At 33.2% G+C, this 72089-nt stretch overlaps 3 protein-coding genes and 2 long non-coding RNA genes across 6 annotated transcripts; 1 reads left to right on the top strand and 4 right to left on the bottom strand.

Moving 5' to 3' along the window:
• Positions 1–4201: 4201 nt before the first annotated feature.
• LOC145069445 (uncharacterized) lies at positions 4202–4624 on the bottom strand. The gene is made up of 3 exons (XR_013689498.1): positions 4529–4624; positions 4387–4456; positions 4202–4300 (listed from the first exon to the last, which is right to left on the bottom strand). It is a non-coding gene; the product is annotated as an uncharacterized LOC145069445 (long non-coding RNA).
• A 20616-nt stretch (positions 4625–25240) lies between these two features.
• Positions 25241–25596, bottom strand: LOC145069452 (uncharacterized). The gene is made up of 3 exons (XR_013689504.1): positions 25522–25596; positions 25339–25407; positions 25241–25255 (listed from the first exon to the last, which is right to left on the bottom strand). It is a non-coding gene; the product is annotated as an uncharacterized LOC145069452 (long non-coding RNA).
• An 18715-nt stretch (positions 25597–44311) lies between these two features.
• On the top strand, positions 44312–46519 carry LOC145092389 (myb-related protein 1-like). Of its 2 annotated transcripts, none has more exons than XM_079030334.1 (7): positions 44312–44470; positions 44571–44769; positions 44864–44940; positions 45162–45222; positions 45312–45396; positions 45483–45552; positions 45628–46519. In XM_079030334.1, exons 1-7 carry the CDS (start codon positions 44465–44467, stop codon positions 46267–46269), a joined length of 1140 nt encoding a protein of 379 aa, XP_078886460.1. In that variant the 5' UTR covers positions 44312–44464; the 3' UTR covers positions 46270–46519. The 2 variants fall into 2 exon arrangements, with proteins under 2 accessions (XP_078886460.1, XP_078886466.1); XM_079030340.1 differs by having other exon boundaries at positions 44331–44462.
• A 5084-nt stretch (positions 46520–51603) lies between these two features.
• On the bottom strand, positions 51604–54053 carry LOC145057286 (uncharacterized). The gene is made up of 9 exons (XM_079005080.1): positions 53882–54053; positions 52943–53178; positions 52784–52861; positions 52647–52724; positions 52489–52581; positions 52265–52369; positions 51884–52159; positions 51729–51807; positions 51604–51614 (listed from the first exon to the last, which is right to left on the bottom strand). The coding sequence occupies exons 1-9, from the start codon at positions 54051–54053 to the stop codon at positions 51604–51606; spliced, it is 1128 nt and encodes a 375-aa protein (XP_078861206.1).
• Positions 54054–54252: 199 nt separating this feature from the next.
• On the bottom strand, positions 54253–57744 carry LOC145057293 (uncharacterized). Its single transcript, XM_079005092.1, has 5 exons — positions 57112–57744; positions 55655–56994; positions 55219–55566; positions 55024–55129; positions 54253–54942 (listed from the first exon to the last, which is right to left on the bottom strand). Exons 1-5 carry the CDS (start codon positions 57742–57744, stop codon positions 54253–54255), a joined length of 3117 nt encoding a protein of 1038 aa, XP_078861218.1.
• Between the last annotated feature and the right edge of the window lie 14345 nt (positions 57745–72089).

Here is a 72089-nt window from a genome sequence, read left to right on the forward strand (position 1 = left end):
CGATTCCTCTATATACTGTTGTTTCCTTCTTCTTTGTACAATAGTGTTGAAGTGATTGATCCAGATGAATTTAATAATCTTGTTGGTGGTTTCGTTGATGGGTTTTGCTCCTGGAGCTCCGGTGAAGATTCCCTTTTCTTTTGGTTATGGAATTGAAAATACTGAAACGGAGCCAGGTGGGGAAGAAGATATATAGAATGGTGAAGTGAGAAAACTCGGATGAAACAGGGGGTTGTCGCGGACTGGTTTTGCTCCGGGGAAACACCCACTTCGGTAGGCCTTGCTCTCGGTGGTTGAAAGGTGCATGGACGGGGGCTGCTACGGCATCTCCCCTGTTCTTTTTCTCTCTTTTTTTTCTTGATCTAGCAAGAGCTCCATTGAAATATCAGTGAAACAGATGAGCATGGGGTAGCCTCGTTTTTTTTGTTTTAGATAGGAATCAATGTAGGATAAAGATGGATGTTTGGATTTGTTTTTGACAGAAATTGATAGAGAGGAACAGAAGAACAATGAAAATTCCTTTTTCTTTGTTCGTTTTGACACAAACTGATGAAGGAATGGATATTTGGTGTTGATGTTTTACAGTGAATTGATGGATGTTTCTTGATCATCCATATCTCACAAAAAGTTTTTATCATTGTATATATTATTTTATAATGGAGTGTTGATTTTATTTGAGTTTAATGTTTTATTGAGTGTTTAGGAGGTAGAATGGCTGCAATGGAAGGACCAATAGGAGAAACAGAATTTGAGTGTGATTTTGGTCATAGTGAAACTTGGAATAATTCTATGCTTTAGCTGTTATATTTTACTTGATTAGCTGCTACATTTTTTTTATTTTTTTTATTGTTTGAACATAAATGATTGGGAGGAATTGGTGTTTGATTTTGATTTTTGACAGGAAAATATAGAGGGAAGAGGGGACATTGAATGGGTTATTCTACGGGATGAAGATGAACAAGGACCACCAATCTTCCAAAAAGAATGGATTATTCTAGCAGAATAATAGAATATTCTGGTAGAATAATAGTATATTCTGGTAGAATGATTTATATATTTGTATTTCTTTGTTATTAATAAGTGTAACATTCTCATAGAATAGTATATAATTTTTTTTTCTTTTCTAAGAATGTAATGAATTTTTTTTTAACTTGTATCCAAAATTATTTTTCAAGAAGTTCATTAAATCAAAATATATATTAAATCAGAATGTGTATTCTTATATGGTTCAATAATTTTTGTTATGTTTCTATATGTTGATAAACATATTCCGTCAGAATTTCCGAATTAGGAGAATTATCATCCATACAATCAGATTTTTAAAATTAATAGAATCTATTTTCCCTTAAAATATGCAAATTTCCTTAAAATATGCAAATTTCCATTATTAAATCTATATTAACTGACTAAAATACCCTTCTAGTTAAATTAGATGGTATTTTTCAATTGTATTTAATTCAATAATATGTAATAACCACTTTCTTAAAATAAGTAAAATGATTGGCCCACAATCATTCATACAATAACACAATAATTAGTTATAATAGAATAACCTAGGTATACATAAACACACACACATAAACACATGCAATAATCACTAAGATAAATAACATACAATACACTTATCAGGCCTCGCCCGGTATACATAACAGATAACATACATGCAAGAGTCACGCATGCAACTAGCATCCTAATCATAATAAACCATGGGTCGACATTGGTGCCTTTGACCCACCAAGCATAGTGAGGAAACTCACATCAAGCTGTTGGATATCTCAGATAAAAGCTCGCACTGCTGATCCGGAAAATCCCCACGCTAACATGAACAAATAATACCTAATTAATAATTGTTCCAAAACCTATAGTTGGAATCCTAGTCCAATCGTTTAATACTCAGAGTAAAAGTCCATTTTACCCTTCCTTCACTTGGCCCACAATCAGAGGCTCAATCCAATAGCCCCAAAAGGCCCAATATGCCCAACTTACTAAATGAGGCCTAGGATCCATTAGGAGCCCAATTCCAACAAGGCCCAAAGCCTAGCAATGGCCCAAATCCAGAAGTCTAATGGCCCAATAAAGGCCCAAAAATCCTCTACTCCAAATATGGCCCAAACCGAGAAGGTAAATAGAAGTCAACAGAAGATGAGTACGCCCGGCGTACTCAGACTTACGCCCTATATACACCAACAATCCCTAGTATGCGTTGAGTACGAGTTGAGTATGCCTATCATACTAATAAGCATGCATGATCGGGGACCGGGCAACATACATGCCCATTAAGCACTTTTCCCATTAAGTGCTTAATACTTGCAACCAAAAGCCAAAACTTTAGATCCAATTTTTATTAAACGTGTTAATCCATAAAGTTATGAACTTGGAGCCTTTGGATGGCTCAAAAGGACCCAAAACTTACTTTTAGCATTCTACTTTCACCAAAATGACCTAAACACATGCATGGTTCATCGACAACCATCAAGATGCTAACTTTACTGACTAAGGACCTCAGAAACATCAAGAGAAGCAACTCCTAACTTTTGGAGTGGAATAAATCCACTAGATCTCATCATATGACCAAAAAGCACCAAAACTACATAATGACTAGATCTAAGTATACAAGGAGCAAGTTCCAATCTTTATACCACAATGAAGCTGGAAATGATGAGAGATATATGGATCTACAAAACTCTCTTTTGAATAAGGCTCCTTATTCCAAGCTCTTCTTTTTCAAATTCTACAAACACACACTAGAAACACACACAACAAGGTCAAATCTCTTCAAGAAGGGATAAGGTTTCGAAATAGGACCAAAAAGGCAATGGAGGCTGAGAAATGAGAGGATCATGGGTCATAATGTTGTTTAAGTAGGGTCCAAGGAAGAGATACTGTTCACAAGGAATGATCCTAAAACAAAACACATAAATATAAGCAGAAAAATCAATATAAATAAACAGATAGGGAAAAGATACATACTCGTCACCACATCAAGTGTTGCACGAGCCTCCTCGACTTTTAGGTAAAAAGCTCTACTCCTCACAACAGACGCATCCACCTTGCCTTGGCGGCCATCAGTAATCTATAGAGTCGCTAGAGCGGGTGCTGCAACTGGTCCTCCTACTGCTAAATTGGGGCAATTGTCCTTCTTATGGCCCCTCTAGAAAAAAGGCCTTTTACGAAGCTCATTGCGCGTCGTAAAAGGCTCAAACGACGCGCAAATGCGTGTCAAGGAAGGCCATGTCATAAATATAGACGACGCGCATTTACGACGCTCTCTTATGATACGCAATGCGCGTCAAGGAAGGCCATGTCATAAAGATAGACGATGCGCGCTTATGATACGCAATGCGTGTCAAGGAAGTCCATGTCATAAAGGAAGATGACGCTCAAATGCGCGTCGTCTATAGACGACGCGCGCTTATGATACGCAATGCGTGTCAAGGAAGGCCATGTCATAAAGAAAGACGACGCTCAAATGCGCGTCGTCTAGAGACGACGCGCGCTTATGATACGCAATGCGTGTCAAGGAAGGCCATGTCATAAAGGCAGACAACACGCATTTGCATGTCGTAACCTTACGTCTCTCGTTTTTACTACGCGCCTTTACGAAGTTTTTACGACGTGCATTTACAACACACATTTACAACGTGAATACACATAATAAATGACAAATATACCAAAACATTCATTTTCATCTAAACGTCAAACAACTTTACATATATGTTGAATTACCTAAGTTGTAACTACATGTTACCTTATGTAACATTACTAAAAGTTAGCAAAAATTGTACATGTGTCTCAAAAGGCTACCTAGCATTACACATGTCAAAAGACCATACCTAGCATTTCATTGTTAACCATAACATTGTTTTGCAGATACATTGTCAAAAGACCATACATATCATCGATAAATGAAGCATGTAACAAACGTTGACCATTCTTCACGTATCTCGTCGATATCAGCAGTTGTGTACTCAGCTTTTCCATCCCTGATCTGTGAAAACATTTGCATATTGTTTTTATTAATAAAAAATAGCATATTAACATATTCTGTAACAGTAAGTTGCTATATTTAACAACTAAGCATAAAATGTAAATTATTCTTTCTTAATAGAGCATTGTACTTTCAAATGAATGAAAGCACATATTCTGTAACAGTAAGGATGCCATAAATTATAGTAATGAAAGTAGAATGCTATATCCTTACATTGTCTTTGACCAACACTTCAATTCCTTCTTCCACTATCTCCTTCATGAACCTTAGCATGTAGTAGCCACATTCGGTAGATCCGGGCTGAACTGGACACTACACAATTACATATAAAATGATCATTTCAATTGATCCAAAAAATAAAGTTAAAACTACATTTCAATAAGGAATTAAGTGCTGACCGTAACATTAACCCAATTTAGTTTAACCCTTTTGTTGGATCCACTTTGTGTAGTGTACAAAACCATTGCCCTATAAAAAAACATTAACAAATATGTGTTTATTGTACTCACATCAAGTGTTTTGATAATTTATATTACTTACGAATCAACAATTTGCTTCAACTGCATATTGAAATTGCCAGAGCTCAAGGAATCAAGATAATAGCAAGTATCCGATTTCATGTCTAGTACACCCAATACCTAATGTCTTCTACAAAAACCACAAAAAAAATGTCAAATAACATAATTGCAGTCATTTTAAAAATAAAATGTCAAATAACAATACCCGGGATTGTAGGGCATAAAGATGATGTCATTGCCCTTTCTTTTAGACAACCGATCTGCTAAACCTCTGCTTGCATCGTCAATATTCTTAGATTTCCCTTTACGCGTACTTGGTGAGATTACTGTCGGGTTCACAAAGCAAATTCCATGGTCTCTTTCTGGGGAGCCATACTTCAATTTGTTAAACAACACCCTGTTATCATACAAACACTAAATTCATTAAACAAATTTTTTTTTAAGACACATTGTTATTTAAATTAAATTTCTTGCACTTACATCATATAAGACACAATAACAGCACCGGTCAGCTCATCCATTGTAAGAACTGCTTCAAAATCATCTCAAGTTAAGTACGTTTAACTATCGTACCCAAAAAGATCGTTCTCACTCTGCACTCTTATAGAATCAACCTTTGTAACTTGTCCATCAGCCATCATTGCAGTCATTTTCAAAATACTACTGTTCTCAATCCTTATCCTTGTCTTCATATGTGCTCTGGTCCACGTTCTTTGCACGGTCACATTTTGTTTCTCCTTTTTAATCTTCTTTTCTTTTCCAATCACTTCTTCCACATCATTCCCTTCTTCCATATCACATGGTTGTTTTTCTCCATCAACCATTTTTCCTGTCCCCTTTTCTTTCTTATTACTTCCTATTTCTTCTTTTGGAGGTGTTGCATCTTCCTTCACTGGTGTTACATCTTCATTCACCGGTGTTGCAGCTTTCTTCACTGGTGTTGCATGATTTTTCATAGATTTCGCCACCACTTTTCCCTACAAATGCAATCAAAAATACAGAATGAAACAGGAATCATTTACTGAATTGAAGCTGAAAAAGAACTCACTCAAATATTAGAAAAATTAAGATAACCAAGGGCAAATATGTTCAAATAGTATTACCAGGTTAGAGCATCGAATAACTAAGTGTCTTGGCCAGCTTAGTATGTGTCCCAGTGCATCTTTGACCTTCACAATGAACTCCTCTTCAAGTGGAAAGGGTACTAAAGCTTCTCCTTGCAAAATTGTTTCAATCATAACTTCAATGTTTTCATCTGTTACATAAACATAAAAAATAATTAAGATCCAATCTTCTAAAAAATGAAAATATATAAATAATAATAATGCAAATATATTTCAAAATACCCGATGCTTTCATTATGGTTCCTTTAGCAATTACATTTGCAGCAAATTCAACCGCAAGAAGACATGAATTATCCTGTAAAATATAGTATGTTAGTTTGTAGAAAAAGAAAATTCTTTAAATATATTTTTCATAATTGTCTTCAAGGACTTACAAGTGATTCATTCTGTGGTTGTTTTTCAAAATCTTCAATGACGCCCACTATTTGGCAACTTGCAGCTTCAGAAACATTAAGTACACCTCTTTTTAGTTTCTCCAAGTCGTCTTCAAGTTTGTTGATTCGTTTATGCACCCTCTCGTTCTCAATCTCCAAGTAATACTTAACATTCTTGAGTAAATAAAAGTATTGTTGTGGCGTTATAAATTTACCCATCCCTCGTACACGCCCACGTTGTTCCTGAGTACCCAAGGCCTCTGTAAGCACATCATGTGTTCCACATGTAACCTCTCCAAAGCTTCCCGATTTCTGAAGCTCATCCTGTAAAATAAAATGGGACAAATGTTATTTTTTATATATTTGGGAATTAATGAAACTTACAATTTTATCAACAATCATCTTCACATCTGCATCGTATCCTCCTGTCTTCAACTCTCTTGCTTTTTTCCACAGCACTGTCCTATCAATCTCCTCTTCCGTCTTGCCGGTTTCTTGCATCTAAATTATCTAGAATAACAAAATCAATTAACACAAATATATACAAATAAAATAATCAATATTCAGTGGGAATCATACAATGTCATTAATGAGTCCAGCATATCCTTTTCTGCTCAAACAATGATTGTATTTATGATGTGCATGAGTATTTTTAGCTTTCATACTTTTCTCCTGCATTAGAAACATTAAAATTATAAATACAAACATTAAAATTGTAACTACAAATGCATATAAGAAAAGTTTAACAAACCTCCCACTTCTTTGTAACTCTATGGGATACAAAAACTTTCCAATCTTCTTTCTTTATAAACGGATAATCTTTCGGAGGTTTGAATAGATTTTCCTTGGGATCTTTACTTCGGTTCTTAATGAACTTGGCATATAGATAATGCTTGAAGTTTCTCCACTTCTTCCCGATCGATTGGAGAGTTTGCTTCCAGCTCTTTGGGTCAACTACAAACTTTTCCTGAAACATAAAAAAAGGTTGGTTCAAAAACAACTCTGAACAGGGACAAAAACAGATCTTAACAAAGGTAATAACAGGAAGAAAACAGAGACTTACCAAAACATATTGCCATAATCCTTCCCTTACTTCCTCACTAACTTCCAGCCACGAGTCATAGGTTATGGGAACCATTGTTCTTGCAACCAAACCCTCAAAAGTAGACAGTTTTGTGGCTTCCTTTCCAACCGGGACACCTTTTTTATTGTAAGTTATTACAAGCTTCACTTTATTAGCTTTTGTCTTTGTTGTCGGACCTCTTTGTTTAGAGTCCTCATCGTGATCAGAAGCTGAATCTGATTCCATGTCAGAAAAACACAACCTGTTTCAACAAGATTCAAATTAAATTAAGTACGTTGTTATTTGTCGCAGTTGGAAAAAAATTAATCACATTCAAAATCTGAAATAAAAACATACCAAAAACTTTATTATTCTGCAAAAAAAAATATTTAAACTAATATGCCCTCGCCATCCGGACGCATACACAAAAAATCATCATCAAGGTCTAATAAAGCGGAGTCTTGTGTTAAATCAAAAGTAACATCAAAATCCAACATATCATCAGTTTCACCATTTGATCCATACTTGTACATCCTATGGGGTGTGAATCCAACAACATGCAAATTCTCATCTTGTTGATCTTGAACATAAAAAACCTGTTTGACTTGACTAGCTAATACGAAGGGTTCAGACTTTTGACCAAACCTATCAAAGTTAACTACCGTGAATCCTAAATCATCCTTTTTACTCCACGACTATCAACCCAATCACACATGAATACAGGAATACTAAACATGTGATAATTAAGATCCCATATCTCCTTTATACGGCCGAAGTAAGTAACAGCACCATACACAGGAGTGGAGTCTTTTGCACTAGCAATCTGCATAGTATGTGCAACTAAAGACACTCCACTGCATTGAGTTGTTCTAGACTCATCTCGAGATATTGTATGAAAATGATATTCATTTATGGCAAAACCGCTATAATTAGTAACAGCAAAATTAGGCCCTTTGGCCAACCAACGAACATCATCACAAATATCTTCCCCGTTAGCCAAACGTTTTCCAACCTAATAGAAAAATATCTAATTAATGTAATTCAAAAAAATAATTAAAAATATTGTAATTCTAACAATCTTATTTTAAAAACAAACCTCTTTCTTAAACCAACTAATAAATGTCTGACTATGTTGGCTCTGCAACCATGTACTCCTGCGAGCATGACGGGGGTTCAGATCCTTCAATTCCAACATATGTTGCCTGAAGTGTATTACAAGTTAGAAGAATGTTTTATATGACAGATAATGGTATAAGAGTATACAGTTTCATGTAATTCTTACTCTATATACGGCTCCACAACAGCAGTGTTTCGTAATACATAAAGATGAGCTTGATCAAGTAACCGAGCATCTACAACATCAATTGTAGCCTTTGATAAAGGCTTGCCACTGCGGATTCTTTCATCAACACGTTCATGAGGATTGCCAATTGATTTCTTGTTTTTTAAGTAGTTTGAACAAAATTCTAAGGCCTCCTCTGCCACATAACAATCTGCAATGCAACACTCGGGTCGATGATGATTTCTTACATACCCTTTAAGTGTTTTCATGTATCTCTCAAATGGATACATCCACCTAAAATGAACCGGGCCACACAACCTCACCTCTCTAACTAAATGCACCATCAAGTGAGTCATGACATCGAAAAATGAAGGAGGAAAGTACTTCTCTAACAAACATAATGTTAATACGATGTCACTTTGCAACTTGCCTAGCTTACTAACATCAACAACTTTACTACACAACTCATTGAAAAAATGACACAGGCTTAGGATTGTTCTCCGCACCTTCACATCTAACACCCCTTTGATTGCAAAAGGAAGAAGTTGTTGCATTAGTACCTGACAATCATTAGACTTCAAACCATTCATCTTTGAAACATCATCCGACACGAGATTCTTGAAATTAGAGCAATACCCATGAGGAACTTTTATGTTAGACAGGGTTTCATAAAATAGATGTTTCTCTGCGGAATTCAATGTGTACTTGGCAGGCGGAAGCCAATGTCGATCCCCTTTTGGTTCAGGTCGTAATTCAGTCTTGATGCCCAACGCTTCAAGATCTTGTCGTGCTTTTAATCCATCCTTCGTCTTATGAGGCAAATTCAACGCTGTCCCATAAACACTCTCGGACACATTTTTTTCTATGTGCATGAGATCTAACTGAAGACGAACAGGCAACTTCTTCCAATATTCAAGTTCAAAAAAAATCGACTTTTTATGCCAAAATTTAGATCTCTCGTCGATACTTTCTTTTTTCTTCTTTGTCTTTTCCTTCTTTGGCGTTTCCTTCTTTGACGCTCCCTTCCTTGACTTTATCTTCTTTAACTTTATCTTCTTTGATCCTACCTTCTTTGGCTTTATCTTCTTACCCCATGTAGTCTCAAATCTCGCCAGATAGTCATAAATCTCTTCACCTGATGATGGTTATGGCATAAAATCGTGCTCCTGTTGATTGTTGAAATGTTTTTTTCTTTTGCGAAAAGGATGTTCAAGTGGTAGGAATCTTCTATGCCCAAGGAAGCATACTTTTTTGGACTTTGGCAACCATTGTGAACAAGTATTCCTTGAACATATTGGACAAGCATAATAACCTTTGGTAACACACCCCGAAAGATTACCATACGCGGGAAAATCACTTATAGTCCAAAGTAATATTGCTCTTAAATTGAAGTATTCTTTCTTATGAGAATCAAAAGTCTCAACACCAGTTTCCCATAAGAGCTTTAGATCTTCTATCAATGGTGCCAAGTAGACATCAATATTGTTACCAGGTTGGTTTGGCCCGGATATCAACAGAGTCAACATCATGAATTTTCTTGACATACACAAATAAGGGGGTAGATTATATGTTATTAGGATAGCCGGCCAACAACTATGCTTGGAACTTAATGACTTGTGTGGATTGATACCATCAGCAGACAAGGCTAGTCTAAGATTTCGTTTTTCTTGTCTGAATTCTTTCCACGTGTTATCAACAAGCTTCCAAGAAGGGGTATCGCGAGGATGAGTAAGCTTCCCATTATTGACCCGACCTTGTGCATGCCAAGTTAAGTCATGTGCAATTTGTGATATTGAAAACATTCTTCTAAATCTAGGGATGATAGGAAAATACCACAAAACTTTTGAAGGTACGTTTTTGGAATTCTTTTTCCAACGAGAAGTGCCACAAGTTGGACATTGAGAAGCATCTTTATGTTCTTTCCAGAATAGAACACAATAATTTTCACATGCATGAATCTTCTCATATTGTAGACCTACTCCTTTTAGCAACTTCTTGAACTCATATATCGAGCTAGGGATGGTATTGTTTGATGGTAAGATATCTTTTAGGACAGACAACAAAGCATCAAAACTAGCATCAGACCAACCAAATTGACCCTTCAAATGTTGGAATTTCAATAATCCACTAAGTGCATTATACTTTGACCCTACATAAAGTGGCTTATCACACTCTTCAAGAAGTGATTTCAGTGAATCAGGTTCATCGTCTACGTATTTGAAGGCATCATGAAGCATATCCTTTGTATAAATAGCATCAGGAGGAATGGAATTGTTAGGGCATCTAGAATCACTATTGGGTTGTTTTTCTCCATGGAAAGACCAAATCTTATAATTCTCATCGAAGTCGTTGGCAAACAAATGATAACGGACATTGTCAATTGAGTGGTGACACAAATTGATGCAATTTACATAAGGGCATGGAATAACATCTAACTTTGGATTATTAGTTTGTGCAAACTCTAGAAAAGCATTCACACCTTCATCATATGCATTTGATAATCTACTAGAGGAAATCCATGATTTATCCATTAAACATTTGTTGCCAACCTACATAATTATTTACCATTTAAAGCAATAATGATTACGCATGTTTAGGGACAAAAACTATGTAAAAACAAAACTGTACAGGGCCAAAACTATACAGGGACAAAAAAATTGTACAGGGGCCAAAACTATACAGTGACAAAACTGAAGCAGGGACCAAAACTGTATAGGTTATCAATTACTTTTTCAGCATCCAGTTACTTTTTCAGCTTGTTTGAATATTTTTATGTGTTTGTTATAAAATTTTATGAACTTTTACAGAAATTTGAAAATTAGAAATACTTTTAAAATTTTGAATATGATCTTTTGCAGAAATTTGAAAGTTAGAAATGGGCTAAACAGGTGTCCAACACAAAACCACCTGCAAACCCGTTACTTCATAATTTATGTGTGTGACCTTTTTACCCTTGGGTGGTCAATCTGTTTAAAATCAGCTTTATTTTTCAATATGTAATTATCTAACTGTAGTATTTTCTTTAATAAATATATATATTGCTCCAAGCCCAATCTTACAAATATAAATACATGCATTTGATATTTGGTTTCACATATTTTTAAGAATGGGAATTAGTGAAAGTTGTGTTAGTTAGATAGAAAGTAACTGCCATAATTAGGTATTAACTGTCAGTTGACAGTTACATTCTAAAAATGTATAAATATTTATGTTTGATGTTAATTGTGATTAATACTGCATAAGAACTTCCTATAGGTATGGTTGTTCTTTGTTGTTTTTTTCTTTCTTTCTTTCTCTTCTGTCTTTGTTGGTTAATGAGTTGATGTTTCTACTTGTTTCCATTCCTGATTTAATGTGGCAGATTGAGGTTAGTAAAATTTTCATCACACATCGATTAATTATCATTTTATTATTATATAAAGATGATTGAATTGATTTGTATGAATCCTGTGAAAGGGTGAGTACATAAGATCTATAAAAGATCTGTTAGAAAAGAAGGAGCACAACTGCAACCTAATCAAGGTAACTCACAGTCACAGGTAAACTCTCTGTTTCTCAAGGTTGTTTTTATTATCTATAATAACTTTAGTTATAGATTAATTATTGTTTTTGTTATAATATGATTGAATTGATTTGTATGAATCCTGTTAAAGGGTGAACATGATGGATCTGTTAGAAAAGAAGAGGTGCAGCTGTTATATGTATTGCTTGTAGAGTAGCAAGAAGCTTTTTGGATGACATTCTTTTTAATTTCATTCTGTTGAGCTATATGTTATATGTATTGCTTGTAGAGTATGTATAATATATGTTAGGCTTTTGATTATTTTTAATGTTAAGTTAAAAAGGCTTGGATATTTTAAACGAATATTCACAAAAATGAATTTTTAATCAAAATAATATAATAGAATCTATATTAGAAAATGAAAAATAAAAAACTTATGTACCCTAAAAAATAGATAGATTAAAAATAAATACCTTTTATTACCTGATGTGGAATATCAATGTAATTTATAGCAGAAACTGTTGCTTTATCACCCTTTAAGCCTGCAGCAAGTAACAAAAAAATTGTAACTCATTGTAACTATATGCATATTGCAATGCACAATTATGAAAAAAATTAACGAACATTAGCATTTAGTAAGTTATGTGTGAAGAAAGGTTCACATAATGCAAGCTTGGATATTATACTTTGAAGCATGCGTTTGTTGCTTCTGGCTCTAAGGATTTGAACATTGGTGGGAAAAGAGACTGGCATGCATATATATTCAAGAGAAACAGCCAAATGGAATCGTATTCATTCTAATATAGGGGTAAAAAATCATGGTACTGTGATAATTGATGCATACATTGATGTTACTGTAAAAAATAGCTTTTTGCTCTCAACTGCTCTTTTTATATACGAGATAAAAGTACCTGATCTTCAAAAATTCACATTAAATCACTCATAAATCCAATTAAAAAGACTTTTTAGTTGTTAAAATCGCCTAAGAGCTTTCTAAAACTCGAATGTTGTAAGTTTCTTGAAAAGACTTCATTAAAGTAACTAAAAATCATGTTTTCATAAAGCAAGCAATGTTGTCAACTCAGAAATCATGCCCATTTATGCTTTAGTGTGACCATGAAACTAACCACAGTCAGGTTCTGTCAAAGCCTAGAAACATCTCATTCATCAATCCTATTATAAGTATACAAAATGCAAAGCTAGAATAGTAATTTTTTCCATGTAAGCTAATTTTTTTGGCAGTGCCCATCATACCTACTTGCATGGGAAACCAGGGAGATCAACCTTCTAAATGACTAAAAGTAGCTTCTACTCCTAATTGCATTTGATCATAAGTGAAAATGTTTCTTGTAGGAATAAATTAATAAGTGGAGGAGATACTAACCGTATAAGATGCACAGCACCAAGCCACATACTGCTGTAGTTACCACCCAGATCAATGCACTTTTAATCCTCTTGCCAATAGTCCTACAAGCAAAAATAGTTAGAAGCATAAATACATACACTTTCAATGTTTAATATGCTCTAATGATGTGGGCCCCATTAGGACAAGACACAACATCATAAATTTATGGTGATTACCAACAAATGACACTACTCGAAAAACAGCCTTTTACGACGCTCATTGCGCGTCGTAAAAGGCTCAGACGATGCTCAAATGCGCGTCAAGGAAGGCCCTGTCATAAAGAGAGACGACGCGCATTTACGACGCGCAGTTACGACGCGCGTTTACGACACGCAATGCGTATCAAGGAAGGCCCTATCATAAAGGAAGACGGCACGCATTCGCGTGTCGTAACCTTACGACGCGCGTGTTAATGACACAAAATGCGTATCAAGAAAGCCCTGTCAAGAAAGGCCATGTCATAAATGAAGATGACACACATTTTTGTGTATCATAATTTTAAATGTTTAAAAAAAATATTTTTTTTTATAGATTTACTAATTTTCAAATTAAATTTGCATTTAATGCCTCATAATAGAAAATAAAATATCATATACAAAAAATATAATCCATTTCATAAAATTTAATGTCATACAAAATATCATATACAAAAAAGAGAATCCATTGCATAATATTTTATTACAAATTTGACATTTTTTTGTTTCCGTACTTTGACAATTTGTGCTACTGCTGATTCCGGAGCCAATCCGTGACTGCATTCCAGAGCTGATTCAGTGGAAAGAGCATCCAAGACTCCATCACTTGAAATTACAAGCTGCCCACAAGCAGAAGATAGCTGAAGATCATGAATAAATAAAAGTTTTTAATAAAAAGAGGAATAAATCGAGTTTAATTACTAAACTAACATTCACTTGTTTGACATGAGGAACTGGAATAATGAACTCCCCAATATCTCTATCTCCAATAGATCTTGAAAGGCATAACCCACCTCGCCAACATTTTAAACGACCAAGAAACTTACATGGACTGCTGACCACCAGTTTCTTGTATCATCCGAGTATATATGTACTCATCAACTCTCTGTTTGTTTTCCTTATTGAGCCACCTAATGCTGCATCAATTAGTAAATAAATCCATTGTGTTAGAAATATCCTAAAAACCTATAAGTAATGTACCTTCAAAAGTAAATATATCAATCTGGACATGATTATTAATGGTAACAGAAAATGGAGCCACATTTAATGTTGGAATTGATGATATACTTGGCTTTGTAGATGATTCCACAAAATTATCCTAAAAATATATCACAATTAGAATGTTGATTTTTATACTAAAAGATATTTCTATAAAAAAATGTATGGTTTCATAAGTATATCTTCTCATGAATTGAGAATGCCTAGCATCCCAAATCCTACATGATTCATCATCAGACAACCTAAACAAAAAAATCAAAAATCAAAATCAAAATAGTATGCATAAGAATAACATCATAGAAAGCTACAGATAATATCCACTATGTTCAAATCATAGGGGAATCAGTCAGCAACTAAGGGTGTTTGGATGTGAATCTTTATGGGTTTGGTTGACATATGATTAATTTTACGAAATAAGGGCAGAGAAGTAATTTTACTCCACCTTTTGAGTTTTGATAGATGTGCTAATGTAAGTTATCACAATCAATAAAAACAAAATAAATAGAAATCAGTATACCAACTAATATAGAAAGTCAAGAAAACGAAGCTTTCCCTATCAACTCCTAACTTCTTACAAATTTACCCTCAGCTTTTTTCCTTTCATATCTTTTTTTCTAATATCCAGACAAAACTTAATAAAGAAAAAGAAGGAAAATAGACAAGGATTTAAATTTTAAGGGCACAAAAAGTTAAAATTAAACCTACTGTTTGGTAACGTTTTTAATGCATTTGACACAAAACCTCTATATAATCCAGCAACACCATCACGAGCAATAATACCTACACCTAAAAAAACATATTAAGGAATTTTAGTTTAAAACAATAAATAAAAAAATAAAATATATATATGAAAAAAGAGAGAGAAATCTTACAAAAAAAAAGTTTCTGCCCCTATAAAGTTTCTGCAAAAACTCAACATCAATTTATAATGCAATAATCATAAAAAAAAATAATAATAAAAAAATCTTGCCCTTATTTTTACAAGGGCAAATTGGTTACAAAAGGTTACCCTTGTTAAATGTTTTCAACAAGTTCTGCAATCATAACTCCAACTGTTAAACACCACATTAATAGATACAAAAGGGTACAAGTATTTTATATTTACTTACATTTAAAGAATCACGTAGTGAACGAAATGCTTCAGAAGGCAATTCTTCAAAATCTCTTTGCACCTGTTACAATATATGGATTTAAGCAAATAGTTATGTCCTATGATATAAGAACTGCCTCGAACAACAGCCATTACAACTGGATTTTGAAGAAAAACAACACTTGTTAAGTATATAAACAAGCATTGAAACCCTAAATCCATATTCCATCAAGACATTTTTCTGTGATTATCCGAGTTTTTAGTTTGTATTCAACTACATTTAATTAAATTAGAATTATTAATATTAAAACCTTATCTAAGAAATTGGACTAAAAACTACCTATTAGTTCACAAATCATTAAGCATCATCAACAATATCATTAATGTTTCAACTTCTCATTCATATTGTACAGAATAGAATTGATGATTTTTTTTTTTGGTATGGGGGAGAGGCAAAAAGGTAAATTGTCACTAATTAAGTGGACCAGGAAACCGTGTCATCATTTGCAAGCTTTTTATCAACGACATCAACTCAAGAAGAATAACTCTTTTTTAAGGATGTGAAATTGGACTTTACAGATTTCTCTTCTGTTTTAATGTTTGATCCACTTAAAAAAGATGCATCAGATGGAGCACCTTCTCCTAATAGCTGAAAAATCAAACCCAAAACAGCATCAGTAAAAGGGCATTTTCGGTATTTCACTAAAAAAATCAAACCCAAAACAGCATCAGTCGCATCCTTTGCAGCATTCACAACAAGAACCCGAGCATTATCAAAAAATAAAATTATCACCATTCATAAGAAATTAAATTATATATTTTTCAAATTTTAATAATAATAAAAAAACCTTTGGAATTATCAACAATGACTCAGCAAATTCTATAATCGCCAGCTGTTTGCGGGACTCCCAAAGTTGTAGCAAGGTACTCTAAATACACAAATAAAGCAGCCTCAACTGCACCCCTCCTGCAACCACCTAAATGCAACAATAATATAAATTATCAATCAATAAATAAAATTAAAAATTAATATTTTCCTTTTTTCTTACTATATTGGATTCGAGGGTTCTTTTGACAATACATAAAGCATCATGTACCGCCCTATATATTTCATCAAGCATGAAGTCATTAGCACCTCTCAGAATTATCGACACATGTTCAGATTGTCACAAAATTAATTACTTTTATATTAAAAAAAATATAGAAATATTAAATCACATACATCCCCTGTTGTTTTAGTTCCTTTGATGAGTATGACATCATCATCTGCAATTCGCTCCTCCACTACTTCATCTACATATCCAAGGATACAAGGTGATAGTGATGCAAATTTGAAAGCATCTCAACTTCTGCCCAGAACTCTGTTGCACCTTGACTGGACATAAAATCCAATCGTTTAAAGGCAGCAACAATAACACTTGATCCATTGATAATGTTACCTTTGTAAACTTTTCCAAACCCTCCATGACCTTAGTAGAAGACATAGTTTTTGATGCAGAACAAGTGGAAGTTGAAGCAGATTTTGAAAATTATCGTTTAGTATATGGTAATTTCTTCCTGGAAAGAGAGATGGATCCATCATGTGTGATCAGGCATTTGTATTTAAATTGTTTTTAAATCAACTAAACGCTGAAGTGGCTCCAAAACAGCAACTTAAGTTTTATCACCTAAATGGACAATGGGACAACGGAGATATAAGTGATGACGAAATTATGTTTTATCCATCATATATAAAGAGCACCCAAATACTCTTCAGCTAAGTCCTTTTCATCATCAATCCCACGGTTGTTCCGAATAAAATCAGCTTTACTCATCTTACATATAAACAAACCAAAGCATCAAAATCAGAAAAAAAAATGAATATATAAACTTGGAATAAATACAATATTGAAATCTCGACCTTATCTTTGACCATGCTATTATGGGCATCTGTATTGAGCAAAATCACAGAATATGATCTCGAGTCACCAACATCTTCATCTAAGTTTCCAAAAGTCTTCCTCTGTTTACAGTCTCCCTTGGGATGAACACAGAAATTAATACAGGTTTGCACACACTTACACACTTAGACACACTCACATATCTTTAATTGGATGTTCAAAGCATGGCTATCAACCCATTTGAAACCGACTTGGTGGCAATCGTCTCTTTCACATGGCCCTCCTTCACATCTGACTCACAAGCTCTAGGACTAGGGGGAACATCCACTGCAGGAGAGCAGTTAAAGAACCCATGTGACTGCAAAACCAAAACATTTATATATTTTTTTTAGTTTTTTGTAAATAAAATAAACATACATAACCAATTAAAAACATACATACCTGAAGCATAAACCCAATCCGTTCCACCGGCATCACAGACCAATCTTCCAACCTAGGAACATGAGTTATCCCAAATACATACCTGCAAATTTTCATATAAGAAAATATTGTACGAAAAGCATGCACAACCTGATTAAAAAAAACAAGGAAATATACTTAGTCACCAGAGAACAATGTCAGTTTCTTCAAGAGATCGATTTTGCTGACCCATGAAGCCAGACCTTCACCAACACACGAGTTTTGGTTGGGAAATTCTCCTCCGGGGAAATCCTCACCACAAGTATACGGTGTGATCCATAGATCCTCACTAGAGAACAATGTCGGTTTCTTCAAGAGATCGATTTTGCTGGACCCATGAAGCCAAACCTTCACCAACACACGAGTTTTGGTTGGCTTCTGAACCTGCTAAAGGCAAGCAGTTTACCGGATGTAAAAAGTCTTCAGCAAGTACTTCTCAGTATTAGGAAACCATGGAATTTTTTTTTTTATATTTGTTTATTTAGTTTTTCTTCCAAAACGTTTTTCAAAAAACGTGAAGGGAGATGCTTTTGATACGTTTAATTTAAAGACATTAACAATTCTTATTCTGATTCTGGAATTGTTTAATCTAAGTCAGACATTTCATCGAATGGATAGAATGCATAAATTTTCTTTATGAATAGATGAGAATCAGAGCATGGAAAATGAAATTAAACCAAATTGATGATAGGATTGTATAAAGTAATGTAACAGATCTATTCTTACCTTGGAGTCGATGCCTATCCAGAGAAAGGTTAGAAGGCTAGTGAACAATGTTAAAGAATCTCAATAGATGTCGAACCCTAGAATGCTAAAGAACATGTTAAACTCTAGAATGGTCACGAATGGTTGAAGAAATATGATGTAGGAGGTAAGATGTTGAGATATGGATTAAGCTTGTAGAACCCTAGATGGAATCACCAATTCTTAGCGACTCTTCTGGAAGTGAAAACCATGGCAGCCGCACCTCACACACAATGTGTGTGTGTGCCTTTTTCCTCCTCTTTTACATTCTATGTGTCTTTGTTCCTAACTCGCAAAGAGATGGAGAGAAATCACCAACTCTTCTACAAGTGAAATTTGTGTCTTGTTTTGTCCTTCGATCGTGAGAGAGAAAAATGGAGAGAAATTAAGATAGCTAGGGTTGCAGATGATCGTGAGAGAGAAATGGAGAGAAATTCAAGCGGGTTTTCAAAATTTTGGGAATTTTATTTCCCCCGTATCCATTAAACGCGCCTTCCATTAAAAATATAAAGCGACACTTATAGAGGGCGCACATTTAAGATACAGCGCCCTCCGTGTTTTTAATTTTTTTTCTTTTGACACTAATTTAAGGGCACGCAATAATGCATGACCTAAATCCTTAAATTTTTTTAATAGATGACACTTTTTTTATATCACTCTCTTTTGCGTGACATAAATCATTGACTGTCGTAATTTGCGCATCGTAAAAGGGTCTTTTTCTTGTAGTGTGATGTAGTGTTTGAATTGAACAGGTTGAACTAATGCGTGGTTTGGAAGATAGAGATGATGAATACAAGACAATGTTAAATGAGAAGCTTCAAGTTACAGATGGCAGTGGTTTGATACAGGTGTACAGAAAAGAACTTGAAGATAGGCTTGCCTTATTAGGCATGCTAATGTTTATACAAATTATAATTATTTAAGAACCCATGTTTTAATGTGGTTTTTGAATCTGACCCTTGGCTGTAAATAAACATTGTAAAGTGGTGTATATTCTAATATTCATAAAACAAGATAGTAAGATAAGTTGGTGTATATATTTTGGTTTTAGAAAGGTGTGAGAGACCAAAAGAATTGAACATGTGTGTGGCTATGTATTATGTATGTAAATATGTTTGGAAGTAGCATATATGAAGGGTAGTTTCTATGATAAAGGAAGTAAGTGTTTGAATTTTATATGATAAAGGAAGTAGTAATTTAGTGCTATACAAATGAAGAGGTTATGTGATGATCAAAATGCAAAATGAATCAGTGTCTGATTTCATAAATACATACACTTTCAATGTTTAATATGCTCTAACAAGTCTTTTGGTTCCAGAATAAGATGCTTTTTGACTAATTAAGTCAAACAACTTAGAACTTTTTTCTATGTTCTTGAGAAGATCAAGTGTCCTTGCAGAATTTCTCAACAATTCAAAAATAAATCTCGACTCAGACATCTACATTTAGGGTTTAATGAATGCTTCAACCATGATTTCATAATCTCAATCCCTATTACAAATCGTCCATACATACCCCCAATCGAAATGAAAGATACCACATGATTTCATAATTTCATAAGTACAATCAGAAAACAAACAAATTACGTTCTACCAGACCAGGGTTCGAAGAACCTGAAGAGAAACATCTCACAGGGGAGTTTGATTAAGAGTATTTTGAGGTATTTTTCGTCTCTTTTCTTAGGCCACGGATATTATACATACACGGTTAGCCAATCCTTTCTTCACCATGAGGACAAGGTGAAAGTTTGGGATAAAAAGCAGAGAAAATGTTCGCAAGATGAAAGAAGGGGATAAAAACATTACATATAACTTGAGAAGCTTGAGATTTTACCTTGTGTTCGACTTGAGAAGCTTTAGTAGGTGAGAAACCCTTGAATGTGTTCAACTTAGCATCAGATTCATGGCTACCAGGCGCTTCTTCCGCTTGTGTCGACTTTCTTCTGCTCTTTCTCTTCTGTTACAGCGTTCTCTAGCCAACCGGGAAGTTCACTTGGCCTAAACCGGTTCAACAGGAACACCTTAATCGGACCTAGGGCACGTAAATTTGAGCTGTCTCCAATGATGTCAGTTGAGCCCACGGTCGTCGGCGAGGCGAAATCAGTCAGAGGAGAAGTAACCTAACGATCGGAGGAGGAGACGTTGTCTGCAAGGGGAGGCGAGTCAAGGTCTCAGAGTCGATAGAATCGTAGAGAGTGAAGTGACTGATGAATAGTGATTGTTAGATATTTTATTAGTAACCTCGATTTTTGTGAAGAGACGCGCGCCTTTCACTAAAATTATAATGCAACATTCATTGAGACGGCGCACATTTTACATTTCCGTGTTTTTAAGTTTTTTACATTAGACACTAACTCTAAGGGCACTCAATAAAACGCGACATATATACTTAAATTTTTTGAAGAGATGACATTTTTCTGATGTCACTCTCTCTTGCATAACATAGATCAATGAGCGTCGTATTTTGCGCGTCGTAAAAGGCCTTTTTTCTAGTAGTAATAATCACTAAGATAAATAACATACAATACACTTATCAGGCCTCGCCCGGTATACATAACAGATAACATACATGCAAGAGTCACGCATGCAACTAGCATCCTAATCATAATAAACCATGGGTCGACATTGGTTCCTTTGACCCACCAAGCATAGTGAGGAAACTCACATCAAGCTGCTGGATATCTCAGATAAAAGCTCGGACTGTTGATCCGGAAAATCCCCACGCTAACATGAACAAATAATACCCAATTAATAATTGTTCCAAAACCTATAGTTGGAATCCTAGTCCAATCGTCCAATACTCAGAGTAAAAGTCCATTTTACCCTTCCTTCACTTGGCCCACAATCAGAGGCTCAATCCAATAGCCCCAAAAGGCCCAATATGCCCAACTTACTAAATGAGGCCTAGGATCCATTAGGAGCCCAATTCCAACAAGGCCCAAAGCCTAGCAATGGCCCAAATCCAGAAGTCTAACGGCCCAATAAAGGCCCAAAAATCCTCTACTCCAAATATGGCCCAAATCGAGAAGGTAAATAGAAGTCAACAGAAGATGAGTACGCCCGGCGTACTCAGACTTACGCCCTATATACACCAACAATCCCTAGTATGCGTTTAGTACGAGTTGAGTATGTCTATCATACTAATAAGCATGCATGATCGGGGACCACGCAACATACATGCCCATTAAGCACTTTTCCCATTAAGTGCTTAATACTTGCAACCAAAAGCCCAAACTTTAGATCCAAGTTTTATTAAACGTGTTAATCCATAAAGTTATGAACTTGGAGCCTTTGGATGGCTCAAAAGGACCCAAAACTTACTTTTAGCATTCTACTTTCACCAAAATGACCTAAACACATGCATGGTTCATCGACAACCATCAAGATGCTAACTTTACTGACTAAGGACCTCAGAAACATCAAGAGAAGGAACTCCTAACTTTTGGAGTGGAATAAATCCACTAGATCTCATCATATGACCAAAAAGGGACCAAAACTTCATAATGACTAGATCTAAGTATACAAGGAGCAAGTTCCAATCTTTATACCTCAATGAAGCTCGAAATGATGAGAGATATATGGATCTACAAACTCTCTTTTGAATAAGGCTCCTTGTTTCAAGCTCTTCTTTTTCAAATTCTACAAACATACACTAGAAACACACACAACAAGGTCAAATCTCTTCAAGAAGGGATAGGGTTTCGAAATAGGACCAAAAGGGCAATGGAGGCTGAGAAATGAGAGGATCATGGGTCATAATGTTGTTTAAGTAGGGTCCAAGGAAGAGATACCGTTCACAAGGAATGATCCTAAAACAAAACACATAAATATAAGCAGAAAAATCAATATAAATAAACAGATAGGGAAAAGATACATACTCGTCACCACATAAAGTGTTGCACGAGCCTCCTCGACTTTTAGGTAAAAAGCTCTACTCCTCACAACAGACGCATCCACCTTGCCTTGGCGGCCATCAGTAATCTGTAGAGTCGCTAGAGTGGGTGCTGCAACTGGTCCTCCTACTGCTAAACTGGGGCAATTGTCCTTCTTATGGCCCCTCTAATTGCAATGGAAGAAAATCATATTAGATAACTTGGTGGTGGTTGTGGTAACATTGCAATCCCTACTAATATGACGCGTCCTGCTGCAATTGAACAGCCAGAACCACCCACCCTGCACGCCTCATCGTGCGTCTTGCCGCATCAGCCCTGACCTTATTGACCTCTCGATCTCGAATTAAAAACATTTGGCCTCTTGCCCGAACTCCCAGAACCCTGAACCTGATTTGGCTTCCTCTTCCTGTCCATCTCCAAGTCTATTTATCCCTCCATCTCTCTCTATCTCTCTCTCTCTCTCTCTCTCTCTCTCTCTCTTCTCTCTAGATCTCGCAAGCATATCCTCCAGTGTCCTGCAAATGGATCGGCTCACAAACTGTCGGATATCACTCTTCAACATCTCATGGTATCTCAGCTTCTTCATCTCCTCATCCACCACATACTGCAGAACATAGCGGTGATCTTAGCCACCATCTCAGTAGTTTGGTGAAGGTCCTGAAACTCCCTCTCCAACTGTTGCACCTCAATCACCAGTGCAAAATCAGCTCTAAATCTCGTCACAAATTCATCACATTTCATCGAATCAACTGCCTCATCCCCTATGGCGTGTCCAACCTCCTCCCACCAATCTCAAGCTCTGTCTTTCAGAAGACAAGAATCAATTATGACTTTTACCCCCTTGGGACAACTGCTAGTACAGAAGGCATTAACGACATCAAGTAACCAATGTTCACGTGTGATCGGGTCCTTCTCCGTGAAGAACTTCGGAGCCCCACATGCCCGCAACTCACATAAAGTCAAACTGCGAGCTCCTATCAATGCTACCATATAAAAACGGAAACAACCCAAGCACTCCTCACTACTAGAAAAACAACCTCCTCACTACTAGAAAAACAGCCTTTTACGACGCTCATTGCATATCGTAAAACGCTTAGACGACGCGCAAATGCGCGTCAAGGAAGGCCCTGTCATAACGAGAGACGACGCACTTTTGCGAGTTGTCTAGAGACGACGTGCATTTATGACATGCAATGCGTATCATTAAAGCCGCTGTCAAGAAAGGCCATGTCATAAATGAAGATGACACACATTTTTGCGTATCGTAATTTTTATTTTTATTTTTTTTTAAATAATTATAGATTTACTAATTTTCAAATTAAATTTACATTTCATGTCTCATAATAGAAAATAAACTACCGTATACAAAAAATACAATCCATTGCACAAAAGTTAATGTCATACAAAATACAAAATAAAATACAATAAATAAGAAAGATAATTCATTGCACTAACATGTCAAATACAAATAATCATTCATAACTATATAACCTAATACTACATTGCTATTAAGGGACATCATCATAACTCACTGAAGGTCTTGGAACAATGTTCTCTTCATCAACTCTTACACCAACCTTGGTTTAGTACATGGTCTTGGAACAATGTTCTCATCATCAACTTGTATATCTGCCAAAAACTTGAAAAAACAACAAATATTTAATGTTTATATATAACAAGAACATATTGAATGCATAAAATAACAAGAGCTAATAGAAAGTCATAATATAAAAGGTCAAAATGCAACTTTCATGGTTTGATTGGGAAAAAAAAATACTAGTGGTTCTCTTGTAGCCTACTCATAAAAGTACAAGTTAATTAATGTTGATGATAAATACATAAATAAAGAAAAACAACCGGAAACAATGATAAAAAAAAAATGAGAACTTACAGGAGGTGTGAGGGACTTGGTGGTTGCATTTGGTTTGAGGAACTTCTTTGTAATCATGTGTTACCAGGTCTTTGAGAAGACTTCACTTCACTACCAGGTTTATTTGTAATACTGTCTTTTCTGCAATGAAACTAAAGAAGAAATTTATTTTTCTGAGTAAATGACCTAAATACCCTCAGAATCGTAAATCATAATAACAAGTAACAGACCTTGTAGGAGGCAATGCAGAGGTCTGGCCAGATGGCCTAGCATGATAAGCACCATCCATTGTGATATAAGGTGAACAATATGTTGCCCCTAAAGCTCCTGCAGCACCTAAAGCCCCAGCAGCACCAGTCAAAACAGGTAGCCTACAACAAAATTTCATAATTTTATCCATTTACTCACCTAACTATTATTATCTTAAATATTTATTTATTTATATATATTTAAAGTACCATGTCATTTCTGAATTCCCCATTCCATTGGGCTGAGTAACATAGCCAGGGAACGCCATGCCAATAGCAGGAACTCCAAGCCCACCAGGATGCTGCCCCGCAAATTGCACAACTACAAATTTAATAACAGATTAGACACCATAAAAATTTAACATTTTTTTAATGACCACATAGTGCTCGTTTCGTATCTTCCTAAAACAAGTAATAAGTGTAATGAGCAGAAAAAAAAAATAGGGTCGGGATGAAGCAAATATGTAATCTTGCATGTCTAGAACTACTAGTTGCAGGAGCCTATATAAAAAAGGCATGGTAAATAAGTAAATATTTAAATAAAGTATGTCAAACTGGATTTTGTATAAAGAAAAAGTGAAAAGCACACCTTCCATTATCGCCATATTTTCCCCATCTTCAAGCTATAAAACCAAAAATGTATTGATGAAATTAAATCAAGAAACTGTCATAAATATATGAAAAAAAGAAAAAACTTGAAAATTACCTGACTAGCTCGAAATGTTAGCTTCTTATCAATGTGTTCACACATGACATTAGGTTCGAATTTGATTTCCTTAATGACAAGGGTAATTTAGGAAACAATATATATATATATATATATATATATATATATATATATATATATATATATAGCATTATAAGTAATACAATAGACTAAAAGGCTGACCTCAAACAGTTCTATTTCTTCATCGGGAGCAAAGCCTGCAAGCTCATTTAGCTTTCCCAACATCTCCATTGGCTTTCCACTGTTGGGTTTTAGCCATAAGAACTTTCCTATGTGCGCATGCAAAACCCTAATGCTTGGATCTAGGCTTTCTAATAAACATGCATTGAATCCAAGTCTTCTAATGACTAGTTAGGTTAAATAACAACATTGAAACAGATCTAGAATCATACCTTTGAGTTCCTTGTTGATCTTGAGGTCTTGGAGCTTCTAGAGTCACAAGTGTCACTCCTCTAATGGCTTACAAACACCAATAGCAATAAGAATGATTTAGGAGAGAGGAGAGGGGAGGAATTCGACCAGAGGTTCCTTGCTTTTGGAGATGTATCGAATTCCCTATGCTATGGGGTCTATTTATACTTGTAGACTCCTTAAGGGTTACAACCTAAACCCTAATTGGATAATCTTCTCTTAAGGCTATCCAAATCCATTCCATAGATAAGTATATGGACGATTTTAGCTTTCCTAAAGCTCTTAGAATCCGTCCATACCATATCCAAATGGATTTACAGTCTAAAGCTTAACTATCAAACAATTGACAGTTTATACCCCTTTATTTAATTAATCTCTTTAAGTCACCAAATTAATTCTAATTAATTCTATGACTTATATTAATCAAATAACAATATATTATTCATTATATTATTCACATAATATATTAATAATATTTACTCTCTCTTAATAAATCATCCTATCAAGTTGCTATGGTGAAGGCAACCCAAAAGGACCATGCACAACCGGATCAAATACTTACCTAATATAGTTGCAGCCTTAGACACTATTCCAACAGTCTCCCACTTGGATAAGTCTAGCAACTATACAAGTACAATTCGGTTTGCAATCATAGCTCTCAAAGACGCTGTCAACTCTGATCTAATCAATCTTGTCCTTTAGATAAGGGAACGTACAGTCCTCTGTTAGATATCATGCTGACAATCCTATGGAATGGTTAGTCAAGCATTTAGGTTTCTCGATCTCTGATTTATTCGACATAGAACTTAATCGAACACATCAATTCAGTTCTGACCGGGCCCGGCACATAAGTCAAATCAAATCATCGAGCGGCCGAGATATCGCTTTTACCTTCTTAGATAAAAGTTACAGATAAACTTCGACTTATATGCATTTACTTATTCATTAACCAACTATACACAACAATACGTTTTATAACACCAAGTTACTGATGCGTTTTCGCATTATCAATGTACAATCAATTAACAAATAATAAACCATATATCTAGGTTTTAAGACTATATGATATTATCGTCTTGCGATCACCTTTTATATCGTATTCCACAAGGTGATTCCAGCAAGCGCGGGTTTATTCCAATGCTCAAAACTAGTTCATAAGCACTCATGAACGTTGCAGCAATCCTTTGCTATGTCTAACACCATTTAGACACTCTACACACCAATTCATGACAATCTTCTTTCATATCTACTTCCAACATATGAACGATTGTGGACCATTTGAATAATTCGATTATTCTTAATAACCTCAATTATTCTGGAAGTCAAAACATGCAAAGTGAAACAATAGCTAAACAATCAACATAAGATAGTATCATTACTCATAAATAAAACTCCTTTATTTAATCATCAAATGTCAATTTACATTTATCTATTACATGTTTCTAATACTATCTAATCTATGCTAATATCATCCTTCAGCCCAATACTCCTAGCATGCTGTAAGTGCTTAACCCTACTCAGTCCCTTCGTAAGCGGATCTGCTGGGTTATCTTCTGATGATATCCTCTTCACTACGAGTTGTCCTTCTTCTACACGATGTCTGATGAAGTGATATTTTCTGTCGATATGTCTTGATCTACCATGATCCCTCGGTTCCTTGGTTAAGGCAACCGCACCTTCGTTATCACAGAAAATCTCCATTGGCTCCTTTATGGCAGGCACGACTCCAAGATCACTGATGAAGTTCTTTAGCCATATTGCCTCCTTCGACGCTTCGCTCGCTGCAATGTACTCTGATTCGCACGTTGAATCAGCTACGGTCTCTTGCTTGGAACTCTTCCAGGTCACTGCTCCTCCATTTAGGGTAAAGACCCAGCCCGACTGCGAACGGTAGTTGTCCCTGTCGGTTTGAAAACTGGCGTCACTATACCCTCGCACCTTCAAGTCATCACTCCCTCCGAGGACTAAGAACCATTCCTTTGTCCTCCGAAGGTACTTAAGGATATTCTTCACCGCAATCCAATGTGCTTTGCCAGGATTCCCTTGATATCTGCTAACCATGCTCAAAGCGAAGGCTACATCAGGGCGAGTACAAGTCATAGCATACATGATTGAGCCAACTGCGGAAGCGTATGGTACTCGGCTCATTTCTGCTATCTCAGCTTCGGTACTCGGACTTTGAGTCTTACTCAATTTGGCATTACTTTGTATTGGTAATTCTCCCTTCTTTGAGTTTTCCATACTAAAACGTTTCAGTACCTTCTCTAAGTAAGTGTTCTGACTAAGTCCAATTAGTCTCTTACTTCTTTCTCTCACTATCCTTATTCCCAAAATGTAAGAAGCTTCTCCGAGGTCCTTCATAGCGAAGCACTTCCCGAGCCAGGACTTAACTTCCTGCAGAGTCGGGATGTCGTTTCCTATGAGCAATATGTCATCGACATATAGGACGAGAAAGCTTACTATACTCCCACTGGCTTTGACATATACACAAGACTCGTCTTCGCTTCGTACAAATCCAAACTCTTTGACTTTCTCATCGAAACAAAGATTCCATCTGCGAGACGCTTGTTTAAGTCCATAAATGGACTTCTCAAGCTTACACACTCTATTCGGATGCTTCGGATCCACAAACCCCTCGGGCTGAGCCATGTAAACATCCTCAGCCAACTTCCCATTAAGAAAAGCGGTCTTGACATCCATTTGCCAAATCTCATAATCATGAAATGCGGTAATAGCTAGCATCACTCTAATAGATTTAATCTTCGCAACTGGTGAGAAGGTCTCATCATAGTCAACTCCAGGAGTTTGAGTAAAGCCCTTCGCAACCAATCGTGCTTTATATGTGTGTACGTTTCCATCCACGTCGGTCTTCTTCTTGAAGATCCATTTGCACCCAACGGTCTTACGTCCGGGCACAAAATCAACCAAATTCCAAACTTGGTTATCATACATGGATTGGATCTCGCTATCCATTGCCTCTTTCCATTTTGCAGACTCCGGGCCTGCCATGGCTTCCTTATAGCTATTAGGTTCATCAAGGTTTACTAGTGTACCATCACTAATATACGTGTCCCCTTCGGTAGTTATATGAAAACCATAAAACTGGGGTAGAACTCTAACTCTATCGGAACGTCTAAGAGGTAAGGATTCGTCAATCGGTTCAACCGGAGTTTCCTCCTCGGGTTGAGTGCCAGCGGTAGAGGTTCCTTCATCTATCGACTCTTGAATCTCTTCAAGCTCGATTTGCCTCCCACTGTCTCCTTGGCTTATGAGTTCTCGCTCTCGGAAAACTCCTCTCCTTGCAACGAAGACAACATTGTCCTTCGGTCTATAGAAGAGATATCCAAAGGATGTCTGCGGGTAGCCGATGAAAATACATCGCTCACTTCGAGGTTCAAGCTTGTCGTGAGCATCTCGTCTTACGAAAGCCTCGCAACCCCAAACCTTGATATGTGCCAACGAGGGAGCCTTCCCTGTCCACATCTCGTGAGGTGTTTTGGCAACCTTCTTAGTAGGGACTCGGTTAAGGATATGGGCGGCAGTCTCTAAGGCATACCCCCAAAAGGTGATTGGTAGCGAAGCACGACTCATCATAGAGCGAACCATATCCAATAAGGTTCGATTACGCCTTTCTGCCACACCATTCAACTGCGGTGTCCTAGGAGGCGTCAATTGTGAAACTATTCCACACTCCTTGAGATAATCGTGGAATTCAAGACTTAGGTACTCTCCTCCTCGATCGGATCGAAGTATCTTGATTTTCCTGCCCAATTGATTCTCCACTTCATTCTTGAACTCTTTGAACTTTTCAAAGGTGTCTGACTTTTGCTTGATTAAGTAGATATACCCATATCTACTATATTCATCGGTAAAAGTCACATAGAAGCGGTTCCCATCCTTCGTGGTTGATCTAAACGGTCCACACACATCGGTATGTATTAAGTCCAATAGACCCTCGCCCCTATCACATGTACTCGTGAAGGGCGACTTAGTCATCTTTCCAAGCAAACAAGACTCGCATGTGTCATCTTCCCTAAGGTCGAATGACTCCAACACTCCATCCTTTTGGAGTTGGGCTATGCGTTTCTTGTTGACATGTCCAAGACGACAATGCCACAAGGATGCTTTATCCATACTAGTGGAAGAATCAATATTCAAAACATCATTTCCTAAGTTATCAACAATCATAACGGTTTCATATATTCCATTACATGGTATAGCTTCAAAGTAAAAGACACCATTTAGATAAGCCAAAATAGAACCATTCTCATTATTAAAAGAAAATCTAAATCCTTGTCTATATAAACCATGAAATGAAATGATGTTTCTTGCCACTTCTGGCGAATAGCAACAATTGTTCAAATCTAAAACTAAACTATTCCTAAGCACTAAGGAATACACTCCAATCTTGGTCACAGGCGACGATCTTCTGTTCCCCATGATTAGATTGATCCTTCCTTGCTCCACATCCCTACTTCTTCTTAGTCCCTGCACATTAGAACAAATGTGATAACCACAACCGGTATCAAGAACCCAAGAAATAGCATGATTAGAATCGTTAGATTTGATTGTATATATACCTGCGAAAGATGGCTTGATCTTTCCTTCTTTGATTGCTTGCAGGTAATCCGGGCAGCTTCTCTTCCAATGTCCTATCTTGTGGCAGTGGTGGCACTCTGCCTCCTTCGGGTTAGAGCAGGGCTTGGCGGGATCAACTTTGGTCCCACTAGAAGAGGCACCATCTCGGGCTTTCACCTTGCGATAGTTCTTCGATGAAGCTTTCCTCTTCTTTCCCTTCCCTTGACCAATAGCCAAGACAGGAGCAGCGGGTGGATTGGGAGTGGGTGCAACAGACTTGTCCTTGAAGTTGCTCTCAGCAACCCTCAAGAGACCTTGGAGCTTGCTTAGGGTGACCTCTTCTTTGTTCATGTGGTAGGTCATCCTAAATTGGTTGTACATCGGAGGCAAAGAGTGAAGCACCATGTCGATCGCCAAGTCCTCACCGAAGTCAACATTTAACTTGCGGAGGCGGTCAACATACCTTTGCATCTTTTGCAAGTGCACGGTAAGAGATTCTCCATGACCCATCTTCGCGGAAATCATGTTAGTGAAAATCTCATACCTCTCTTGTCTCGCGTTTTGGTGGTACCTCTCCAATAAGTCTTGGTGCATCTCGTAAGGGTACATGTCCTCGTAGGACTTTTGGAATTCGGAGTTCATGGTGGCGATCATGATGCAATGTACCTTCGTTGCATCTCGCTCATGAGTTTCAAAGGCGGTGATTTCGGCGGGAGTAGCAATTTCGGGGTTGATTTTCTCGAGCTTCTCATCAAGGACATACTCCTTGTCCTCATAGCGAGCAATGGTGCGAATGTATCTAATCCATTCGCTAAAGTTCGTTCCATCGAAGGTGACCTTTTGGCAAAGGCTCATCAACGTGAATGAACTAGCAGCAGTGTTGTTTGCGTTTGACATCTATAATTAGAAAAGGACAAAGATAGATTAGAATAAGAATCCCTAATTATCACCCAATAAGAAAATTAGGGCTAGGATCCAACAATAACATTTACATACTAGAAAAGGGATGCCGTAATCTAACATGCAAATAAATTGAAGGTAAGTGAATGACGATTCACTAATTCTCCATCACAAAACTTAAACTATTAGTCCTAAGTGTTTTTGAGAATTCCTAGGTTCGGATGAGATTCATTGAAACTATTCAATGGCATGTTTAAATCTCGATATGCCCCTCTCGTTTGTGACTGGGATGCCGAGGATCACAAAGCGGGTGTGAATTACCATGCAAATTCACATGGTGCCTTCATTGTATCACCTATTCGATGTGCCGGTAAACCACACACGCTCCATCAAAATATGATAAACAATGAATCACCCTTTGCCACCTTCGCTTAGAACCAATTAGTGTGCCGGTAAACCACACACGCTCCACTAACATCTCAGCAAGGTGCAAAGTGTAATTTCATGGGATTGCATCAATTCACTTTTCCTAAAGTAACTAGGATTGGGAAATTTTAAAATATATGTAGTTACTTTATATTTCTTATTATACTTTTAATGAGAGAATGAGGTTGCCCTATCCTACCCGTTCGGCTAACGACCCTCCACCAATCAAGCAAGCGGTGGGTGTGAGTGTACACCCATTAAGCGCCATTTTATAGGACGCAACCTTATACCCACCTTATAGATCGGCTTCGTGAATGAGGCCTACTAACGGTAAGACTAGCATTTAGTTATACATATATATATATATATTATTCTAGTAATATCATATTTGTATAGTGTTGTATTTTAAAACTTTTAAAATCTAGGGTTTGAAATTTAAGTTGTCTAATTAAAACTTTTAATCACAAAAGCAAATTTCAAAACATGAGGGTAGGTTTTAAACATTTAAAACATGGAGGATCAAATAACAAATAATTCCAATTAACAATTAATATCCTAATTATCTATATTTGATTTATTCAAGATTTCTTTGAAAGATAATTACCAAAATAGTTAAATAATCAATTAATTATCATATAAGGAAATTAAATATTTAATTAGTTGATAATTACCTTTTTCTAGATCAAGATAATAGTCATATTTATCATAAAATCGGATTTAGGTTGATCTATTATGATTAAGGTAAGTTTCCATAAGATAAACACAAAGAAATCCCGAATCTGGCCATTCCTGACGCTTTGACTCGCCGAGTGCACAAGGGGACTCGCCGAGTCAGGCCTACTCGCCGAGTCCACCTTGGGACTCGCCGAGTCAGTGACACAGAAACCAAAAAATCGAATTTTGCAGGTTTGTTTCAGTTAATCAAGCAACAATTTAAAGAAAACCAAGCTAGGCTCTGATACCACTGTTGGGTTTTAGCCATAAGAACTTTCCTATGTGCGCATGCAAAACCCTAATGCTTGGATCTAGGCTTTCTAATAAACATGCATTGAATCCAAGTCTTCTAATGACTAGTTAGGTTAAATAACAACATTGAAACAGATCTAGAATCATACCTTTGAGTTCCTTGTTGATCTTGAGGTCTTGGAGCTTCTAGAGTCACAAGTGTCACTCCTCTAATGGCTTACAAACACCAATAGCAATAAGAATGATTTAGGAGAGAGGAGAGGGGAGGAATTCGACCAGAGGTTCCTTGCTTTTGGAGATGTATCGAATTCCCTATGCTATGGGGTCTATTTATACTTGTAGACTCCTTAAGGGTTACAACCTAAACCCTAATTGGATAATCTTCTCTTAAGGCTATCCAAATCCATTCCATAGATAAGTATATGGACGATTTTAGCTTTCCTAAAGCTCTTAGAATCCGTCCATACCATATCCAAATGGATTTACAGTCTAAAGCTTAACTATCAAACAATTGACAGTTTATACCCCTTTATTTAATTAATCTCTTTAAGTCACCAAATTAATTCTAATTAATTCTATGACTTATATTAATCAAATAACAATATATTATTCATTATATTATTCACATAATATATTAATAATATTTACTCTCTCTTAATAAATCATCCTATCAAGTTGCTATGGTGAAGGCAACCCAAAAGGACCATGCACAACCGGATCAAATACTTACCTAATATAGTTGCAGCCTTAGACACTATTCCAACATCCACTACTCTTCAGAAAGAGCATTCCAACATACCTAGATACCACATTAAACCAGATTGAGGTGTTGTTTCTTTTTGAGTTAATGAGTTAAGCACTTAATATGGATAGCTATATATGTCTCTTTCTTTTTTACTTAATCTATGCAAAATCACTTAATGGGTTAAGGCAAAAAAGCTCACTTAATGAATGAAACATGTTGCATGTTCCTTTTATAAAACCAGACCTATCACAATTTATTGAGGTTGAAGGTGAAAATGCAGGATGATTTTGAAAAAAGGGTAGTCAACAACAAAATATAAGCCTGTGATGATTTCAAAATATTTAAATTAGTCTAATTTCCTATAGTTATTTAAAAAGGGAGAGTGAACAGAATGAACCTATAACTTTCATGGAAATTTTATAAATCTTAGTTCATACAAGCCCATAAAGTCCAACTGGCCATGTTGCAATAGTTGCACCTACTTCTTTACTGTGTAGTGTGAGTCTTGTATATGGAAATAACAAATTATAAGTAGATTAAAATGTTTAAATGGTTTAATAACCAGAAAGACATCATATATTTGCCATATTGACGAATAACTTAAAGCATGACTTTCTTCTTTTATGGCAGATGGCACCATTATGGGAACATCCATCTAGGGAGGGGTCTTTTTTAACGGAAATGATCACTATAATAGTAAAAAAAACAATAGCTCAACAACTTAACACCTACAGACTTTTAAAATAGCAAACATAGTTTAACAGCATAAGTTCCCAAATTCATGATAGTGAATCCCTAGTAGCAGCATTGCATCATCCTCTGAAACACAACCAAACAAAAGAAATGGATTTTATTTCATCAGGTCAACCAAACAGAATAGAAGAAAAGATCATATAAAAGTTCATTGGCAACCAAACCAAACAAAAGAAAAGAAGAAAGTGATTGACAACAATGGTGTGTCTTATTTCGTCTGGTCTTTCCGTTGTTGGTATGGTAGTCGGTTGGTGATGTACCATGGAACAAGAGGCATAATTGTGTATGTTGTTGGAGCTGTCATCACCTATGGTGGAGGGTAAGTTTTTTTGTTCTGTTCTTTCATCAAACAGGTTGTCTGCATTATTATACCTGCATATCTTTTTTCTTGAAATGGACTTTAAGAGTATATTAACAACTTAACACTTTGTCTAATAACATTGTTTTGAACAAGGTCTGGACTTTAATACTACGTATACATAAAACATAAACACCTAATTCATGTTGTTGACACTTGACAGTTAACACCCATTAAGGCATGGTCACATGGTGCATCAATAATGTTGGAAAACTCATAATTTTGACCAATCAGAACATTGAAACCTGTATAAATCAAACTTTGAGACAAACAATTTTGACCAATAAGAACATTGACCACAAATCAAATATATCTTAACAGTAAACAGGGGAAGAAGAGAAGCATACTAGCAAAAAATAAGACCAGGACCGATTCTAGAAGTACTGACCATCGTAGATGTCGAGGAGTGTTGGAGGGATTACGGAGAATCAAATAAGGTCGGCGGAGAAGGAACCTTAACAGATGAAGAGGGTGTCAGTGGGATTACGAAGAAGCAGCTCCATCGAGCTCACCCTAGCACCGACTTTGAATGGAGAATGTGAAATCTTGCTTGGAAGGCGACGGATTACCGACGTATAATAGCGGAATGAAGACGGAGTGCTTCCAAGATTAAGAAGTCGGTGTTTCAGTTCATGCATCGTTATCTATGAGTTGTGAGAGGGATTACACTGAGAAATTGAAAGAGGATGCGATGGAATGATGAGTGGGAATAAAACCTAAAAACAAATCGACAAATTTTCCCCTAAAATTTGGTTTTTCGCATTGCTCTCATTATCTTCGGATGAGCCGCCAATGAGAACCCCGGCATCCCCAACATCTTCTCTACCACTGCTCGTCTCGACGTCGACGATGGCGGAGGGTTGACGACGGCGGAGGGTCGGCGATGTCGGAGGGTCGACGACCATGAAAGAGCACATAGCGGTCACCGGAGTGCGAGGGGAGTAGTTGGCAGTCGATGTGGGGAGTGGAAAGATGTATCGTCGATTGTGGGGATAAAGAACGATGCGTCAAAAAATGCTTAGGGCAAAGAGGGAAGGGAAAGCGGGCTTTTCTAATTTTTGGGTTTTCTTTTCCTGCTTGCTACTAAACAATGCGCGTTTCATTAAAAATTATAAAACGACATGTCTAGATGACGCACATTTTATAATAAGCGCCCTCCGTGTTTTTTTCTGACACTAATTTTAGGGCACGCAAAAATGCGCGTCTGAAATTCTTAAAAATTTTGAAGTGCTGACATTATTTTTAGGTCACCCACTTTTTCATATCATAAATCAATGTGTATCATAACTTGCGCTTCGTAAAAGGCTGTTTTTCTAGTAGTGCCTCCAAAACCACCATGATACCCTCCGTGATTGTACCAAAGATCACAAGAGTTTGCTCGAGTATGTTGCGAGTAATCGTAGACAAAATGAACTCCCATATCTGCTCATCCAACTGTCCGGCCCCAGAGCCCGCACCAGAACCACTGCTAGAACCTCCTCGTGTTGCCACCATACTGAAAATAGACCACACAAACCATCAGGACATACACATATATAAACATTGAGGGATCCCATAATCTAGAAGCTTCCTAGTATCATTGTGGCTTTCCTTGAATCGAGTACGGATCTTCTGCTTCTAGTAGTACAAGACCATACTACCTTCCACATCTATCTGTACTTTCCTCAATGATCATCCTGAATCCTCCAAGTCACTCCCTTATCTATACATACAACCCTCAACAAGATAATGCTCGCAACACCGAATCGTTTCCTAAGCTTTCCTAGGGTAATCACCACACCACTCTCTGCCGTCAGATGTGCAAGGAACTCCCTCTAACACCCTTTAAATAGCTCACAAATACAATTACATATCACCAACACCAGATAATTTTTCAAATGAAAGGTCTCACACTACAACAGTTGGAATCAAACAAGAGCAGTGCAATAGAGTTAAAACCTAACATTCTAAAATTATTTAGTCTCAATAATATGTAACTTATCAAATTCTCTTACTAGTTAACTGAAGTTAATGAGAACTCCTAAGAGCAAAAAGCAAGCAACATTCGAGCATTGAGTTATCGGAATCAAGAATAACCTAAAAAGCCTTCCTATCATAGACTAATCAGTACTAGCATTCAAGTCTATAAGCTCATAAAAAATGCATACAAAGGCATGTCTCCTAGCATTCTATCATGCAACCCTCAGCAGATCCTTAGCCCTAATATAGCATGCAATTCACAGATTCACATATCAAAGCAAACATAAAAATATATGGGTATTTCGGGAAAATTACTTTAGCTTGGTCGACTGCATGCACCACACCCCTTTTTTAATAGAAAATTCTTTGTTTAAAATGTTTTTTATGAAAATTTTACCAAATCCTCAGTTTGAGTTCAGACACACCCAAGAGTATGCCTGAATCCCTCAAACCAAGACTCTCATACCAACTTGTAACGTCCCAAAAATTAAGAAAAAAAAATTCATTTTAATTATAATAAAAACCTTCAAACCAAACATGTTTTGTAAAACCATACTAGAAAATTAGAGTATGTCAAATGACCAATCCAATACATTAGAGTTATATAAAGTAGAAATCATAATTTGCGTGTGCAATGGTGATCCGTTGAGAGAGAGAGAGAGGGAGAAAGAAAGATAGAGAGAGAGAGAGAGAGATTTCTACATACATTCGATGCTTTCACTGCCATCTATGTTTCTCTTAACTGTAGCTACTACCAGATGCATCACCCTTGTTTTCGATTGTCTAGTTAAAGGTTTTTGGATTCCATAGGTATGGTTGGAATGTGGAATAGAGGGCGAGGTGTAAGAGAGATGGTGTGAGATGGAAGGAGGAGGCCAAAAGGAGGTGGTGGAAAATAGGTCAAAAGGAGTCGGCGACTGTCACCAAAGGTAACGAAAATGGTCGGATGGTGAGGGTGTGATGGAGATGGAAACGAGGTAGGGGAAGGGTTGAGAGAATAAGCATGGGGATATGATCGATTTGGTTAAGGTTTATATTTATATTTTTTTTCTTTTCATTTATTTTACTCTAAAATAAAAAAAAAATGACATCTGAAGATGAAACGCACATTTTGATGGTGTACTCGGTGTTTTTATTTTTTCTATTATGACACAAAAACATGACATAGAAAGATGCCTGTCGTGAATTCTTCATTTTTCACAAAAACATGACATTTATTTTACGACATATGTTTTGGGTGTCACAAATCAGTGTGTTTCATAGTTTAAATGTCACTAAAATGCAGATTTTCTAGTAGTGAGCGACTCTTTTGCAGTAATCAGTTTATAAACCATCAACTGCTACTTCACACACCTCTTTCTTAGTTGTTTGAAAATCTTCAAATTCTTTAGACAGTGTGTTGAATTAGAAGTGGTCCTTGCCTCCTTGGGGATTCTAGTTGGTTGTTTGAACTTCATAAGTATTGGCATCCAAGTCGTTAGCATCAGCGTATTTATGTTTCTGATAAGAACATGTCTTTGATGTCTTATCAGCTGCTGATCATCGGTGTGTTTTTACTAGCTACTGATGATCAGTAGATTAAACTTAGTGAAATGAGCTAAATGTCTATAGCGATTTGTCGGTCAGCAAATCGATAGAGTGTCAAACCCATCACATAATTCAATATAGCCAATCATTATCTATAATTGTGCACTGACAGATACAATACATGTATTTATAAATCGTTTGGATAAACTTAACCAATAGAACTTAATTTATACACATTTAGATCACTTCTTAAGTAAAAAATATAGAACATTATATTTACCCTATTTTCATGGAAACAAAAGTTATGAGCGTTTGAAATAGAAACTTTATAATATGACTTGATGGTAGCTAGTAACCAGATATCACAATTTTGTATATTAATAAAAATCATATGAATATTTTGAAATGACTGACAATTCATAATAGAGACACAAACAGTATAAGTCTCTTTATAGATTTTGACTGATATTCTGCTCTTCAAAACTACACAAGTTAAACATCTGCTGAACATGACAGATCAAATAGCTACCTTTATTATTTTCTATCAATTGTCGTATTCTTCTTCTATTTATGCAAATATATTAACATCCAAAAACAGAATGAAAAATGCAACTAAAAGGGACCAAGGGCAGAGATTAAAAGCCTCACAATGGTATGGAATTAGATTCAAAGTTTGATGCGTCTCCAATTTACAAACACTTGTAAATTCTAGATTTGACATTACCTTATAGGCCAACCATTGATCAAGAATATCAAAAAATATCAATGACTATATATGAAATTCTTGAGTACGATATACAACAAAAGGTCAAGAGGTTAGAAACGAGCTTATCTGGTTGTAGATTTGAGTCATAAAATTTATTCTTGTAGAATATAAAGAAAATGTTGCATGCAAAGACTCCTCAAAGAAATCTTTATTTTATATCACTACAACATCATTTTTGTTGTGATGAAAATAAAAAAGGACACTGTTTTAGTGAAATGGCTTAAACTATATCTATTTGTAAAATGGTTTGACACTAGTCGATGAAAAAATAACTCACATTATATTCTATGATGGTCTTGATGATATGGTATGCATGTTATGCCATGTTCACGTTCTTAATGATACCCTTGTGAGAATCGAGCATTGATCCTAATTAAATAATATGCCTTGAGCCCTTGATATTAAAACATTTATGATGTAGATGCTGATATGGGACGCACATATATCATTGAATGTTAGGCATCAAAACTCATGCAATGGAAGCATCTTCATCAATCGTTTTCGAGCTTTTTTTTGCACAAGAAAAATGGATGCATACTCAGAATTGTTATATGCTATCTCATATGTAAGGCTATTAGGGTTGCTACTGTGGCCTTTTGAGGATTCTCTCTAGGTCCTTAGAGGATCAAATTCCCAAAGCACATATTGCATTCACCATTCTAGTACGTAGTTGGTGGCTTTGAGTATAATAAATCTATATCTTATTGGTAACACCTTAATAAAATAAAATGTGTCATTTATCTACTAATAGATTTCATATTGATATATTCTTTAATGTACGCTTGAGTCTTTACGATTTTGACAACTCAGTTGAACCTTTACTTCATTAAATCAAGATATCATTGTACTTATTTATTATTTTGGAATATATTACTTGTCACGTCCTATGAAAATTACAATAGAAAACCACTTGCATATGATTGTTTAGAGCAAAAACCATAAAATTGTTGTGGTTTGGAGACCCGGCCTTGTTCACGGCCCGATAGCCTTCTTTCCTTTCCTTTCATATTATATCGTTGCCAAGGGTCATTTTATTAAAATTTTTGTTTTTATTTTTTTTATTTTTTACCTCCTATAAATACTCATTAATTCTACAATTTACACAAACATTATATATTTCTATTTTATTATATAGTCAAACACACACCACCATCCAAAAATGTTTTCCATCTCAAATCTTCACCACAAACTTAGTTCCCACAATTTGACCCATTCTTTTCACCCTTGCAACTGAAAATTTTCACGTGGAACCAACCTTCACCCGCAGGATGTTTTTAGAAAATCTCCAAAATGGGCGGCAGTGCTATTTGTCTGAAAGGAACCAAGAAATCCGAACGAATGATTATACAACATCGTTGGATGTGTGTTTCCAATTTGAACTCAATGACATGGATGACAAGATTAAGCTAAAAGAACCTTGACGATCTGATCAAGAGGGATAAACGGAAAAAAGAGTTTTATAGTCGAGCTACAATACTGACAAAAAATAGATCGCTTTGTGAAGAAGTTGGACAAATTTACTTCGACTAATGACCAAAACATAGAATTTGAAAAATAAAATATTTATATAAATAAAAAGCATTCGAGGAAAATATCCTTGCAAAAAATTAAGGAACCAAGGAAAAAATCCGTACACAAATGGAAGCATCTACTATAATAAATGAAAATCAATTTTGCTACATGTCAATCTCTCATAAGTTTTGACACTTGTCATTTTGTGATATCAATTTTGCCACATGTCAATCTCTCATAAGTTTTGATACTTGTCATTTTTAAAATAAAATAAAATCCACATGTCAATTTCTAGATTTTTCAATTTTTAAAATTAAAGTCACATAATATTTACATGTATATATGTAAAGTATTAAATATAGTAAATATAATAATAAATTGCAATTAATATGTTTTTTATTCCTTATTTCAAAATTTTATTTAAAAAAATATTTATTGTTTACATTTTGATATTTGATCTTTTTTTTAATCAATCTGTGTATTACACGGGTTTTATACCTAGTGGGAGATTAATTGAAGATTTTAAAATTTTAACGGCACCCACCGATCACCTAACGCTAAAGCATTAAAGGATAAAATAGCAGAACTAAATTGTGATTGAGTCAGTTTTCATTATTAGTATTATGTAATTTAAACAAAACAAAAATTTTAATAATTGTTAATCATATTGAAAAATATAAAAATGGGTGACAATGGGTATAACATACTTTGGAAAATCAAGTGAAAGATGGAAGAAGGGAATGAAATGAGTATAACGGATAGCCTAAAAGGTTTTAATTTTATATGATTTATAACCAAGGCATTAGGATCAAACACTAGACTTATGTTAATTCAACTTTTGTAGCATCAAATCATCACCAATGCAATACAAGTTTCCAAAAAGCATAACAATTTAAAGTATAAGGCAGCCATAAAATTACAGTACAATCAGTATGATGAAAAGGACATAACAACTGTGTTAGTGTGTATCATCACAACCATATATTTTAATTACTATTATTTTCCCACCATTGATACCATAAAACAGGGATCATATGTTCATTATATAAAATCATCTTAGAGGTTGTAAGAATTTTTATACATTTGGTGGTGACAATTCTACACACTCAATGTTATAAATTATTATCCTTTTGACCAGTAAGATGTAAAATATAACCCAAGTACATTTATTTTTCAATAACAATATGTTCAAATATGAAAATAATCACCCAGAATTATGGAAAGTTGATGGCTTCTTATTGCAATTCAAGTTGCATATTTAGGCCTATCTTATATCCAATTTGCTTCATCCCTTTAGTAGAAAGGCAGTACATGATTCCTTTGCAACAAAAGCCCACCACTCCACATCTAAACTCTTTTTGGCTCATAAACATTACACCCCCAAGACAAACAAATCTTGCCATATATTTCTTTTCAAAAGATTCTAAAATCATTTTATATGAAGAAAAAAGTGAATTAATTGTTCAGGCAAAACTAACTGACTTGGGTTCTTGAAACTAGACAAAGAGCAATCTGACACATATGAACTTTGAAGGACTAATCACCATTTATGACTTATACACATAGATTGATGTAAGTCCACCTTTGTTTGTGACATGTCTCAAAGACTTAAATACCCTTTGTAGGGGTAAATGGTTAACTTCTTGTAATAGCGATTTTCACGGGATATCGTGGCATGGAAGCAGTAGCATTTTCCATGGGACGGATGGAGCACAATGTAACCAAAAATAGTAAAAGAGTATGAAGGGAGTGGGTAGGAACCCATTTTTTGTGGCCTTGAGTGGAAAGGAATAAGACCCAAATATTCTTGACTTGAGAATATGACCTATTGGCTTTAATTAAAAAAGATTCCAAAATTCTATTCCAATGGAATCACTCTTTCTATTCTTCTTTTCCCCCTTTCTCCATTGAGAATTACATTCCAATGTCATTTCTGTTTTCTCTACCATCCGCTGCCAGGCACGTGCATGTAGTCACCACCAATAAGGTTTTAACAGGTGTCTCCAAGTTTATAAAGTCCAAGGAGAATGTGATACTTAACTATGATACGTTGATATGTTCCTTTACGCGAGCTTCACCTTGTTTTTAAAAGACAACTTAAAGAAACTATTACCATGAGAGCGTTAAAAAAGGAAATACAAGTACAAAAAGAGAACAAGTACCCATGTTCAAGATTCCAAAGTTGCACAGAATATATACATAGGAATAAAGAAACAATAGCTTCTTAACTAATTACAGTTCTAATAAATAAACATTGGCAAAATTCTGTTGAGACAGTATTTTACACATTTCACTAATGTTATATTTAATCATGTCAGCATGATGACATGCTTATGGTATTTTATATATATATATATATATATATATATATATATATATATATATATATATATATATATATATATATATATATATATATATATATATATAGAGAGAGAGAGAGAGAGAGAGAGAGAGAGAGAGAGAGAGATACAAGTGAACCCTTTAAATGCAAAATTATGGAAAAGTGAAGTTTTTTTAAGTACTTTGTAATTTGTAGGAACCATTACTAGAAATATGGTCATTGGGTCTTGGAGAGAATGACATGAAGTGAAAGTTGTGCCAAAAGATAAGAAATATTGTTGGTGTATAAATGTATTCTGAATCCGATATTAAAACAGCTTGCATAACAATAGGTATATGATATGACCTTAAAATCTTAAATCTTAATCATGCTGCCAATGATAGACAGAAACTCCAGGTTTTTAACCATTTATAATAGAAACATTCCAGAACACTAAAATGGTTGATTTAATTGCTAATCTAAGCAAATGATACACCTATAATAATCTTTAGAGATGCAACCTTATCCTAGATAGAACAACATGAATAAAAGACCCCAAACGAGACCCAAATGTGCATGAACATATTGTTATTCCTATCCACATGCCAGCAAACTGTTAAGGAATTTATTTCAGTTGTCACTTTACCTAAAAGCTTACAGATGCCCTCTAAAATGCATAATATATCAGCATTAAAGTGATATTTGAAAAAGTTATGATAGCACTAACATGAAGATATCATTTTCAGTTTACATGCATGTCACACATGTTAGACCAATACAAGTGCAAAAATTTATAAATTTAAAAGATAGAACAGCAAATTCTAAGGAAGATGTGTGTAGAAGATTTATACCAGATGTGCTTTTTCTCATGAAATGGAAGTATGGAGGCAACTAGCAAGTACAACCCATCATTTGATCTTTCTTTCTTTTCGAAGGGTCCCACCAGAGTACAAATTCTTGGAGGCCTGTTGTCCTATAACAACCGAAGAATGAGATGATTTTGGTTAATTAAGGGGCCCACTTACGCCTATTTGAAATACTGTTTAGGCTGAATAAGTACCAAACTTGAAGGGGACAAAAAGGAATGTGTTCTTATTCCACTCCTGCCCTCCAAGCCGAAGCATCTCAGCTCTCAGTTTTTCTACTTTTTTCTTGTTTGTATCTATTGCAAGTTGCAGATGCTTTAGTCAACCTAAGCTTTCCATTTCCTCTAAATTTAACTTCATATTTTCTTATGTTGTCATTATCTATATCCTAAATACAGAAATATGAAAGGTAATCATCATTAACAATCTAATTCCAATGCAATGAGAAATGAACGATGATATAATAAGGTCGCAAGACAAGAAAGATAGTGAATACTTACCCTGTAATCCTGGTCAGAAATTTCATGGAATAAGATTCTTTTTACTTTACCATACTTGTGGATCTATTCTGGTACCCATTGTAAGGTGTTTAGAGTTCTATAGTGCAACGGAATTATATATTTCTGTCTGAGAATAATAAAAAGAGTGGGGTCGTAATATAAAGTACCCAATGAATTCAGAAGAAAACAGAAAGAAAGCGAGTGTATTTACAAGTCGCCACGAAGATTTGATTGGGTTTATTGTTGTTCGTGTTCCTTCATTAGATCTGTCCAAGATTCTATGCTTCACTTGGAATGCACCCCTCCCACCCCTATCCCCCATCCCCACCCCCACCCCCCACCCCCACCCATTCTCCATTTGCTTTATAAGGCCAGGCTGAGCAAACCACCAGTTTGTGAGGATAATAAGATATAGATAAGAGTTATAGTATCAAGACGCATATTTGAAAATACAGAAGAATCAAGTTTCATAATCTCAAGGGTAAGAAGATCAAGACTTCAGGAGACAATAAAGTATGCAGGTACGTACCAAATTCAGTATGTTAGCTAGATTTATGATATTGGTATATTATATCTTGTGACTATAAAACTGATTACAAAAATACTTTTTTCAATATAAAGATGTATCATCACCATCATCAAGGAAAGGACATACAGTCTTCATCAAGAATGTCAATTACACCAGATAGACATTTGTTTCTTCAAGGTGGGGGCGATTCAGGGCTTGTTTTATCAACAGATGCTAAACCTCGACTCAAATGGACACCAGACCTCCATGAACGCTTCATAGAAGCAGTCAACCAGCTTGGAGGAGCAGATAGTAAGCACAATATTCTTTAAATTTTTGTTTAAAGAAAATAAGAAATGAAATGAAGAAAGAAGCTTATTGAGTCTTTTCCTATATATTTTGTTAGAGGCTACTCCAAAATCGGTTTTGAAGTTAATGGGAATTCAAGGGCTTACTCTATACCACTTAAAGAGTCATCTCCAGGTACTTATATATATATATATATATATATATATATATATATATATATATATATATATATATATATATATATATATATATATATATATATATATATATATATATATATATATATATATATATATATATATATATATGTAAATGACCATGTATACATACTCCTCAAATTTCCTTTATTTGGATGAAAGCATGCAGACAAACTAATTTGATTTTTGGGTTGGCAGAAGTACAGACTCAGTAAGAATCTATATCGCCAAACTAATAGTGGTGGAACAAATAAAGTTGGTAAGAAATCCAATAGTCCATTTTTAAAATGTTTTGAAATAATTTAAAGTAGATTATTATTCATATGATAACAAGGATTTTCGTTGTAGATATGGTTGCACCAACAGGAGATGACATTGGTGAAACGAATGGAAGCCACATGAGCAGTTCAAGTGTTTTCCCTCAAACAAACAAGTAAGAGACATTTATTCAGTTGTGCATATGCAAATGACAAGTATACCCCTCAAATGTTCATTCTAATGATACAAACACCCATTCAGAAATTTGCAGATAAGTGAAGCAATACAGATGCAAATTGAAGTTCAAAGAAGGCTACATGAGCAACTTGAGGTACAAAAGACAATTCAAAAAATATACAAAAGTGTTTATGGTTAGATTGTTTATATATCTTTTAATCTGAAATAGGTACAGAGACACTTACAGCTTCGAATCGAAGCACAAGGGAAATACTTACAATCAGTTCTTGAAAAAGCACAAGAGACCCTTGGAAGCCAAAACTTAGGCACAGTTGGACTAGAGGCTGCAAAAGTTCAACTATCAGAATTGGTCTCAAAAGTATCCACTCACTGCTTAAATTCTACATTTCCGGGTATTAAAGATGTCTCAATACAGACAAACCAGCCAACAGATTGTTCGATTGACAGTTGCTTGACTTACTGTGAAGGACAACAAAATGAACAAGATATGATGGGGTTGACTCTTTTGAAGTCAAAGAAGGTTGACAATGAGCCAGAAAATGTATGGTGTGAAGATACGAATAGAAACAAGAAGTTCGATCTGTCGATGAGTGTTGGAGGACTCAAAACCAGTGAATGGAACACTAGTAGAAGCTACACTGAGGAAAGATTTATGGATAGAGACGAGGAAGCCATTTTAATGAATCAAAACAATCAAAAGAAGACACACTCGGTGAAACTGGAGAAGGTTGAGATGTCACAAAAGTTTCAGTTGCCTTATTTTGGACAAAAACTTGACCTTAATGTCCATGATGGGAATGATGCTGCTTCAAGTCACAAGCAGTTCGATTTGAACGGACTTAGTTGGTAATAAAAAGGTTTAACTTTAAGTGCAGAGCAGAATCATCTTTTATCATTAATGACTTGGATAAGAAGTTTGAACCAGTGATTCAAGATCTTTTATTGCATTTTCAGAATTTTTGTAGTATATATAGTTGGAGAAAGATGAGATATTTCAATCAATGAATAATGATGATTCAGTTTTACTGATGTGGTAAACCTAGGGGAACATGTCATTTCTAATATTGATCAATAATATCATTTAAGACTTGCTTTTAAAACTTATGATCCCTTGTTAATGCTTTTATACCATGAATTTATAGTCATTTTGACGAATGGCCTATACCTGTGTGCATCTTCCGAGGGCTGCTAGTGGCCCACGTCAATCAGCCCAAAAGCCCATATAAAGGTCAAATACAAAACACTAGCAATGTTATGTGTGTATTAGGGTTTGAGACCTCATGTGTGGAATTTCATTCCTCAAAACTAGTCATTACTTAATAAAAAGATAATCAATTTGTCACTTAGAGCAGCAGGATGAAAGGCAAAGCCCATAACAAACCCATGCATGCATGAAATGGGTAGTTGAAACTTGGAAATGACAATAATAAAATCCCTTTGAAATGATAAAATGAAAAACCTAATTTATAACTCAAATGGATTTAAACCGAATTAACTATAAGCATAGAGTCCCCCACCCTAAACTTTAAGCAAATTGTTCGGCCAAAATTGATATTCGGTGGAATATCATGTAGATACAAAGAAGCTATCGGATATATGACTAGAACAGAAGATCTGATTCGATTTCTGATTGACGGTTAAAGCACGACATTTTGTTAAGATTCATAAAACCGATCATATTTCTAAGTGAAAATAAACCAAAAGACAACTAAAATCACACGAAAGTTGTTGAGATTGACACTGAGCAAGATTTCTACCGAATAGCAAAGTAGCGATAGTATCATATCATATTATATCTATCTATCTATCTATATCTATTTATATTTATATCTATATCTATCTATATCTATATTTATATATCTTATAAAGCTAGCATTTTCCTTAAACCTCATACATTTGAAACTCTCAAAACACCACATTCATTTGAAACTCTCATGACTTTTCAATTTCTTTCTAATAATGATTATAAGTTGGTTAATAAGGTTAAATAAATATCAAACCTAAAGTGTAATCATATATAAACTAAATTTCAATATTAAAAAATATATTTACTTCTATATATAAAGTTATGTTTTTTAACTTTTAACATATTATACTTAATTTATTAATTATAATATATTGTTGGATGTAAGCCATTATCATTTTAAAGCTATAAATTTTGAACAATTTGTATAAAATACTTAAATTATTAATTTAAATATCATATTACATGGTCAACTTAAATATAAATTTTAATTTAACTTAAACAACCCAAAAAATATTTTGTAAATAATTGAAAGTGATAAATTGTAATGTCTTTCTAATAATGATTATAATGTGTTTAATAAGGTTAAATAAATATCAAACTTAAAGTGTAACCATAAATAAACTAAATTTTAATATTAAAATAATATATTTACTTCTACTTATAAAGTTATGACTTTAACTTTTAACATATTATACTTAATTTATTAAATTTAATATATTATTGTATGTAAATCATTATCAGTTTGATTAAAGTAAAATAAGATAAATCTAAAAGTCGAATTAACTAAAACATGTCCAAAAACTATTTTTTATAATAAATAAAAGAAATATATTAAGTATATTAAAAGGAAATATAAAGAGTTTGGAGTTTCAAATCGGTGTTGAAAGGAAAAATGTTTTTTTACTATATTATAAAGGAAACATTTTTCCTTTCATCATATCGATTTAAAACTCCAAACTCTTCATATTTGCACATAATATACTTAATACTTTTCTTCTATTTATTATAAAAAATAGTTTTTGGACATGTTTTAGTTAATTCGACTTTTAGATTTAGCTTATTTTACATTTATCGCATTTAATATTGTTCTTTTAACTATTTTTTAAAATATATATATATTGATTTTTTTTAAACTTTTTTGATATTTTACTTTACGTTTTAAATTTTACACTATATTTGATGTTTATTTTATATATTAATATATGTTATACATTTAATATTATATTCAAGTCAACAAATTAAGTATATAATAAATTCAAGAAGACTTTCATTTAGGACAATGTTTATAATTAACAATATGTCCAAAAACTATTTATTATAATAAAAAAATCCAGTAAAGTTGTTTTTGAATTTTATAATAATAATAATTATAATAATAATAATAATAATAATAATAATAATAATAATAATAGTTAAAAATAACATAAAATTCTAAATTAAATTACATTATACTACAAATAGTGGTTGATAATTTTAATAATCATCATGAGAAAATAAAAATATTGTCAAAAAATTTGAAATTGATAAATTATAACAGTAGTTAATTAAAATAGTTGAGAAATAATTAATTTTATACACATATAAAGTTTGAATAGAGACAATTAAATGATTTGATTTTAATAAATGATATTTTATCTTTTGTTCAAACTAATTATAATATAACATCAATTAAATGTAACAATTGTTATCTTATAATGAGTTATTATTATGATATACTTAATTTGTTGACTTTAATATAGTGTTAAAACTTTATTTGACTCTGTAATGTTATTTCATATTTTTTGACAATGTTTTCATTTTCTCATGATGATTATTTAAATTATCTTTAAGTTGACTCTGTAATGTTATATTTAAATTAATTATATAAGTATTTTATACAAATTGTTCCAAAATTATATCTTTAAAATGATAATAGTTTACATCCAACAATATATTAAAACTAATAAATTAAGTATAATATATTAAAAGTTAAAAAAACGACTTAATAAGTAGAAATAAATATATTATTTTAATATTGAAATTTAGTTTATATATGATTATGCTTTAGGTTTTATATTTATTTAACATTATTAACCAACTTATAATTATTATTAGAAAGAAATTGAAAAGTCATGGGAGTTTCAAATGAATGCGGTGAAAAGAAAAATGATTTCTTTATAATATAGTATGATATGATATGATGATATGATGATATGATATACCCTAATAAATAAGAATTATTTTGTCACATGTCCTCTTCTCTTTCATTTTGAAACTTGTCATTTTTTAGATTTTTTTGAATTATTTAATAACCACTTGTCATTTTTATAATTTTTTTCTTTTTTATTCGAATCTCACCTATTAAATTTCACCTCATATGAATTAATTTTATAAATATATTAATTAATTTACATAATAACTTTCCATTTTTGAATTCATCTTTCTATTAATACATTAATTAATGTATATGTATATTGATGTAGATAGTACATTCCATTTGTGAATTCATATTAATTAATTTTATTAGTATAGATTAATTAATACCAAATTACATAAATAGTCCATGCGGTTTACCAAAAGGTCAAAAACTCAATCGTTACTTATTTTTTTATGAACATAGTCTTTGTGGTTACCAAAACTTTCTTTTAATAAACCCGTGTACGTAATACACGGGTTTTACACCTAGAGATATATAAAATAAAAATCAAATATATTGTAAAATTTAAAACGTAAAGTAAAATATCAAATAAAGTTTAAAAAAATCAATGTATATTTTGTAAAATAGTTAAAAAAAAATATTAAATATGATTAATGTAAAATAAGATAAATCTAAAAGTCGATATAACTAAAACATGTCTAAAAACTATTTTTTATAATAAATAAAAGATATATATATATATATATATATATATATATATATATATATATATATATATATCAAATAAACTTAAAATATAATGTGAAATTTAAAAGATAAAGTAAAATATCAAATAAAGTTTAAAAAAAATCAATATATTTTGCAAAATAGTTAAAAGAAAATTACTAAATAAGACAAATTCAAAAGAACCTAAATCTAAAAGTTGTAATAAGTAAAAGATGTCCAAAAACTACCTTTTGTAATAACTATGATTCGATTAAGTTGTTTCCAATTTAACTTATAATAATAATAATAATAATAATAATAATAATAATAATAATAATAATAACAAAAACAATAATAGATAGATAGATAGATAGATAGATAGATAGATAGATAGAATAACATTAAGCTATAGATTAAATTATGTTATATATTACAAACAATGGTTGATAGTTTAAATGATAATCATGATAAAATTAAAACATCGTCAAAAAAATCTTATAAATCATAACATTAGTTAATTAAAATTGTTGAGAAATAATTAATTTTATGCACACATAAAGTTTCAATAGAGACCATTAAATGGTTTGATTTTAATAAGTGTTATTTTATCTATTGTTCAAAGTAATTATAATATTACATCAATTAAATGTAATAATTGTTATCTTATAACTAATATAAATAACATAAATATAATTAATATCATATAATTACCAAAATTTTAACTTCATAATTTTATTCCGTGAAACGCGCAGATATTCGCTTAGTTATATTATAAATGACACGTTTTTTCTTTTTCACCACAATCATTTAAAACTCTCATGTATTTTTCCTATCACCACATTCATATGAAACTTCCATGACTTTTCAATTTCTTTCTAATAATAATTATAAGTTGTTTAATAAGGTTAAATAAATATCAAAACTAAATTCTAATCATATATAAACTAAATTTCAATATTAAAATAATATATTTACTACACTACAAAAAAAAATCCATTTAATGGCATACAAAAAGTGCCACAGAAAACTTAAAAAATGCCACTAAAGACCCTACTAAGAATCAGCGGCACACAAAAAAAGTGCCACTAAGAGTGATACCACTAAAGCCTTTTAGTGGCACTTTTTGGTTTGTCACTACAAACCTTTAAGGTTTTAGTGGCACTTATTTTTGCCACAATATACAAAAAAGATTTTGTGGCACAAGTTTTGTGCCGGTAAAAACTATTGTTATTTAAAATTTATACCACATTTAGTGGCACATAATTTTTGCTACAAAAACCATATTCTCAATTTAAATGTCATTATGGACGGTTAACATATTAGCCGTTAACATATTAGCTTTGATTAGTTAAAATCATTAATTATAAAAGATAAACAAAACAATAAATTGTAAAATCATAATACCATCATTTCAATTAAAAGTTAAATCGTTTTCCAAAAATATTCCAAATGTTTGGAAACAAATTCATACTAAGTGTCAATTTAAGTCTAAAAATCTAACATAAAACACAAAAAATCATTACGCTCTTAAATCTCTCTCAAAGTCTTCATGGAAGTAATGTGATCCTCATGTAAACTCTTTCTTACCAATGACACTAGTGGTTACCTATTAAAAAAAACAAACACCTTTCAATATGCATACAATGAAAACATGATTCAAAATGCAAGTAAAAGTTTTGTCCAATACATATGTGAAAAGTTGAAACAGTAAAGTATATACCATTGTTATTCTGACTTCTTACTGGTGATATCTGGTTAACTGATATAGAATTGTTAGGGACTGAAGAAATACCAGGGACCTAAAACATATTAATGAAAACAAATTAATATGATTAATACATAAAATATAAACTAAGTAATAGTGCATGTAATTACCTCTATGTTCATATTTCTAAGAACTGCAGACAAGTTTGCATTAGGGATATGTTCTTGGATGATGTTTGCCATAACGTTGACAACACTCTTTAGTTGATGAACAGTTTGTGAATCTGATGAAGAGTCACCATTCTTTTTTGCAGCCGGCATCCTTCCTACTAATCGAACATGCCCCCTTTTCTCTGGGCCTTTAACCTTTGAGTAGTCATCATTTGTAATATCACTTGAATCTCTAGGTGTGCTTATGGAGTCACTTGCAATAGCTTTCAATGAAGCCTAAATATATCATAACACATGTAATATTTAAAAAATAAACATACATATGATAAAACATAAACATATATATGATAGGAACATTTAAAATACATAAAAGTGCATTACCACAACTTCAGCAGCTTTATCATCAACAATACTTCCATCTTTACGAGTGCGGGTTGTTACATACATTTCTCCTCGTGATGGGTATACACCATTATTATTTATTGCCTATAAAAGGAAAAAAGATATGTTTAATATATAGCTATTAAAGGAAATAAAAACCAAAAAAGACAAAAATAAATAAATAAATAAATAAATAAATAAAACTAAAAAAACAAGAATAATACCATTTCATGAGCAAGTCTAGCAAATGATTTCGTTCCCGTAACATGAGGCTCGTGCATCTTTTCACGACTCATTCTTTTTACAGCACATGTACTCTAAGGTAAATAGTAAATTATTACACATTCTTCAAATATACATAAAATGAAACTTACAAATCTACCTGAAATTCAGAAGTGAACCAACGAGTAACTAATTCTTTAAATTGAGTTGGATTCACTCTATTGTCTTTTTTAGTTTGCTGTGTCACAATTTCATCAATAGAAAGGCTAGGATCATACGCACGTGTCTTTAATGAACCTTTCCATGTTCTCCATTTTTTTCCCATGCTATGAAAGATCCATTTTTTAATCTCACTAGTCTCAACTGGATGAAATACTACACATAAAAGAATTAATATGTTAGCTTATATGAATACAAAAAGAAAATCCTTTATCAAGTATTATAAGTGATATATACCTTAACCAGTGAATACATATCCTCTTTCTTTTGTATGGGAACCTTTCTCCAGTCAGAATATTCTATTGAAACATGATCGGTCATCCTCACAAGCGTTCCAAGGTATTGAACAAGTTCATTACCTTCATCCCCCACTGGCTTTCCGAAGTTATTAAATGTGACAACTATTCTTTGTGTACTATTCATTTTCCATGTTTCTGATTTTTGGGTATAACCTCTGACCTTTTTGGGAGCACCTAAACAATAGCAACCAAAAAAATGTAACTCAATAGCAACCGGGGAATAATCAACAAAAATCGAAATAGTGACATTCTATCATATTTTGTCAACAAAGGGACCTATTTTGTAAATTTCATAGGACCAAATCTGTAAAATCAATTCAGCAAAAGGACCTGTAGTTGATCATTAACATATCAGTAAAACGACAATTTTTGTATAAATAATTCAGCAAAAACATGGTTATTGTTAAAAAAATTGTTAGATAAAATCTAATTAAAGAAGATTTTAACAATATCAAATTTTAAATAAATTGTGAAACCTAAGGGTGTAAACTGAAAAGTTTAAAACCAAATATGAAAAGAAATATGGGATGAGGGGTTACAGGGGAAATAAGAGTCAAAACCAGGGACATATATTGTAACTTTGGATTTGAAAGCCAAAAGCAAAATTACGTGGTTTCTTACTCTGTTTCTTACGTCTTTTTCTTTTTAAAGACAAGAGAAAATATCCTACCAATAAACCTCTGTTTCTTTTATAATTTCAAACCGCTGTTTTTTGTAATGACCATTATACCCCTATTTCTTTTTAATTTTCATACACATGTTCTTTATAATGACATTATAACCCTCTTTCTTTTTATATTTCAATCCTCTGTTCTTTTATAATTACCATTAATCTATTATACCATATGGTAATTTTGTGTTGGAGTAACTAAGATACCTTGTTCGTTTGCACCTATCTCACACTCAAAAGATTGTTGGTTAGATTGTTGATTAATAGACTGACATTCTTCACAATTTGATTGAACACCTTCAGTTTCAGTAGCCCCATGGTCTTCAATGAGCTCGTTGATTTCAGTAGAAGTGATACATAGCCTCTTTCGCCTTCCCATACTGTCTATTCAAAACACATGCAATACAGACATCAATATTGGCCATATAATTAATATTAAAATAATATGCAATAAACAAAAGATGCATTGCAAGTATCATAAATCTAACGCACACACATGTATAACAGATAAAAACACCACTATATAGCACCTAATGATACAATTGTCCAAAAAGTACACCAAGATTTAAGACATAATATTAATGACTAATCAAAAAAAGAATAAAGTCATCATCGCTTTCTTCAACATCTTCTTCATGTTCCATCTCAGGGGTAATGTCTATGCCATCTTCACCATCATCCCCAATCCTATGCAAATTAGGCACATCAAATGTGCAATCATTAGAATAGGGAGAAACCTGAGTATCGACACCTCCCATGTCAAATACATCTCTTAATTTTACATGTTTGACAATTTCCCAATCTTTCTGCTTAGGATCTGTGACATAGAAAACTTTCTCAACTTGTGATGCCAATACGAAGGGATCATCTGTTAAATTAGCACCTGTATGTGCCCTGTATGAGAAATTCACCAATGTTACACCATTATCTTTCTTGCAGCCCCTATTGATGTCAACCCACTCACATTTGAATAAAACTACTCGTATTTGACCTGAGTAGTTTAACTCAATAATGTCACTCAATTTACCATAGTAGTTAATCACGCTATGAACAGGCCTTCTATCTCGACTACTAGCATAATTTGCACCTTCTACAGTAACAACGACACCACTATTTTGGGTTCTTAGTGATTTCTCTCGATTTTTTGTATGAAAACGGTAACCCTTAACAAGGTATCCAGAGTATCGTTGCACACTTCTAAGTGGACCACGAGCAAGCCATTTTAGGTCTTCAGTTACTTCATCACCTTGTTCTTCCATACGTGCAACCTACAACATAGATGTTAATAGTCTTAAAACTAATATCCTAAATGAAAAATTATAACATATTCAACATTTTTTTCGAATTACCCTTCTCTTGAACCAATCACTAAACTGTTGGGCATGAATCTTGTCGATTTCATAATCTGGTAGCCGACGAGAACGGTTTTGTCCCTTGACTATCCGTTTGTGTTCCCTTAAAAAAAACCCATATTAATATTTTTGTGTGAAAGATGAATGAATAGAAAGAGTTTCTAATAACATAAAAATCATGTATTGTCTTACTCTCGAAAAGGTGAAACTGACTCGACATTGAATAGTACATAACGATGAGCTTGAGAAAGTGACTTTTCATCAATGACTGAATTTGAAGATCTCCTCCTTCTTTTGTGAAAAGATAGTCCCGAATGCAATTTATGCCCTATAGCACGACCGGGGCAAAGATTGTTGGATTCTTCAATGTCATTTTGTTGACCCTCATCATCATTCCTAACTGGTCTACTGAAGACGGTTTCTACTTTCGATATATATCTGGAGCAAAAAGTTATACTTTCTTCAGCTATATAACCTTCAGCAATTGATCCTTCCGGACAAGCTCTATTATGAACGTATGACTTAAGTTTACAAAGGTACCTGTAGTGCCATAGTTACAAGTCATTGATTATTTATAAGTTTTAAATTGTTGAAAACAATAAATAAACTTTATAGAAATGTTACGTACCTTTCAATAGGGTACATCCAACGAAATGCAACAGGACCTCCAAGCCTCACCTCTCTGGTTAAATGGATTACCAAGTGCACCATTACAGTAAAGAAGGAAGGCGGAAATATTTTCTCTAATTTGCATAGAGTGAGAGAAACTTTAGCCTCAATAAAATTTAGATCATCATCAGATAAATCCTTGTAGCAAATGATCCTAAAAAAATCGCATAATTCAATTATGACCGAGCTTACATGGTCCGGTAAAGTTCCACGTAATGCAATCGGCAAATACTCTTGCATCAACACGTGACAATCATAACTTTTCATCCCAATTAGTTTGCGCTCATTTAAATGAACACATCGAGAGATATTGCATGAAAACTCATCAGGTGGTTTGATTGACTTGAGACATTTTAAAAATTCAGTCTTTTCAACCCGAGACATCTGATAGCAGGCTTTTGGTATGAAAGTAACATTACTTCTAGGTCGTTTCTTTGGATGCAATTCCTTTCTCATACCTAATTCTTGTAAGTCAAGCCTTGTTTTATAGTTATCTTTGGACTTTTTTTCTTGTCCTAATACTGTCCCCACTATGTTGTCTTGCACATTTTTTTCAATGTGCATCGGATGAAGATTGTGACGTAAAAGCAAATGTTCCCAATATTGCAACATAAAAAAAATACTTTTCTTTTTCCATGGACCGCCATTAACATTGTCAACAAGAAATTCTGTATTTTCTAGTTTTTGTAGAATCTCCTTTCCAGAAGAAGGAACTGGAGCTACTCTTAATTCGTGGCGTCCAAGAAATGATCTAGTGTCTAAACGCCAACGATGGTCAACTGGAAGCCACCTCCTATGACACATATAGCACCACTTTCTTCCATTGGTTAGCCATTTGGAATCAGTATCAAAACCACATATAGGACATGCAAGTTCTCCTTTAGTGCTCCATCCTGACAGATTGGCATAACCTGGAAAATCTGATATGGTAGAAATAAGAGCAGCCTTCAACTGGAAGTGTTGTTTCGTTGATGCATCAAATGTATTAACTCCATCCTCCCATAACTCCTTCAACTCTTTAATCAGAGGTTGCATATACACGTCTATTTTGTTTCCAGGACTTTTTGGACCCGGAATGATTAAAGAAAGAATGAAATTTTGTTGCTTCATAACCAACCATGGAGGCAAGTTGTATGGAATAAGAAAAACTGGCCAAATACTGTGTGCCACATTCATTGTCCTAAACGGGTTGAAACCATCACTCGACAAAGCTAGGCGAACATTACGGGGATCACGAGCAAATTCTGGAAACTTTTCATCAAAATCTTTCCAATTTAATGCATCTGCTGGGTGTCGCAACTTTCCATCTTTTACACGATCCACATGATGTCACTTCATAAAATTAGATGTCTTTGATGACATAAACAATCTCTGAAGTCTAGGCTTTAGAGGAAACCACCGCAATATTTTTGATGCCTTTTTCTTGGGAGGGCTCACTTCTTGTTCTGGATTAGCTTCATGAACTTCCCACCTAGAAGACCCACAAAAGGAACAAACTTCATCTTTCTCCTTGTCATCCCAAAACAACATGCAACCATTAGGACATGAATGAATTTTTTCATATCCTAATCCCAAGTTAGCCATTATTTTTTTTACTTGATGTGTTGATTTAGGTAACACATTTCTTTTAGGTAACAAATCCTTTAAAAACTCTAACAACATAGAGAAAGATTTGTTACTCCAACCACCAAGACACTTTAAATGGTACAAATACACCACACATGATAATTTGTTGTATTTGCAATTCGGATACACTTTCTCTTCAGCCTCCTTCATAAGGTCATCGAATTTATTTCTCCCATTTCCCATCTCTTGACTATTATTTAAGGCATTCTCATGTATTTCCTCTCCCCTTCCACCTTCCATCTCAAAAATATCATTCAACATTTCATGCATTTCATGGTGAAATATGCTTTCTTCTTCGTTATGGGTTGTGCTTGTTGATGCAACTGTTGTGTCGTCCCCATGATATACCCATTTCAAGTAGTTTGGATAGAACCCTGAACATATGAGGTGATCTAGAACAATTTGTCTATTCTGATATTCCATGTTTATACAGTTTGTACATGGACACTTTATCATCCCCCCATTGACACTTGTTCTCTCAAATGCAAAATTCAAGAAGTTTAGCACACCATTAACAAAAGTTTGACTTGATCTTGGTGCAAGATACATCCAAGATCTGTCCATGACTTATAGTGAGAAACAATAGAAGATTAACTATAAAAAAAGAAATGGTATTAGTATAAGATGCTTCTCAAACTTTTTATCAGGCATGAGTATGAGTAATTAGGTCTCACAATTAGGAAACAGAAATGACAGCACTAAAAAAACCAACAAAGAAAATAGAATGAATACCTGCTGAAGTAGCTAACTCCTATGGAGGAAAATGTAGCAGAGAAAAATCGTAGTTGCAACAAGGAACCAATTGACCCAGTAGGCTTGGACCAGAGATTGATGGTGATACCTGTAATCGAATCGTTAGTAGGAAGCAGAGATCGGTCGAATTTTAAAAGGTGCTAGTGAACCCGAGTGAAGGTGAAACTTAACCTAAAGTTCGCCAGTAAGGTTGGTTTTGTTGAAATTGTTTGAAGGATGAGGAAATCACGACTATAACCATTCAAAACTATAATTTCACAGCAGGAATTTTCAGTAGAGGGATGGGGAATTTCCCTGGCGGTCGATTTCAACTTTTAATGGAGGGAAACTAAAAATTTCACCTGATTCTGGAGGGAAAGGGGAAGCCAAGCTGAAATTTTTACTAGATGCACAAGAGAAGGGGAAAACGAGCCACAAATGAAAATGAAAGTTAGGTCTAAATTAATGGCACATTAGTTCTATTCTAAAGTACTTTACACGCATCATTTAAAAAGTGAATATATTTTTCATTTACAATAAGATAAGATGCTTTTTTAGGTTTTAATGACACATTATATTTTTATCCCATCGTTAATTCTAGGCCTCATTTTTTAAGTTTTAATGGCACATATATTTTTTTTATCCTATCCTTAATTCTAAGCCTCACTCTATAAATATATATATTTCATGTAAAGATAAATTGAAGCATCGTAATATGGGATATATATATATTTGTTTTGTTCCACTTAATTCTATATAAAAGGAGATAAAATATAAAATGCCATTAAAACTAGTTCTCTTTTTTATGGCATATGCAAAGTGCCATTGAAAAGCAAAATTAGTGGCACAAAAGATAAATGCCACTAAAAATGTGTGCCACTAAATGGCTTTTTTTTTGTAGTGTTTCTACTTATAAAGTTATGTTTTTTGACTTTTAACATATTACACTTAATTTATTAGTTTTAATATATTGTTGGATGTAAACCATTATCATTTTAAAGATACAATTTTGGAACAATTTGTATAAAATACTTAAAATATTAATTTAAATATAATATTACAGGGTCAACTTAAATATAGATTTTAATTTAACTTAAACAATCCAAAAAATATTTTGTAAATAGTTAAAAGTGATAAATCGTAGTGTCTTTCTAATAATGATTATAAGATAGTTAATAAGGTTAAATAAATATCAAAACCTAAAGTGTAATCATAAATAAACTAAATTTTAATTTTAAAATAATATATTTACTTCTACTTATAAAGTTATGTCTTTAACTTTTAACATATTATACTTAATTTATTAGATTTAAAATGTTGTTGTATGTAAACTATCATCAGTTTAAAGCTACAATTTTTAAACAATTTGGACAAAATACTTAAATTGTTAATTTAAATATAACGTTAAAGTGTAAACTTAAATATAAATTTCAGTTTCACTTAAAAAACCAAAAAATATTTTGTAAATAGTTAAAAGCAATAAATTCAAAAACAAAATTGTAATATCAATTTAACTAAAATATTTCCTAAAGATATTATTATAATCGTTAAAAGTTTTCAAATAAGTAACTTAAAATAGCTTACAATAACAATAGTTAAAAATAACTGTTTATAAATGATTATATTGTTACCTTTAAAATCAAAAAACAATATTTGATGTTTTAAATAATTATAATGATAGAAATTAAAACATTAAGCAAATAAATTTTAAAAATTTAATTAACAATAACAACAACTATAAATAATATTAAACCATATATTATATTTAATTTATTCATGTGTAACTCGCAGATAGAAGTCATTCAAAACGATTAAGATTATACAGTTATATTAGATGTATATATATTATCATATAATTCAAAATAATCAATATATTATATCAGTTTAGTATTCAAATTATTATATCAAATTTAACAAAAACGTTATTATTATATTTAAAAAAACATATATTCGTAAAGACTTCAATTATATATGTGTTTCTGCGCAACACAGGCATTCGCCTAATACATAATATACATGACACGTCTCTACTCAAGCCAAAGGACCTGCCAAAATTTTTGTTAAGAGCCATAAAATCGTGGCCGGTGGTAAGGGGCAAAAGTGGGTTGTGCACATGTAAGGGTCTATTTCTTTATTTTTATTTTTTTTTACTATATTCAATTTTAACCCAAATCTTAAAATTAAATAAATAAACAAATAAAAATAAATAATTATGTATTTTAGTTCGTTACATGTTAGAACTAAGGACTTTTTTTCCGACTCGTCCTAGATATTTCAATCGTACCTACATAAAATCCTAACATATTTGTCGAAGAGAATAACCCAAACTCAATAAAAACCTTTAGAATTTTTTTTTACTTAACTTCAAAATATATAATTTTTTTTCTGTTTATCATTCACAATTTGTTTTTCTTTTGGAATGAGCACCCGTATCATGGTTGTTCAACCTTTTAATCAAAATATTGTGTGTGGAAAAATATTTACCAACTAGTGGTACTTTTATATTTATTTACCTATTAATTCTATTGGCTTTTAAAATGGAAAATCTTAATCGTTCCGATTTACCACAAATTTTCTTGAAAATATTAATCGTTCCCAATTTTCCTCACGTTTACTTTCTTCCCATCGATGGACTTGCCCTTTCCCTCATCATTTTATCAGCTTTTCTTTCGTGGTCATTCATCATATTAATTTTTGTCTACTATAAAGAATCATGTGAACTATGTCTCTTCATTATTTTTCATTATTATGTGTCTTTCGTTCTTTTAGATTATGTACTTATGGCCTTATGGGTTCATTTTTTTACGTTATGTAAGCATGTATAGGGTTATACTCACTAACTACTCGACAAAATGTTTCACAAAAACCAAGATTTGTTTGTACCCGAGAACATTATCACAAAACGATGATATGGTTTTAATCATGGCGCGATTGAATTAGGCCACATATTTTTGGGGCCTATATAAGTCTTAAAGGAGTGGTGCATGGCATGTTGTCTTATCAGTTTTGTCACAAGACATGCATGACATGTCATTTTTAGAGGTGGGTCAAATTGGTAAATTAAAAATAGTCTAACCCTCACACACTCTATCATCTCTCATTTCTCTCACCTAGGCAATCAAATGTCGTTTGAAGCCCTCCATCTCGACATGCCACCATCGATGGAGTGTTTGCCAACATTTATCATTGTTGCCGAAGCTTTAAAGATTATTATATCAAAGGCCGTGTAAAAAGGAATATATAAAGGGGTAACTCTTCCGAACAGTGGACCCACCATCTCTCGTTTTCAATATGCGGATGATGTTATTTTTTTAGGAGAGTGGCCAAAGGAGAACGCTTCTAATCTTTTGAGGATTCTCAAGTGTTTTTATCTTGCCTCTAGCCTCAAACTTAATCTTTCAAAAAGAAAGGTTTATGGGATTGGTGTTAGTAACACTCAAATTGGTGTACTGCGAATTGGTTAAATTGTAGTGTTGGTGAGTTTCCTTTCATCTACCTTGGTACTCTGGTTGGATCTAGTATGAGCCAAAAATCAAATTAGGTGTCCTTAATCGATAAATTTAACAATAAGCTCTCAAATTGGAAAGCTCGAAATCTTTCCTTTAGGGGTAGGCTTGTTCTTTGCAAGGAGGTTCTCGATACCATGGGTTCATACTTGTTCTCGCTTTTTAAAGCCCCAAGTAGTGTTATTAACTGTCTGTCTTAAGAGTATCAGGTGCAGGTCTTTTTTTGGGGTGGTTCTTCAAATAAAAATAAAATTCCTTGGGTTACCTGGAAGAAAGTTCTTAACTCGAGGGACAATATTGGCTTAGGCATTGGTAGTCTTAGAGCGTTCAACTATGCCTTACTAGTTAAGTGGTGGTGGCAGTTTAGAAATGATAATAGAGGAATTTGGCGTGATGTCATTATGTCATTACATGGCCTGATGGCGGGATTGGACTTACCAGGGCTATTGCTAGAAAAGGAGGGACTTAAGGTGTCATGAGCCATCTTCTCTTGTACCTGATGCGTAATCAGGTTGACCTTAACGGTTTATTTGTTTTTTCAGGATAATAATTGGAAGTGGATTGAAGACAAAGAAGGATGTTTTACTGTGTCGTCGTGTAGGAAAATTGTTGAAGACCATCTTATGGTATGCCTTCAGGACAATACTCCTTGGAACAAAATCTTGGCTGGTAAAGTTAGTATATTTGTATGGAGATCTATTATTGAAAGACTGCCTACTCACAGTAATCTTGAGAAAATTGGGTATCTATCGGTTCCCATTTATGTCCCCTTAAAAACTTTTTGTTAGAGACATAGTCCCATCTGCTTCTGAATTGTTTAGTCGCTCGGTAGGTGCATGCTACCATCTTTGGTTGTGCGTCCACTTCTGGTACCCCTGGTTGCGTGAGCAAGGTTGTTTCGGTTGTTCTTTTTACTTTTGCTTGGACTGTCTAGAGTTACAGGTGTGACAAAATATTTAATGGGAAGGTTAAGAGTTGCCAAGCGAAGTGAATATGTTGGCTTTCGAATGGATTAAATAAAAATCTAGAAAATGTTGTTTCTTTAACTTGGTTGATTGGTGCCATAGCCCTTCATGGGAATGTATCAAACTCGTATAATTCTAGCTTCTTGCTATCTTGTTTTCTATAAAATTCTTGCCATTAAAAAATACTGAACAAATGTCGGCTCCACTCCTCTTTATCTAATTATCCATATTGACTAGGGTATTGTTTGTTTTTGCGAAGGCAAAATGTCTGCAGTCTGCGGACCACATCTGTAGACCTCTATAGTAGAAGAGAGGGACCAAACATCTGCAGTCCGAAAAAAGAAGATTGATTGTATTTTTAACATTTGTAGCCTACTAAAATAAACTAAAATCAAAATTACCGATTTTGTTAAACTTCAAAAGTGATCTTTTAATATTTTTATGACTTTGTTATAAATAATTAACAAATCTAGATCAATTTTTATGTATTATTGTATAATAAGTGAAATTAAAATAGTACGAATTGACGTATATATTTGATAAAAGCCAACAATTTTGGTCGTAAAATTATACTTAAACATTGTAATTAGGAATCAAATAATTTGATACATAAATGGATTGAAATAAAATTCGATTTTTGTAATTAAATCGATTAAAAATTTACCATAAATAATTAAATATTTTCCCAATAAATCAATAATATTGTATTAAATAATGTTTTATAAAATTTGGCACAAAGAGTATAAGAATATATTATGATTTGTTTTTTCATATTTATATAAACAATTTCAATGAACGTTATTGTAATAAATCTTTATTTACAAATTTGTCAAAAGTATCATGTTTGTGTCGTCAAATCTTTTTTTAAAAGTATTGTAACTTTTTTTTCAAAATTGTTTATGATTAATATAGTTGGAATAAATATAAATTTTAAAAAACTAAGAAAAAAAGGTTATATGTGTTTTTAGGCTAGAAGATGTTAAATGACTTTGGTCCACATCAACACCAAGATAAGAGCGCACATACCTTTATAGGTCTGAAATCTTTAAAAAAAACAAATAGTCTGTGAATGTTAATGTCTGGCGGCGTACACAGAAGAGGCCAGGAAGATCTACAAACAAAAAAGAAACAACACCTAGCTTAAATTGTACATGCAAAACACTTTGTATTTACCGTAAAGTTGTATTCCTACCACCTAGTCGTTGGTTCATATATATATATATATATATATATATATATATATATATATATATATATATATATATATATATATATATATATATATATATATATATATATATATGGAGAACACCTAAAAGATTGAGAACGCGTGAACAGTTATGGACCATTCATTTTATAAGGGTATATTAGGGCATCCACAATGCATTGAACTCTATAGAGTTCAATGGATTGCCGCATCATCTTTCTACAATCCATACAACTCTATCATTTTTTTCCTATAATGCATTGAGTTCTACAAAGTTCAATAGAATATTAAAAAATGTAATTTTATAGTATATATTTAAGAATTAAAAACTTTCCTTTTTTCCTATTGAAGAGTTCAATGGCTATTGAACTCCAAATCCATTGAATGCCAAGGTGGCATTTAACAATGGTAGAGTTTCATCCATTGAATGATACATAGATTCGTCACCTCATTCAACCCTCCCATTGAACTCTCCATTGTGGATGCTCTTAGTAACTTTATATTTATATTAAAATATTAAATTGTAACATATAAATATTAATTAATGATTTCCTAAAATCTAGGAATAATGATTTTAATTACCTAAAACGATTAATAGTTCTTTTTAGTTAATGGAATACATACATACATACATACATACATACATACATACATACATACATACATATATATATATATATATATATATATATATATATATATAATTTTTCCCAAAAATAATTTATGACCGATTCTTTTTCTTTAAAAGGAAATCGATACAACTCAAATCACAAGTGAATCCACTTTTATTTACAATGATTTTTTTTTCAAAAACTAATACAACTTTATCCCATTTTAATACAGTTCTATTCACAATCACAAATGAATATGCATTGTTATTCACAAATATCACAAATGGATATTGTTTTAATCACAAATGAATATAACATTTCAACATCTAAAAGTAAAAGATAAACACGAATATATGTTCATTCTCATCTATTCAGCCAAGATACAAACATCTCTAATCAATATTGAATACATTTCAGTCACAAATGAAATATACTTCTAATCAAAAATGAAATTACAATACATAACTTAGCTATTTTTCTATCAGCATTAAAGAATACATATGTGAAACATCAAGCTCCCTGTTCTTGAAAATTTGCTTCCAATTGCTTTTTTGTTTCCTTATTTCTTCTCAATGGACCTAAAATAAAATTCACTAGATTAATTCATCAGTTTGAACCTTTTATCAACGACCATTGTCTATGAAGTGTGAAATTTTTTAAATAGATATGATCTTACTTGTACCGTTAGTAGAAATTGGTGAGATTGAAAACCATATCTTTGAGTAATCTTATTGGTTCTTTTATCTTCGTTAGTATCCAAAACCTACATCAAGTCTTATAATCATTAATGATTATAACTCAATGCTTACCTCTTGATCTCTGGATCTCTAGTAATCATTAACGATTAATGATGTTGGTGTTTGCCTTTTGTAGTGCATCCAAATCTTGCTTTTATCATCTCATGTTACCCTCTTGATCTATATGTCACTTATATCCAACTGCTATGAGTTAGAGTGAGACTCAACCAACGATTTCAATCCAAAACATAAAAAAGAAAAATAAATTCGTTTTTCTTCTCTTCCTTCGATTTTTGTTAAAATCAAACCAAAAAAAACGAAGAGCAACACAAATGATTTCTGACCTGTTTCCGTTCATTTTCACTCGATCGGACGAAGATCGAACGTTACGCAATCGATTATGCCTCCCGATTCCTACTCCATTCATGAATCCTTCTCTTCCGATCAACAGCAATTCAGAGATCCTGTTCCAAAACAGAAAAGAGAAAAAGAAATTTGTTGTTCTTTTCTTCTTCTTTGATTTTCGTAAAAATAAAAAAAATAAAAAAATAATAAAAAAAAGGAGAGCAGCCCAAGTGATTTCTGACATGTTTCTATTCATTGTCTCTCGATCAGACGAGGATCAAACATTCCTCAATCGATTATGCCTCCCGATCCATGCTCCGTTCGTGAATCCTTCTCTTCCGATGAACAACAACTCGGAGATCCTGTTTCCCTTTCCTTTTTTGGATTCATCGATTCCAATGTGCCCCATCATTCTTTTCCCTTATGGTGTTGGATCAATGATGTAGGATGGAGGCGTACATAGGTTTACAGATATAGATGAAGAGAGAGAGAGAGAGAGAGAGAGACAGAGACAGAGACAGAAAATGGAAGGAAATAGGTGAGTGATTAAGGAATTACAGGAATTAACTACCGGTGGTAAAGGTCCAATTACTATAATACCCTAATCACAATTTAAAGTTACACTTTAATACTTGTAACTTTTAAATTTTTACATAAATTGTTCGTTTGATATTAGTCTTAGATTTAATCATTTAAATAGTTCAGATTAGTTCCCGTGTTCTCAAACATTTTGGGTGTTCTCATTTGGTCCTACTCCTATATATATATATATATATATATATATATATATATATATATATATATATATATATATATATATATATATAAGAGTTCATTTGAGACAGACATATTTTTGTGAGACCATAAGACCAAAAAAAATTTATTGAAATATTTTAATATTCTATTGTTCGTAAAAATAGAATATGCAATATATTTTAACATTATATGTTTTAGAATATTTCAATGTGTAATCATCGGTAAACCACATTGATGGTATTAATATTTGAATAACTAAATTGATTAATCGTATCAGTAATTAAAACTAACACTAAATCAGACATTATATATATATATATACACACACACACACACACTAGATGTCTGCTCGCGCAAAGCGGCGGCGATAAATAGTTTTTTGGCGAATAGATTTTTATGGGAAAATAATTATTAGATTTTATTATTAGTTATTATGTGATAAAAAATTACCATTTTTAAATAAAATATCGATGTTTTTACCTTATACTTATATTGGTTGTTTATACTATTGATGTAAATTAACTAATATTGATGTCTAGTTTAAAAAATATTAAAAAAAATTATATTTATGAATTTACTATTTTAAAATTTTCATTTTGCTCCAAATTGTACTTAATTATTTTCCTTAATTCAAGTTTTCAAACTTTTGGCAAGTATTAATGAATTATTTATGCATAATATATTTGTACAAAAGGCTTTGTAATTTATACCTCTTAAAATTCAAGATATAACTAATATGTTTTATAATATATATATATATATATATATATATATATATATATATATATATATATATATATATATAAAGCATGTTGAAGTTAGCAATAGTATTATTTATGGTGTTTAGGCTTTTGCCATATGATTTTGTTCACCTTTCCAAATTTCGTCCCTAACCACATTTTCCTCACAATTTCTTTTCATTCCCATATTTCGTCCCTAACCACATTTTCCTCGCAATTTCTTTTCATTCCCATAATAAAAAAAGGTATGTTGAAGTTAGCAATAGTATTCTTTATGGTGTTTAGGCTTTTGCCACATGCTTTTGTTCATCTTTCCAAATTTCGTCCCTAACCACATTTTCCTCATAGTTTCTTTTCATTCCCATAATAAAAATCCACATTGGTCAGGGCCGGCCCTAGGCATGGGCAAGTTGGGCGACCGCCTCGGGCCCCCAAATGCCAAAGGGCCCCCATTTTTACTTATTATAGTGGTTATATGGTATTAACCCGTTAGTTTTAAGTCTAACGGACCTGTTTTTTAACGGACCTGTTTTTAAAGCCCAATATTCTTATTATATCGCCGATCCAAAAAGAAATCTGGAGAAACCGAGATTGGCGTGCGACTAGATTCATACCTACAAGACGCAATAACTCAACAACCATTTTCTGTGGAAAATCCAAACGCCTTTTCTCAGGATTCAAGAAGCAATGGTAATCGATTTCTTCTCTTTCTAACTTCTTATTTAAGATTTCAAGTGATTAATTTGAATTGATTTCTTCTTCATCTGATCTTCTTCTATTCCTGATTTTTTCTGAGTTTCTCCATAACAACCATTGATCGAGCATCGGCTGTCAGCAAGTTGAGTCTCATTGCTCCTACTTTTCACGATTCTAGAAAACTGAAATAGATTCTTGTCCTTCTTCTTTTCAATTTCTAGTTTCTTTTACTAAAATAGCACCAGTGAATAAATGTCGATTCTTGCCCTTCTTATTTTTGATTTACACTTTCTTTTCTTGAAATTAAGACGAAATTGAGAGTAGAATCTGTTTAGAATCAAAGTATGAGAGTTTCTAAAATTCTAATTGTTAGTATATATGAGTTCTACTTTCTAGTATTCAAGAAATTTATGATTATTTTGTGCAATTTGTTTTTTTATATGAATATTTGTCTTTTATTTTTTAACTTAATAATATTATTATGTGTAGAATCTAATACCTGGGCATTAACCTTCTGAACTCATTGTGAATATCTACCTTCTAATTGTGAATTGTATGTCACAGTCTTCTCCATTTTTTAGAGACGATTTCTTATTTTTCTTTTTTTCAACTGCTTGGATTTGCTTTCTTCACTACAGATGGGTTTTTAAAAGCCATCGATTTCTGAATGATAATATTTTTAATTTTTATTTCTTTGTCTTTTCTGAACTTCATAAATTTATGTTGTGTTTGGCCTTTTCAACTGCTTAGAGTTTTTTCACGAACAACCAATAATATTTGCTCCCTTAGTATTAGTTTTTTTTTTCTTTAATCTGGTTGATATTTGGTTTTGTTAGCCTCTTATTACTTAGATTTGATGAACGTCTTTTCTAGAAATTATATGTTTGGAAGTGAAAAACAAAAAAAAAAAAATTGAACAATCTAATGAAGCTCAAATAGTATTTATGTATAAGGTTTTTTAAAAAAAAAAATTGTTGATGTACAAGAAATTGATGAAACTTTTGTAAATGAGCAAACATATGTTTTAAATTTCATTATTTTTCTTTGTTATGTATAATTATTAGCATGCTCTGGCTTTTTTATTTTGTTGAGGTTTGTATCAATAGTTGTTAGGTTATTTGGCTTATGGGGCAAATCTCGAAGCTTTTTTCTTTCCATACCAACAATTGTACTATTTTTTATCTAATTAATAAAAAAATTCGGAGATGTAACCCTACTTTATTGCAAAAGTGCCCAATTTTTTTATTTTGCCCCGGGCCTCGAATTGTTTGGGATCGGCCCTGACTTTGGTTACTGTAAGGTATAGCCTTTGGCCCTTCGCAATTTGCAATTGGCATGACATCTTCCAATTGTTTGGATACGAGATAATCCCACTTAATTTCTCCATATTTCAGTGCAAATATCTAATTTTGTCCCCTTTTATAAAAAAAATCAAAATATTTTAACAAAAATGACAATCACCATTCTATAAACATGGTAAAAATACTGATCTATAAACATAATAAAAAAAAATACTAAAACCACCCACAAACATCTTTTTATTTGTAGAAGTATTATAATTTATTCAAAAAATACTAAAATTCTATAAAGATGGTAAAAATACTAAAATTCTATAAACTTGGTAAAAATACTAAAACCACCCATAAAACATCTTTTTACTTATAGAAATATTATAATGTATTCGTTATAATCATAAAAATTATGGTATCACATCAATTATGTATACATATTTCTTCCTCTTATAACCAAAAGTCTACAACATCCCAACAGTATATATACAAATAAAAAAAAAATAAAAATAAAAAAAAAAAAGCAACTTCTAACATCAAAAAATAAATCAACCAAATTCACTGCAATTTAATCCTTATACTACAAGAAAAAAAATCTACTCTTTAATCCTTATCCTACTATCGAGTAAAATCCCTAAAAATAAGTAGGAAAATAATTTGCGAGGGTAATTATCTTTTTGTCTTGTTCACATTTAGGTAATTTTATTTTTTTTTATACATTTGACCATTTAACTTGTTAAATGTGTTCACATATTATCATTGTCACATGCTATAGCAGGTGACAATGTTAATATGTACACATATTCAACAACTTAAATGGTCAAATATATACAAAAAAGGTTGTTTAAATGTGAACATTTTTTTATAAATTTCTTAAATTTTTTTATAATTTCTTATAATATTTTATGATATTTTTTTTCGTACAAATTTCATATAATTTTAATATAAGTGTTTTTAAACCAAATATTTTAAAATTTTCTTACAAGTATTTAACTGTTTTTTTTTTACATTTCCATACATTTTTTTTTGTTTTTTATAACTTTCAAACATTTATTTCTGAACTTTCTTTTACAACATTTTTAACGTGATTCATAAATTTTGTATAATAGTTTAATATTTTTTTATAACATTTTAAAATAATTTCGTTAAATATTAGTTTAAAACATTGTATTAAAAATTTTAAAAGTTTATAAACTTATATTAAAAATTATTAAAAAGTTGGAATAATTTTAAAACATTTACATTAAATATATATATATATATATATATATATATATATATATATTGTTTTTTTATTTGCTAAGTAATATTTTCGATTTATTTTTTAAAAGACTCTTCGTACTTATTGTTACATATTTAATTTATTTAGTTTTATTGTTAGATACTATTTGCTTTAAAAATATTATATATGCTTGAAAACAAAAGAAAAAAACTATAAGAGACTATATAAAATATTTCACAAAACAAAAACATATTTATTAACTAAAAATTAAAGTTTAAAATTAATCAATATTTAATTAATATTTAGGAAATTATGGATATTTTAAAAATAGTGTTTGAAAAAAATAGTACAAACAAATATAAAAAAATAGAATCGCTATTAAAAATGGGGAAAATGACTTATAAGGGGAATTAACTTTTTGTTTTGTTCATATTTAGGCAACTTTCTTTTTTCGTACACATTTAACCATTTAACTTGTTAATTTGTTCATATATTACCACTGTCACGTGCTATAGCCGGTGAAATTGACAATATGAGAACACATATAACAAGTTAAATGGTCAAATGTGTACAAAAATAAAGAAATTACATAAATGTGAACAAAGCGATAAAGATGATTACCCTTGTAAGTCATTTTCCCAAAATAAGTCAACCAAATTCATTGCAATTTGATCTGGTCAAGGTTCCGTTTTCTTTTTAATTATGTCGCATATCTTTTATTGCTTTTGCAAGTTCTTATCTGTTTCCACTTTGAAGGGCTTTTTTACGTCACTTTCTCTCCGTACGTATGATTTTAATGTTCTTCGATTAGTATTTCTGGGCCAATCCCAATACGTATGTTTGCTTATTACTCCTTGTTTTTTGTTGTTGGACATCTTTCGTACCCTCCGTTCTTCCATTCCTGCATTCGTCACCGATTTCCCTCGTAGGTTTGTCTTCCTCCTTCGTAATGACTTTTGTTCCTTCTATTTACTTATAATTTTCTGTTTCGTTATTTTGGATTGTGTACTACGGTTGTTGGTCCGTCATGAGTGGGAAGTTCAGAAAGCGTTCCACTTTCAACTTAGATGCATCGTCCTCATTAAACGTTTCTGGTCAGCAGCGTAAGTGTCACTAGTTAATGCCCTTACATCCTCTTGACTTGGCTTCGCCTTTACCTTACTATGAGGACTGTGGCGATTGTTCGTTGTTGTGTGAATATTACGATGCCTTTTGTGGTTTGCTGAGCGGGTAATTTTGTTATCTTATGTTAATCATCCATGTTACACCCAATGTTGCAAGTCTGGTGATGTTATACTACCGTTTCCTTTAAGGCCTCCTGTTGTGTTGTCTAATTTATATGATGTTCCAGCTTTTAGGCAAAATATCAGAGCTTATAATATCATGTTTTCAATGACATCCTTGGGGGCTGAAATTGATGAGGACATTAATGGGGGTGGTGATCCCTATGTTTTCAAAGTCACTAGTCATGTCTCATGTAACATCCATAAAACTTCCAACCAATTTAAACTTTTCAAAAACAATCCAAATCCATTAATTATTACAAAAAGGTTTTCAATTACTTTATTATTAGAGTACCCCTAGAACCAAATCACAAAACCTGAAACAAAACACTGAAACTGTAAGCCCGAAAGCTTAGTGAGTTACCCCCAAAATACCAACCACATATAACCCTACTCATATCATATCACAATACAGAACAACCATGTATATGGAGTCTACAGTGTGACTGGTCCGCCTGCACCGGGCCTTCAGTCCACCTGGTCCATTATCTGAGTCTACAGTATGACTGGTCCGCCCGCATCGGGCCTTCAGTCGGCCTAGTCCACTCTCTGAGCCTCAGCACGTCTGGACCGCCCTCTCGGGGCCTTCAGCCTATCCGGACCGCTCGCTAGGCCTTCGGTCTATCCATTCCGCCCTGGGTATGTTGGCCTACAACACAAAGTAGGACCCGCCTCAACC

Source organism: Lactuca serriola, chromosome 1 (assembly GCF_051521515.1).
Source record: "Lactuca serriola cultivar US96UC23 chromosome 1, Lser_US96UC23_V15, whole genome shotgun sequence".
Taxonomy (NCBI): domain Eukaryota; kingdom Viridiplantae; phylum Streptophyta; class Magnoliopsida; order Asterales; family Asteraceae; genus Lactuca; species Lactuca serriola.

Bases quoted from the DNA above. Each gene is read 5' to 3' on its own strand.
- LOC145092389 (XM_079030334.1), top strand. The intron at 44,770-44,863 runs GTAAGCACAATA...ATATTTTGTTAG, and splicing joins CCAGCTTGGAGGAGCAGATA to AGGCTACTCCAAAATCGGTT. The intron at 45,223-45,311 runs GTAAGAAATCCA...TTTTCGTTGTAG, and splicing joins TGGTGGAACAAATAAAGTTG to ATATGGTTGCACCAACAGGA.
- LOC145057293 (XM_079005092.1), bottom strand. From the start codon at position 57,744: ATGGAATATCAGAATAGACAAATTGTTCTAGATCACCTCATATGTTCA. The intron at 56,995-57,111 runs GCATCAAAAATA...AAAGATGGAAAG, and splicing joins TGAGCCCTCCCAAGAAAAAG to TTGCGACACCCAGCAGATGC. The intron at 55,567-55,654 runs GTACGTAACATT...ATGGCACTACAG, and splicing joins TGGATGTACCCTATTGAAAG to GTACCTTTGTAAACTTAAGT.
- LOC145057286 (XM_079005080.1), bottom strand. From the start codon at position 54,053: ATGGGAAGGCGAAAGAGGCTATGTATCACTTCTACTGAAATCAACGAG. The intron at 52,862-52,942 runs GTATATATCACT...TTTTATGTGTAG, and splicing joins ATATGTATTCACTGGTTAAG to TATTTCATCCAGTTGAGACT. The intron at 51,808-51,883 runs GTAATTACATGC...AATATGTTTTAG, and splicing joins TTAGAAATATGAACATAGAG to GTCCCTGGTATTTCTTCAGT.